Source organism: Andrographis paniculata, unplaced genomic scaffold (assembly GCF_009805555.1).
Source record: "Andrographis paniculata isolate CXL003 unplaced genomic scaffold, ASM980555v1 Contig51END, whole genome shotgun sequence".
Lineage (NCBI taxonomy): Eukaryota > Viridiplantae > Streptophyta > Magnoliopsida > Lamiales > Acanthaceae > Andrographis > Andrographis paniculata.
In genome coordinates, this window is record NW_026137586.1 from 3,389,364 (window position 1) to 3,461,452 (window position 72,089).

Below are 72,089 nucleotides of genomic sequence, written 5' to 3' on the forward strand. Positions count from 1 at the left end.
TATTTTTGTAATATTAAAGTCCGTCCCAAAACAAATTTATGATATAATAATTGTATCACTTAGTTAATATAATAAATACTTTTTTAATTTATACTCCCTCCGTCCCATATACCGTGTCTCCTACACTATAGATACGGTATTTTAGGAGGGGTGTAATTAGTAGATAATTAAGAATATATTAGATGAAAATAATTATCCTATAATATAAATAATTATAAATTAAGATTAAAATAATTAATTAGTTTAATTAAAATTAAAAATTTAAAATGAGATTAAAGTGTGTAATCATTTTCCAAAAAAGAAAAGTGATATGGTATATGAAATGGACAGAAACGGCAACATGCACATGATATCTGGTACGGATGATTTAATATATTAAACACTATGTTTACTTTTATTTACTTATTAACGCGGATTGCATGCTAATAAATAATTGAACAATACTACTCTTTGAGGTAAGAGCATAAATAATAGTATGAAAATGGAAATAAGAGAGGGGGAAAAAATTGTTTATTAATAATACTTTTTAGGTGCAGTTTGTTTGGGGTTTAAATTTTGAGTCAGTTCAATAGTAAAAATTTTGAATTTAAATAGTTGTATAATATGATATAAAAAAGTATTGATGTGATATTTTAAATGTAAAATTAATTTTTAGTATAATATAAAAAATAAAAAATTAAGTGTTTGATTCGATATTTTCTGAGAAGAAAAATAGAATTAATAACGTGTTTAAAATTCAATCCCCAAAGCAAACACACAAACTGTGATAAAGTTTTGTGGGATAATTTCCTTATAATTCTGCACTTAGGTACTTCTTTTATATATACTTTTTAAAAAAATTTATATATTATACATATTTATTATTTTTATATTATTTATATATTTTTTTAAATAATTTTATAAAACAAATTTTTTCTTTGCCCAATAAAATAAAATAAATTCCTGTAATAAGGACGAAAAATATAACAAAGTGTTAAATATATAATGAACTCAAAAGAAGTATATATTAAAGATATATTTGTTTTTAAAATAATTTGAATGAATAATTTGTTATGTAAAATTGAAAAATTTGTGCAGAAAATATAAAAGAAATAATAATTTGTAATATATTAATATTTTTGCTAAAACATTCTAAAATAAATTATTCACAAATAAATTACTCCCTCCGGCGAGATGAAGTACAATATAAATATCAATTTTATTTAATACAAATAAATAAAAATATATATTTATTTATAATTAACTTATATTAAATTTATAAAAATAAAGTTTCAAATATAGATAAATTTATTTATCGTAAAAAGATATAAATAAATTTTTTTGAATAGATCTAAAAAATTAAAAATTTAATCAAATTAATTTATATTTATTAAGTATATTTAAAATGAATAAATTTACAAAAATAAAATGAGATAAAAAAGGAGATGGTCATGCGGGATGAAAAGAGTATAATAAAAAGAGTATAAAATAAAATGAAATAAAAATTTCAGCGCCCAATAAAAGGGAAAAAATAAATTTTGGTCCCAATATAATCAAAATTCATCAATTTTGTCCCAATATAAAACTCTTATCAATTTTGGTCCCAATATAACCAAAACTCATCATTTTTGGTCTCAATATACAATCTTTATCAATTTTAGTCATAATATAACCAAAACTCATCATTTTTGGTCCAAATATAATCAAACTTTATCTTTTTTGGTCCCACCGTTAACAAACCAACGGAAAATGCTGACGTGGACTTAACGGAGTCGAGCTGGCAGGTGACCTGGAATGAACACGGCCGTGTACCATACAACACGCCTGTGAACATACAAGTCAGCATCCGCCAGTCACTATACACGGCCGTGTGACATTTAACACGGCCGTGGAAATTGATTACGGCCATGTTTCCTGCCTGTGTCTAAACACGGCCGTGTGAATAAAATGAACACGGCCGTGTTCATCTGAAAGGCAATTCCCGCGACGACACACGGCCGTGTTATACATGTCACACGGCCGTGTTACTGTTCACGGCCATGGACTCAGGCTATGTTTCTGCCACGGCCGTGTGTTGTTGTAACACGGCCGTGTTGGCGTCGTCTTTCTGCAACGTTTCTTCTTCCCAGCCATGTTGTACATCTACATTTTATTTCTCACTGTGAAAAAGACGACGAAAAAAGATTTCTACTCATTTGGTAAGTAAAGTATACAATATATTTTATCTTCTATCGATTATATGTTGATATAATTTATAGTTTTAGTGTTTTTTTAGGGTTTTTTAAGTTGTGTGTTTAGTGATATATGATGTATATGTTTTAAGTTGATTATATATATATATATATATTTTGCATATTTTGTTTGAATCTTATATTTATAATTTTTAAATATTGTATTATTATTGTTTTCTTAGTTATATTTTTTTTAGTATTCTTGTAGGTGAAGAAAATATTTATCGAAAATGACTGATGAAAACAATAGAATGATTGAGAAGGGAAAAAATATACAGTTAGATCAAAAAGATATGAGAGAAGAAGAATTGGAGTTTGAAGATCCCGATTATTTGATGGAAGAGAAGGATATGGAAGCTAATTTAATAGATCATTTGTTATACGAAGATATGGTAGATGATGAGGAGATGAACGAGGATCTATCTATTGTGGTATGTCAAAATTTTGACGATGAGATGTCTTTGGATGATTCACACGAAAATGATCTCACAAGTATTGCCGGGTCCGATACAGAACTCAACGATTCTCAAACGGTGTGCGATCCATCTACCAAGTACAATCCATCGTTTGTACTCGGGATGATTTTCAGTTCGAATAAAGAGTTTAAAGAGGCCATCCAAAATCACGCTATCTTGACGATGAGGACTCTATGTTTTGTCAAAAATGACAAAAGAAGAATGTATGTTCGATGCTCAGTTCAAAGTTGTAATTGGAGAATAAATGCTTTGAAAGTGAGCGATCAATCGACATATCAAATCCGAACCTATCAATCAAAGCATGATTGTATGTGTGATGTAAATGTCAAGAATGCAAAGTCTTTCTGGCTTGCGAAAAAATACGAACCGTTGTTTCGATCGGACCCTTCAAGACGTGTGAAAGGATTTAGAGTTGATGTTTCCGAAGATATTAGATGCAATGTATCCTATCAACAAGCATATAGGGCGAAGAAGAGAGCACTCAAAGCAATTGATGGTGATGCAGAGGAGCAATATGGAAAGTTGTGGGATTATGCTGAAGCACTGCGGCAATCGAATCCGGGATCACGTGTCTCAATGGAGTTGGAAGGGGAGTTTATAAATGGACGACGACGATTTAGCAAATATTATATATGTTTCAAATCGCTCGTTCTTGGATTTCAGTCCGGTTGTCGACCTGTGATTGGGGTCGATGGATGTCATTTAAAGGGTCCGTGTCAAGGTATCTTGTTAACTGCGATTGCAATTGATCCCAATAACAAATTATTTCCTTTGGCGTATGCTGTTGTTGGGAGTGAGACACGTGAGGCATGGGAATGGTTTTTCATGCTGCTGAAAGATGATCTAAATATAGAACGTGACTTGTTCCTGCTATGGAAAAGATTTTTCCCGGATCAGAAAAAAGATTTTGTGTACGACATCTTTACGGTAATATAAAAAGTGTTGGATTCAAGGGACTTGCATATAAACGACTTAGTTGGATGGCAGCAGATGCAACCACGGTTCCCGAGTTCGAGGATGCTATGAAGGAGATCAAAGAGTTAGATGAAAGATGTGTAGATTGGTTGGCCGACAAGCCACCTTCACAATGGTCGAGGTCACATTTTGCGACATTTTCAAAGTGTGATATGATTTTGAACAACTTGTGTGAATCTTTCAATAGAATTATATTGGATGCAAGAGATATGCCAATTTTGCCTATGTTGGAATGGATTAGGAGATATCTGTTGTCACGGCTTGCAAAACGGAGAGAAATGGCACTTCGAAAATGGGAAAATATGCAATTTTGCCCCAAAATAGTGAAAATCATGGAAAAAAATATTCGAGAAGCTTCATCATGTGTTCCAGTTAAGGCCGATGATTGGACCTATGAGGTGGGTTGTTCCGATGGCAGCAGGTTTGTAGTGGATATTTTGAAGAAATCGTGTGGGTGTAGAAAATGGGATTTATATGGGATTCCTTGTCGTCATGGAATGAGTGCCATCTGCGGTCAACAGCTAGATCTAGCGGACTTTGTCGATGAAGTATACAGTGTTGAGAACTTCAAAAGGGTTTATTCATATTCTATTGGCCCTATGAATGGAGCACAACTGTGGCCGAAAACTGGTTTGCCTCCACCATTTCCACCTATCGTAAAACGCTCTGCTGGCCGGCCTAAAACAACAAGAAGGCGTGATCCTTATGAGATTATGGAGAAGGGATACACAAGAAGACAAAAAGGAGATAACAATAGTTTGCCAAAACAAAGAAGACGAGTAACTTGTAAGTTTTGTGGTCTTATCGGTCACACACTTAGGGGTTATCAACAGAGAAAAGCTCAGTTGTATGAATCAAATTCCACTGCGAGAATTACGCAAGCAAGTGAACACGAGGAGCCGCAAAGGGTACAAGCTCCCACAACAAAATTAACGGTATGATTTTGCATTAATTATGTTTGAATATACAACTCTTTATGAATAATCTATGAATTTTTATGCAATAGGTGAGAAGAACAACTTTGATCCGAGGAAATACACAAACTTGAATCGCGTTGGAACGCCACGGGAGTACGACAAGAACGCATTGATTTTGGAGATTTTTAGAATAGATTGTTATGTTTTGATATATTCCAATGCTTGGGCTTGTTTTGAGATTGTTGATATTTTGGTTGCAGTGGGATTAAAAAATTTGAGATTCATTGAATTTTATTTTATTTTTTTTTGGAAATTTAATGAAATTCGGAATATTAGGTTGTAAAGACATGCAACAGGGGTGAACACTTGGAAAAAATGAAGGTCCACACGGCCGTGTTAAGTGACACACGGCCGTGTGTACCTTGACGTTCGATAGCAAAGGTTTACAAAGAGTTACACGGCCGTGCAAAATATCAACACGGCCGTGTTCAAGTTGACAGAAAGTTACACGGGCGTAAGCGGAAATTCACACGGCCGTGTTTATGTTCACAGATTGAGTAAAGTAATCCAGAGATTTACACGGCCGTGAAGGAGAGTACAACGGCCGTGTTTAGTTTGTCACCAATTTCCAGTAAGATACACGGCCGTGAGCGGAAATACACACGCCCGTGTTTATGTTCACAGATTGAATAAAGTGATCCAGAGATTTACACGGCCGTGACGGATAGTACAACGGCCGTGTTTAGTTTGTCACCAATTTCCAGTAAGATACACGGCCGTGAGCGGAAATACACACGGCCGTGTTTATATTCACAGATTGAGTAAACTGATATTTACACGGCCGTGACGGAGAGTACCACGGCCGTATTTAGTTTGTCACCATTTTCCAGTAAGATACACGGCCGTGTGGGTTCACGTTACACGAGTAAATATTAGGGTTTCACATGGGCGTTTAAGTGGGCCGTTTTTGTACACGGCCGTGTTTGTGTTTGTACACGGGCGTGTTCGATTTGATTAGAAAGTATTAAACCTCTCTTCCGGTCGAACGCGCAAATACCCATTTCTATTTCTTCTCCCGTTTTTTCTTTTCCGGCGACGGTGACGACGGATCATCGGCGGACGAGGACGGGCTGCTTCTATTTGGGAAAAGTTTAGGTTGAACTTGTCTTTTTGTTGAAGGATAAGGTAATGTGTGAATATATTTATTGTTTTTTTTTATTAAATTTTCTTATGATTTATTCTTTGTTTCTGTGAGTTTAGTTGATAATTTTTTTTTTTTGGTATTTTTTGTTCGATTTTAAGGTATCGGAATATGTTTATATTTTGTAATAATGATTTTTACTTGAAATTATATATTATTTGATTTTTTGGTTGCCTTTTGCATGGATATTTTGTGCAAAATAAATTTTTAATTTTACATTTTATTTTTAATGTAGCGTAATAATGGCTGGGGATAAGGGTAAGGGCAAGAGAGCTCGAACAGATGAAAGTTCTTCAGCGAGAGTGGATACAACATATGATTTTTTAGGTTTTGGTGAATTAGAACACACCGAACGTTACAAAAGATTTAGGAGCAGATCTTTTTCAAAGAGCAAATATATCGATTGGAATGTTTTGGCTATGTTGGGAATGCGGGAGGAGGTAGAGCCTTCAGTTTCGGTTGGAGTGTGGGTTCGTTTTTTTCAGATTGTGGAGCCGAGTTACAGAAATTTAACTTTAGAGTTTATGTCAACTATTGATTATGGATCGGTGAACTATAACTACGAAAAACCTAAGACTTTGACGTTTAGATTACTGGGAAAGATGTTTTCGATATCATTCGCCGATTTTTCAGTGATAATGGGTTTATATGACCCGGACTTTGTGGAAACGGATGACTTCGAAGCCTTGCCTACTCTTATGCCTATTCAATCTGCCGTGTACTGGTCCCAAATTAGCACCGAAGCGGCTTACAATTCTGCACGTTCTAAGGCATCGACTCTTCGGTACCCGCCACTACGGTATATACATTATATTCTAACTCACTCACTTTCCGGTCGGGGTGAGAGCACTGGGGTAGTTTCGAATATTGATTTATGTTATCTTTGGAGTATGCTAGAGCGTCACCCTATAAATTTGGGTTTTATGCTTGCTCGATTTATGATACATCAGGTCAAGGATGGCCGTTTGGGGAAAATCTCTCTTGGTCCGTATGTTACTCGACTGGCAAGGGGTCTTGCGCTTTTAGAGGAAGAGATTGAGGATCCGATTTGTGTCATGCAGCCTTGTGGTTTTCGAACGTTGCAGATGATGGGTATGGTTAGGAAGGTGACGAGGGGAGGAGTAGATAGATATGTATTGATTGATAGGGTTGATGCACCAGGAGATGGGGTTGATCAGTTTCCAGGTGACCAGGGTGCGCCAGAGGATGATCAGCCGCACCGCATTCAGATGCCCATTGACAGGTCAACCATTGATGATTTACGCATGGATATGCATCGCCGTATGGATGAGTTGCAAATGGAGGTGCATCGCCAGATGGACGGTATGCGGTTGGAGATGAGATCTTTATTTTCCCGTATTTCTCAGCATCTCTCCATTCCTGTTTCACCAAACGATGGTGCTCCTTATGCATCTACACCGGGACACAGCGATATCACAATTGATACAGATGCTTTGTTTGCGGATCATCCAAACAGAAATGAGGACGAGTAGCTTTCTGTTTTTTTTCTGTATTTTGCGTGTAATATGTAATGATTTTTTGTTTTAAATATGTATTAATCTAAAGACTGATGTTTAGGTTATTTTTACTAATTTTAATTCAAACTTGAAAATTGGTTAAACTTCAATTGGTTAAATTGGTTAATCGCCAGAGAGAAAGATACACGCCCTTATAAAACTTCACGCGGCCGTGTAAAACATGGGGGAGATAACAGAAATAACGACGCCAACACGGCCGTGTCACAACAACACACGGCCGTAGCAGAAACACAGCCTAAGTCCATGGCCGTGAACACTAACACGACCGTGTGACACGTATAACACGGCTGTGTGTAGTCGCGGGAATTGCCTTTCAAATGAACATGGTCGTGTTCATTTTATTCACACGGCCGTGTTTAGACACAGGCAGGAAACATGGCCGTAATCAATTTCCACGGCCGTGTATAGTGACTGGTGGATGCTGACTTGTATGTTCACGGGCGTGTTGTATGGTACACGGCCGTGTTCATTCCAGGTCACCTTCCAGCTCAACTCTGTTAAGTCCACGTCAGCATTTTCCGTTAATTTCTTGACGGTAAGACCAAAAAAGATAAAGTTTGATTATATTGGGACAAAAAATGATGAATTTTGATTATATTGAGACTAAAATTGATAAAAATTGTATATTTTGACAAAAAAATGATGAGTTTTGATTATATTAGGACCAAAATTGATAAAAGAATATTGTAACCAAAATTAATAAATTTTGATTATATTGAGACCAAAATTAATTTTTTCTCAATTAATTTATATTTATTAAACATATTTAAAATAAATAAATTTACAAAAATAAAATGGGATAAAAAAGGAGATAGTCATGCGGGATGAAAAGAGTATAATAAAAAAGGTATAAAATAAAATGAAATAAAAATTTCAGCCGATATTATATTCGGTGGATTTAAACCTCCTGTGAGCGAATTTTGTAGGATATTAGGCACGGTGAAAATTTACCAATATGCATTTTCGAATAGTAGCTAATTTTGTAGGATATTAGGCACGGTGAAAATTTACCAATATGCATTTTCGATTAGTAGCTCACCAAGAAACCTCCACTATGAGGACGACGTTAGTACTCGAACCAATCAAATTTCAACAGCACATGATACTTGCAACAACATTACACATAAAAAAGCCAAAATAAAATACACATAAAAGCAACATTGAAACCGACGCACAACACTAACATATCTCAAAAATTGCATGTTCAAGAAATTAAACTAGGAAAGCATCAATATAATATATTATAATTAATTAAACTACTTCAGTAACACGAAAGGCAATCGATGTTCAGATACTAAGTAAAGAAGCAGAATTACATCCTAATTATCAATGGCCTGGCCTCATCAAAACCAGGATGGGTAGGGCAGAGTAAGGTAGGGTAGGGTAGATCGGATACAAAACGCAGATAAAGTAGTAGTAAGTACTAGCCATTAACTAAGAGAGACAAAGGAGAGATTGGGTAACGTCAGATCACGGGAACTTAACAGCAGCCTCTACGGCCAGGCCATTAAGCCTCCTTCTCAACCACTTCACATTTCTTAGACGGACTGCAGATTAGCCATAAGTTACCGTAGGGGTCCTTCACCTTCCCAACGCGACCTCCACAGCACGCGCCTTCACCCTCCGATATCTCTCCTTCCGGAACAGCTCCGGCGGCAACCGATTTCGCCACTGCGCCATCAACATCTTCTGTCTCCAGGCAAAACACTCCACCGGTAACCGCAGATTTAACTCTAAATACAGAATAATAAGCAGTGTTAAAACACAGTAGCAGTGAATCTTAACCTCAGAAGCATGGATCTAAGCAAATACAATCTCAGCAACAACAAATCAACAACGATATTAAGGATAAGCACGTATTCAGCCAAACAAACAAAACTAACACATACGGAGCAGAGGCGTCGTCGGTGAGGTCGGCGACGACCACAACAGAGCCTCCTATCTTCAGCTCCGCAGAAAGGACAAGAGGCTGCTCCTGCTCCGCCTTCCTTTTCGGATGATTCACGCGACTCACCTCCTCAGCTCCGAACGCCGCCTTGTAAAACCTCACTGCCTCTTGAGCCTTAGGCGCTTCAACCACCAACCACGGCTTCACTGCAGAAAAAACAACCGCAGGAGCAGCAACTTCAACACCGTTCTCAGCTCCAGCGCCGTTGTGAGCCTCCTCCGCCATTCGGATTTCTTGCGATCGAGAGCGAACAAAATAAAAACCCTAGGAAGGAGAAAAGGCTAATTTCCACAAAACAGGAAAAGACACAAAAATATGGCAACGGATAAAAATGCGTGAAACTGCTTTTCGCAGGTATTTATAGGAAGCGAGGAAGCGGAACCGTTCGAGGGACAATCGCGGGATAAAATAATCACGTTTTACGAGGTGGACCTCGTTCATAAGGGTTAAATTACATTATTGCCCTCATAAATTGGCCTTCTTTTCCCCTGTTATTTACGGTCGTGCCACTCCGTTAACTCTAATGGCTATTCTAGTAGTCACGTCAGAAGGATTTTTCTTTGTTGCTTTTAGAGAAAAAAAAAATTAATAAAAAGTCGTATTGGTCTCAGTGCAGAGGACCGCTGTTCATTAAATTCGAACGGTAAAATTGCAGGTTATGGATTGTGAGATGACAGAAATACCCTTCAGTCTTTTCAGGTCTCATTCTTCCTTAAATGACACGTATGTGTATTTTTTTAATGTTTATGAAATGAAAATAGTTATCTAATCAAATATTTTGTATAAAAAATTAATGTTTTATTTACTCGTTAGAGTTTATCTCTAATTTAACTATTTAAATTTTATTTTTTAAAATAATATTAAATTAAATACTTAATTTTTATTTATTTTATTACATTAAAATTTAATATTATATTCAAATTATCGCATTATATATTTATATCACATTAAACAATTATTTCAATTCAAAATTTCACTATTTAAAATCAAAATTCAAAATCAAAACTTCATAGCTAACACACCTAAGAATGTGTTATGTGATTATTATTTTAGTTGCTTATTTTTTAATATATACTTCTTCCGTCCAGCTACAAAGTATACACATTTCTATTTTGGGACATCCTTTTTCGCCTTCTCTTCGCTCTGGGCACGAATTACAAAGTAAACATTTCATTAAATACCTCACTTTTTTTACAATTACCCTTACTTTACATCACATCATTACTTTTATACCAAAAAGTAAGGGCAAAAATATCATTACACTACTTTTAACTACCCACTATAATTAAAATACTATTATTTCTTAAATATCGCGCCAAAAGTAAATGTTTACTTTATCTGTGGACGGAGGGAGTATCATTTAAATATTTTCTTTACTATATCATGTCACACTTTTTATTTTCGTTTGTCTCACGTGTAATGTCACTTTTTTAGAAATGTATTTACATTTTAATCATATTTAAAATTTTACAATTTATTATTTTTTTTAAATTTTTGTTAGATTAATTTAGTTATTTTAATTTTAATTTATAATTATATATTATATTGTAATTAATTTTACTAATATATTTTTAATTATTTATTAATTATACCACTTTCAAATTTTCGTATCTACAATAATTGTAACATCATAATTGAGACGAAAAGAGTAATATTCTTTCCGTCCCATAACAATGGATGTTTTTTTACTTTTGTTTGTTCTATAACAATATATATATTTCTATTTTTGGTAAAATTTATTAAATCAAAATATATTTAACAAATATAAATCAAATTAATTAACTATATAATATTTAATATCATAAATCATATACGACACGCTCAAAACTCTTTTATTTTCATCTCTCTTCTAAAAAAATAAATACTTTTATTTACATTTAAAATTTAACATCTTTTATAAAATTAATTTATGTTAATTATAAATAAATAAAAGTGTCTTTTTACTTAGCTGAATTATAAAAAAAAAAATTATTCTCTACAAAATTATATTCATATTGTATATATTTTTTATTGCAATATAAATTTTACAATATTTAAATACATATTCTAATTTTTTAATAATATATGTTAAATTTAATTTAAAATTATCAATATTATTAATTATATAAAAATAATAAAATAATATCACTATTATTAACTAATTGAATAACATTATCTTAAATAACATATATCTAATGAAAGAGGTCAATTATCTTAGGATTGCGGGAATATTAATTAGGGACAAAGTTTTAAGATAATGATGTTTAATTAATAATAGTTGTGGACAAAAAATTGTGATAAATTTTAAAAACACAAAATTTTGTATAAATTATATTTGATTTGAATTTAAAGCGGGTCATATTCTCTACATGGGTCTTTTGATTTTCTTTCTAGGTCGATTTATTTCCAACTTGGCTTTGAATGGCTTCTTTGATCCGAAGAGATTTGCTATTCCATTTGACTTTGCCGGACTTTGAAGAGCTTTGGTCTTTATATGGGCGACTTGATCATCAGCTTTGGATTTGATGTATTCTTTAGACGATTCGAGGCTTTGATCTTTGGTTTGGTTTTGCCGTCTTTTGGAGAGCTTTGGTCTCCGTGTAGGCGATTTGATCATCGGCTTTGGATTTGATGTCTTCTTTAAACAATTTGAGGCTTTGATCTTTGCTTTGGCTTTGCTGCTTTGGAGGACTTTGGTCTCTGTGTGGGCGATTTGATCATCGTCTTTGGATTTGATGTCTTCTTTGAACGATCCATAGCTTTGATCTTTGGTTTGGCTCTGCCGCCTTTTGAAGAGTTTTGGTCTTCGTGTGAGCGATTCGATCGTTGGTTTTGGACTTGATGTCTTCTTTGGACGATCCGCGGCTTTAATCTTTGCTTTGGCTTTGCCGCATTTTGGAGAGCTTTGGTCTCCGTGTTGGCGATTTGACCGTCGGCTTTAGATTTGATGTCTTCTTTGGACGATCCGCGGTTTTGATCTTTGAGGGGGTGGATTTGGTGCTCGATAACATTTTTGGCGGCGTGTCCCTTTGACTTTTGGATCGAAGAGGATCTGGTTGATGCTTTTTGACGAAGAACGCGACGAACACCTTTAAGCTTTGGAATGAACTTGGGAGGCTTTTTCTTGGCTTTGACGGATCGTTGAACGGCTTTTGGAGCTTTGATTCTTCCTCCGGCTTGGGCATACGACGAAGAACGTCAACTTTATGGATTCGTCAACCAATATTGGATCATTTGTTCAAATTAGTGACTTTCGATGAAGAACGCCTCGAAGGATATGAAGAACATGGAGAACAATACATAAAGAGTCTAAATTTACCCATTTGTTTGAATCCTCGATGTAACTTTGGTGTGTCAAATGAATTAGTCATGACTCCTATTTATAGGGGAGAGGTGACATCGGCTTCCTTTTTTAATGATGTCACGTGACCCGTTCTGATTGGTAAATAGAATGATTTTATAATCTTTCATTTTCCATCAGATATTGTTTTCCATTCTTGACGGATTTGATTGTGCATCTTCCTTTCTCGCCAAGATCTTTATATCATTGTCTTTTTCGGAAGATATTAATTTATATACTTCTTTTATTGAAAAAGATTAATTTATTTTTCTGCCAAATTTATGATGGCCCTATTTATGCACATAATATTTGTATGGTATCTTCCATTTTAAGTAGTATTTTGCATTAATTGTTGATATTGTACAAAAATTAACATATGTGCATAATTAAATATCATATATTTATTTTATTGGAATTTTATTTTCTTTCAAAATACATGATATTTAATTTATACATTTAATTTATAATGCCTACAAAAAATGCCCCCTTGAGACTTGTTTAAGCTAACGCAAAACGTTTAAAGCTTGAATAAGTCTCGAAATATCAAGTCAGTCTATTTTTTTTGGACTGAAATTCTATATATATATATTTTTTGCTATCACGTTTGTATTTCTTTTTAGCAAATACTTTTTTTCAAAGGGCTTTTTTTTTCTTTCTTTTTTTTTTTGGATAAGATCTCTTTTTTTGTCCAAATGATTTTTCTAAGCCCAATTTTTTTTGGAATTTTTTTTTCTTTGCCCAATTTATTATTTAAGGCTTTTTTTTGAAATAATTGACTGAACACGGAGTTATATTTCAAGTTGTCTACGTATCCGGTGAAGGAATCAAGTCATAACATAGTTTAAGCAATTAGAATTTGTTTATTTTTGTTAAAAAGTTTATTCTCGTGTTAAGGAGTGTTGTAGAAAGTTTAACCTCATTTCTAGGAGATTGGAAAAAGTTTATCCTTATTTCTAGGAGACTGAAGAAAGTTTATCCTCGTTTCCAGAAGATTGCAGAAAATTTATCCTTATTTCCAGGAGATTGAAGAAAGTTTATCCTAGTTTCCAGGAGATTGCGGAAAGTTTATCCTCGTTTCCAAGATGTTGGAGAAAGTTTATCCTTGTTTCCAGGAGTGTTGAAGGTATGATTGCCCCCACTATTTGAAGTGTTATGTTTCTCGTCGTCTGAGAAATCTTAGGTAGGCGGTCCATATATTCCACTAGACATCATGCTCAATTCCATATCATGAGCGCGAGTGGGGAGTTCTTCAAAAGTATGGTGACGGATCCCTTGTAAAATGTATTTCAAGCCCCACTGCATTCCTTGAATACACATTTCTATGCCGGATGCCTCGGACAGACGGTCTTTGCAGTTGAGACTTAGACTTCTCCAGCGGTTGATGTAGTTGATTACAGGCTCATCTTTCCGTTGGTAGCTGTTGGTAAGTTCGGTCATGCTGACAGTTCTCTGTGTGTTGTAGATACGATTCAAGAACTCGTACTTTAGTTGTTCCCAATTGTCGATGGAACTAGCCTCTAAGTCGATGTACCAGTCGAAGGCGTTTTCGTTTAGTGACCGCACAAATTGTTTGACTAGGAGATCTTCATATGTTCCAACATCGTTGCATGTCTCGACAAAGTGCACTATATGTTGCTTTGGGTTGCCTTTGCCGTCAAATTGTTGAAACTTTGGTGGTAGATAGCTCGTTGGCATTTTGAGGGCGTTAATTCTTGCAAGTAAGGCTTGGGGTAAGTGTGCGTCGGCCTTGAACTCCCTTCGAATTCTCTTTTGATTGCCCCCTTAATGTATTTGTCAAGTTGGAATATATGAATGAAGAAGTTGGATGATCTTTGAAATGGATTTGGTTCTGCCACATTTTCTTTGCCATGACGCTGCTCCACAGATGTTGCCGCTTCATTTTGGGCCGCTAGAGAAGATGGTTGCTTTTCGATGGCATGATTGGATTCTTCAGGCTTATCTAGCTTTTTGAGAAGTTTTTCGATGAGGGTGTCTTGTTGTTGCATGTGTTGAGACATCTTTTCAACGATTTTGGCCAATGTTGCAAGTTGGTCTTCTATATTTGAAGCATTGATAGTCATTACCGGAGCAGAGCTTGATGCGGTTGAATGACTTGAAATTGGCCGATGAGTAGGTGGCATGAAAGTGCCTTTGAAGCTTTGATCTTCCTTGCAGAGCAGACTTTGATCCGCAGTTTTTGGGTCTTCAATATTTGAAGCGTTGGTACTCATCACCGGAGTAGAGCTTGATGCAGTTGAATGACTTGCAGTTTGTTGAGGGGTGAATAACGCGGCAGTAGTCTTGAAGTTGTCGTCTTCTTCATAGAGTGGACTTTGCTCTGTGATTTTTTTAGGAGTGTCTTCAGAAAACGACAATGCTCTTTTGGTCATGCTTCTAGTTGTCATTCCAACATTTTTCGAAGCACTTGAGTTTTTTGATGCAGTGCATGCAAAGACTCTTTTGGCGGCAACGGCTTGAGCATCAGTTTTTGACGCAATATTGGACGTATTGATCTTGTAGGAAGCCATTAATTGTTAAAAGTTCGTCGGTAAAATAGATGAAAGGTAGAGAGGTCCCACTGGGCGTGCAAAAAATCTGTGGACAAAAAATTGTGTTATTTTTAATAAACACAAAATTTGTACAAACTATATTTGATTTGAATTTAAAGCGGGTCAGATTCTCTATATGGATCATTTGATTATCTTTTCGGGTCGATTTATTTTCCAACTTAGTTTTGAATGGCTTCTTTGATCCGAAGAGATTTAGACTTCGGTGTGACTTTGTCGGACTTTGGTCTCTGTGTGGGCGATTTGATTATCAGATTTGGATTTGATGTCTTCTTTAGACGATTTGAGGCTTTGATCTTTTGTTTGACTTTGCCGTATTTTGGAGAGCTTTAGTCTCCGTGTGGGCGATTTAATAATTGGATTTGGATTTGATGTCTTCTTTAGAAGATCAGAGGCTTTGATCTTTGCTTTAGCTTTGCCGCTTTTGGAAGACTTTGGTCCCCATGTGGGCAATTTGATCATCTGCTTTAGATTTGATATCTTATTTGGACGATCCGCGGCTTTGATCTTTGGTTTAACTTTACCGCCTTTTGGAGAGCTTTGGTTTCCGTGTGGGCTATTCGATCGTTGGTTTTGAACTTGATGTCTTCTTTGGACGATCCGTGGCTTTGATCTTTGGTTTGGCTTTGCCGCATTTTGGAGAGCTTTGGTCTCCGTGTGGGCGATTTTGCCATCGGCGTTGGATTTAATGTCTTCTATGGACGATCCGCGGCTTTGATCTTTGATGAGGTAGATTTGGTGGTCTATAAAACTTTTGGCAGCGTGTCCCTTTGAATTTTAGATCGAAGAGAGCCTAATTGATGTTTTTTTACGAAGAATGCGACGAACACCTTTAAGCTTTGGGATGAATTTGTGAGGCCCTTCCTTGGCTTTGACGGATCCTTGAATGGATTTTGGAGCTTTGATCCTTCCTTCGGCTTGGGAATACGATGAAGAACGTTAACTTCATGGATTCGTTAACCAATATTGGATCATTTGTCCAAATTAGTGACTTTCGACAAAGAACGTCTCGAAGGACATGAAGAACATGGAGAACAATACATAGAGAGTCTAGAAATTTACCCATTTGTTTAAATCTTCGATGTAACTTTGGTGTGTCAAATGAATTGGCCATGACTCCTATTTATAGGGGAGGGGTGACCTCGCCTTCCTTTTTTAATAATGCCACGTGGCGCGTTCTGATTGGTCAATAAGAAGATTTTATAATATTTCCTTTCGATCAGATGTTGTTTTCCATTTTTTACGGATTTGATTGTGCACCTTCTTTTTTCGTCAAAATTTTTATATCATTGCCTTTTTAGGAAGATATTAATTTATAAACTTACTTTATTGAAAAAAAAATTAATTTATTTTGCTGTCAAATTTATTATGGCTGTATTTATGCATGTAATATTTGTACGATATCTTCCATTTTAAACAGATTTTTGCATTAATGATTGATATTTATTGTACAAAAATTAACATATGTGCATAATTAAATACCATATATTTATTTTATTGAAATTTTATTTTCTTTCAAAATACATGATATTTAATTTAATTTAAACATTTAATTTTTAATGCCTACAATAGTGAATTATGATATTATTTTATTATTCTTTATGTAATTAATAATATTGATAGTTTTAAAATAAATTTAATATATATGATTAAAAAATTAATATATTTATATAAATATTTTAAAAATTATATTGAAATAAAAAATATATACAATATGAATATTATTTTGTAAATAATAAAATTTTATATAATACAAATAAACAAAAAAATATTTTTTATTTATAATTAATATAACCTAATTTTATAAAAGAAGTAAAGTTTTAAATATAAAAAAAATATACGAAGGACGATCATATTTCAGCACATGTGCTAAAACTTATTTATTTTAATTTCGATAGTTAAATATATTATTATTATATTTTTAAAAAATATAAACTATTTTTTTAGTCTCGTAACTGGACCCCCTTATTATTTTAATCCCGTAAGTGGAGCATGTCGCAAACTAGTCCCATAAGTGAAAATTTTTCGCAATTCTAGTCCTCCAGCGCCGGAGACGCCCGCCTGGCTCGCTGGAAGCCACGTGTCCTTCAGGTGTCCCGCCAGGTCAGCAACACCTGGCGGACACGTAGATTTTATTTATTTATTTTTTTTATTTTTTTCAATGGGATTTAAATAAAAAAAATTTTAAAAGGCAAATAAAATTAAAAATAAATATTAAATAATTTTTTTTTTTAAAAAAAATAATAATAAAATCCGCGTGTCCGCCATGTGTACACGTAGCCTCCGGCGAGCCACGCGGGTGTCTCCTGCGCCGAAGGACTAAAGTAACGAAAAGTTTTCACTTATAAGACTAATTTGCGACAGACTCCACCTACGAGACTAAAATGATAAGGGGTCCGATTACAGGACTGAAAAAACAGTTTACCATTTAAAAAATTAAGAAAAATATATATATTTTTTTAGAAAACTGATAAAAATAAAGAAATTTTGAGTTGTCTTATATGAAATATATGATGTTATATATTATGTAATTAATTAAGTTGATTTATATTTATTAAATAAATTTTAAATTAACATATTTTATGCAAAATAAAAATATATTAATTATTACAAGCAAAAATAAATAAATAAAAAAATATATATAGGAACATGATTGAGTGCTGATTATTTTAAATCAGCACCATGCTGATTAGTGCTAATATTAACATACATAATTAGATTAATTATATTATAAATAAAATTAGTTAACATAATTATTTTTCTACACTATCAACATGGTGCTGATGTTTTTACTATCAACACCCAATCCTTCTCCAAAAATATATCTATTGTTATGGAAGAAGAGAGTATTTAAAATTAGAAAAAAAAAAAAAAAAAAAACCTTCTTCAATTTAAATTTAGAGAAAAATACCCTAAATGTTATATATTATGATTTTGCTTCCTAGTTCCAATATATATATATATATGATATAATTAATTCCTTCGTCTAATTCGAATGTATCTTTTTTAATTTTGTGATAAATAAAAATTAATAAAATCGTGAAAGTATATAAGGCCATCTAAATCGGACAATTCTCTCCTCTGCAGCACCTCCATGGTACCGCTATATCACTATTTATGTATTAAAAAAAAAAAAAAAAACTAGAGCAACTCTTTATTTCTTTTTTGTTAAATATTATTTATTTAGTTATTATTATTTTTATTTTGTTGTATTATACTTCCTCCGTCCCGATTAATTTGTCGAGTTTTAGGTATTGTATAATTAATGAGTAATTAAGAAGTGTATTAGTAAAATTAATTATAAATTTATAAAAATAATTTTAAATTAAAATTAAGATGACTAAATAGTTTAATTAAAATAAAAAAATTATGAATTATGAATTTTAAAATGTGATTAAAATGTATAATTATATTTTCCAAAAAGAAAAAGACAAATTATATGGGATGGACGAAAATAAAAATTGTAGTCAAATTAAGTGAGACAAAAAGAGTACAAAATTTTATTTTCTATAAAATTATATAAATATATATAATTTTATTTAAATTTAATATTATTATTAATTATTTTGATATAAACTAAAATACATATGTATGTTTGTGTATTGAGGTGCAAGAAGAAGAATGTGATGTGAAAGAAAGAGAGTGTGATGTGGAAGTTGAGAGAAATTTTGGAGAATTTCTTGATGTGGATTGTTTAAAATATGTCAACAATTTAATTAAGACAAACAATTTGCAACTATGCTATTTAATCGAATAGTTTTTAAAGTTTGCGCGAAGTTGTTTGAAGAAATAATATAAATTAATTTAAATAATAAATAAGAATAAAATTTTCTAATGAAAATCATACTACCTCGTTAAAAATAAGTTCAAACTTTTTTATTTAAATTTTAATGTGGTGTATATTTTTTTATTTTTTACTCCCTCCGTCCCAGATACCATGTCCATGTTGCCGTTTCTGTCCGTCCCACGTACCATGTCACTTTCCTTTTTTGGAAAATGATTACACACTTTAATCTCACTTTTAATTTTTTTATTTTTTTAATTTTAATTAAACTAATTAGTTATCTTAATCTTAATTTATAATTATTTATATTATAAGATAATTATTTTCACTAATTATCTACTAATTACACCCCTTCTAAAATACCGTGTCTACAGTGTAGCAGACACGGTATCTGGGACGGAGAGAGTATCTTTTATAGTAAAAAAAATTAAAAATATGATTTTTTTAATTAAAAACAAAAATAACCATATTTGAGATGAAAAACAAAAAGACTAATGATCATATTTTTAGAGTAATTATAATATTTATTAATTTTTAAGGGAAACAATAATTAAGAACTAAAATTGAACTATTTAAATGAATAAGAGATCAAAATTGCATTTTAGAATAGATGAATTGAAATTGACATATTACTGAATAAAAGAGATCAAAATTGTCATTTTAAAAATAAAAGGACTAAAATTGACACAATAGTGAATAAAGCGAAACTAAAAATGTATTTTACCGCTACCAAAATATTGAGTTTTTGTAGTGGTCAAAATTCGTAACAAAAACTTAATTTTCGTACAAAATAGTCTTTTGTGTCGATTTTGTTACAGATTTTGACCGCTACGAAAAGTCTCAGTACAAAAAGTCTTTATTGCGCAAAATTTCGTAACAAATATGTGATGGTCAACCGCCCAAATAAGCATGTCTTAATTGTATTGTTACATTTTTCGCACGTAACAAAAGGTTTGATCATGTTTTTGTGTGACGACATATGTCCGTAACAAAAAAATTCGGAACAAAAATAAAATCTTGTTAGAGAATTTTTTGTTACAACATTTATCCTTAACAAAAAATGTAGAACAAAAGTCAGGTCACCATGAAATACCTTTTGTCACGAAAATTACCGTAATAAAAAAAATCGGTACAAAAGTTATTTATGCATGAAATAAAGTTTTTGTTGCCACAAAAAATAATACTAAGTGATACTTTATTTTTTACGGATCCATCTACACAACAAATAATTAAAACATAATTTTACTATATTAAATCCGAAATCCTTGAAGAACCCTACAAATTTACATCAATCCAACGATGTTCATAGATATAACAAAAGTACTAACATAATTGTCAACAGTACATTAAAACATACGCAATTATAGCCGTGACCTACAATAACCTAACAACCAAGTAATATACGATCCCTAAATTAAAATAATAATACATAAATAGATCAATCCAATACCAAACCACAGTACAATTTTGATGCCAGCTAAAAACGACTAATAATAAAGACCAAGTTCGTTGGTTGTAGCACCACAAATGAAGCAATCAGGGGCAACGGGGTCACCGGGGCACTGCTGTTCGCTGGAGATTTGGGGTTGTTCATGACTGAAGGTTGATGTTCGTCGTCAATTGCTTGAAGAATATGTCAGATCGTTGCTGTCAATTTGTGACACAAGTATACATTACGGATAAAAATCATCACCACGGCATAGCAAAAACGTAAATTGCACGAAAAATATATTTTAGTTATGATTTTTTGTCCGTACTAGAAATTTTTTTTGTACTGTTTTTTGGGGTAGAATATATTTTTGGTCTCTTATTCTTCTTTGTGTCAATTTTAGTAAACTTATTCTTAAAATGATAATTTAGAACCATTATCAATTAATATAATTCAGATTCTATTCATAATTATCATTTCTTAAATATATATATATATATTTATTTTATGCATGATCACCTACGTATATTATTCTTAAAAAAATATTTCATAAAAATTACTTTTTTTATGGTACCTATCAACAAAAAATATATATTAATATCATGCTTTTAATCAAAATAAACTCTTTCGTTTTTATACATACATTAACAATTTAATTAAGACAAACAACTTGCAACGCTATCTAGACGAATAGTTTTTAAAGTTTGCGCGGAGTTGTTTGAAAAATTAATTTAAATAATAAATAAAAATAAAATTTTCTAATGAAAATCATATTACCTCATAAAAATATATTCAAACTTTCTGATATAAATTTTAGTGTGGTGTGTATTTTTTTATTTTTTTTATCTTTAATAGTAAAAAAATATTAAAAAATATGATTTTTTTAATTAAAAACAAAAATAACCATATTTGAGATGAAAAAACAAAAGAATAGTGATTGTATTTTTAGGTCACGAAGGAGTAATAAAAATATTTATTAATTTTTAAGGGAAACAATAATTAAGAACTAGAAAATTGAACTATTTAAATGAATAAGAGATCAAAATTATCATTTTAAAATAGATGAATTGAAACTGAATAAAAGAGACCAAAATTGTCATTTTAAAAATAAAAGGAGTAAAATTGATACAATAGTGAATTAAAAGAGACTAAAAAGTATTTTACCACTACCAAATATTGAGGTTTTGTAGCAGTCAAAATTCGTAACAAAAACTCAATTTTCGTACAAAATAGTCTTTTGTGTCGACTTTGTTACGGATTTTGACTGCTACGAAAAATCGCGGTACATAAAGTCTTTATTGTGGAAAATTTCGTAACAAATATGTGATGGTCAACCCCCTAAATAAGAATGTGTTACTTGTATTTGTTAAATTTTTCGCACGTAACAAAACGTTTGACCATGTTTTTGCGACAACATATGTCCGTAACAAAAAAATTCGGAAAAAAAGTGAAATCTTGTTAGAGAACTTTTTGTTACAACATTTATCCTTAACAAAAAATGTAGAACAAAAAGTTAGGTCACCATGAAATACCTTTTATTACGAAAATTACCGTAATAAAAAAATCGGTACAAAAGTCATTTATGCATGCAATAAAGTTTTTGTTGCCACAAAAAATAATACTAAGTAATACATTATTTTTTACAGATCCAGCTACACAACAAATAATTAAAACATAATTTTACTATATTAAATCCGAAATCCTTAAAGAACTCTACTGTTGAAATATTATTTCATTTTTCAGGTGTCATTTAAATAATAGTTTACTAGAACCACTAGTAGACTAAGTCAGAGTTTGTTATTAAATTTGTTGAGAGTCTTCTGGAGCCTGTTAACCATTTGAAAATTTTTTGGACTAAGCCTATATATAGGCTCTAGTATGCTTCAATAATAAACAATTCAGCAACAATTTATTCTTATCTTAATATTATCTCCCAATTTTTCCCAACAAAACTGGTATAAGAGCCAGGTTTACGTCTTCGCGATGGCTGCTCCAAATCTCCCTTCTGCTAATCAACCACAAATACCTGTATTTAAAGGTGAGTCTTATAATTTTTGGAGCATCAAAATGAAGACCTTGTTTCGATCCTAGAACTTATGGGAATATGTGAAAACTGGGTATAAGAAATTCAAAGAAGATGAAAATCGAAATAGAGAACAGCGGAAACGTGATGCCAAGGCACTCTTTTTCATTCAGCAGGCAGAAGATGATTCAATCTTCTCTAGAATAGCAGGAGCCACCACAGCCAAAGAAGCCTGGACCACACTAAAAAATGAGTATAAAGGATCTGCCCAAGTAATAGCAGTGAAATTGGAGACACTCAGACGCACCTTGAAGACCTCTGCCATGACTGAAATTGAATCTGTGCAGAATATTTGGCAAAGGTGGGCACGACTGTAGCACAAATGAGGTCCTACGAAGATACAATAACCGACCAAACAGTAGTCGCCAAGATCCTACGGAGCCTACCAGCAAAGTTTGACCATGTGGTGGCTGCGATTGAGGAATCACGAGACCTATTAACCTTCACAGTTGATGAGTTGATGGGATCACTTCAAGCACACGAAGTACGGATCAATCGTTTCAACATTAAAGAGGAAGAAAAGGCATTTCAAACCAAAGGAGAGCCCGAACCTTGAACCGAGGCAGAGGTCGAGGGAACTATCGAGGACGAGGTCGTGGCAGGAATAGTGCACTGAAATGCTCATACTGCAACAAATCTGGGCACACAGTCAAGTACTGTTGGTCCAAACCAGAAGAGGCACAATATGCTGAGGAAAATGAAGAAAACTATTTGTTCATGGCATTGGCGGGTTCACACGAAGAGAAGAACGACCTCTGGTATATAGACAGCAGTTGCTCTCATCATATGACTGGTGATCGCTCAAAATTTAAAGAGCTTGATGAGACTGTGAAATCGCAAGTAAGGCTCGGAGATGACCAACAACTAAAAATTGAGGGAAGTGGTATCATCTCGGTTGGAGCAGGTAACCATAAAGCTCTCATTAAGGATGTGTACTTTGCTCCACGTTTAGCACATAACTTATTAAGTGTTGGACAACTAATTGAATCTGGTTACACGGTGACATTTGAGGATGATAAATGTGTTGTGAAAGATAAGATCGCCAAAAAGATTCTTGTGTGTGCTCATATGTCATCAAATCGAATGTTTGCCTTGGATTTCTCTATTACAACAGAAAGTGCTATAATGAGCAAAACTCTCACCAAAAGTGAATTATGGCATCGGCGATATGGTCATTTATATATAAAAGGGTTGCAACTATTGAGAAATAAGAACATGGTGAAAAGCCTTCCTGCCATTGAGCCCTAGGCAAAGTATGTGAGGCATACATGGCTGGAAAACAAACAAGGCAGTCTTTTCCTAGCGGAAAGTCTCGGCGGGCCGAAAATGTCTTAGAACTCATCCATGCTGATGTTTGTGGTCCAATGTGAACCGAATCACTAGGTGGGAGCAGGTACTTCCTTCTATTTATTGATGATTTCAGTAGGATGAGTTGGGTATATTTTTTAAAGAAAAAATCGGAATGCTTTGAGTCATTCAAAGTATTTAAGGCCTTGGTTGAGAAGCAGAGCGGAAAGTATATTAAAACACTTCGCACAGATCATGGTGGAGAATTCACATCAGCAGCATTTGATGTGTACTGCAATGAACATGGAATCAGAAGGGAACTCACAGCTCCATACACTCCTGAACAGAACGGTCTGGCCGAACGGAAAAATCGCACCATTATGGAAATGACTCGATCAATGCTGAAACTTCAGGGAATGCCTGACCGTTTTTGGGCTGAAGGAGTGGCTGTTGCAACCTACATTCTCAACCTTTCACCCACCAAAGCGGTATGGAACAAGATTCCATATGAAGTATAGAACGGACACAAGCCATCGGTAAGCCATCTGCGTGTGTTTGGATACATTTGTTATGTCTTACATTCAAGTGGTCAGCATAAGCTAGCCGAAAAATCACGAAAACACATATTTATTGGCTATTGTACTAAGTCAAAGACTTATCGAGTTTATGATCTTATGGATCATAAAATTACAGTCAGCCGAAACGTTGTGTTTGATGAGCAGGCTACGTGGGACTGGACAAAAAAAAAAAAAAGATCAGCAACACAACATCTGCAATGGTTGAAATTGAGTTGATGGAAGATGATGGACTTCACATTTGACACCAACCAAACACAATCTCACCACTACTATAGAATCCTCTCTGGAAGAGTCGACAGTACTCAATGATCCAGCCACACTATGCAGAAGCACACGTGGCCAAATTCCTAGGCGTCACTTTGAGATTGAGGGGGAGGATGCTTCATTTTTAGTTCTGTTTGCAGCAGATCCTGTGACAGTAGAACAAGCAATGGAGAAGGCAGAGTGGAGAAACGCGATGCAGGAGGAGTTATCAGCTATCAAACGGAACCAAACATGGAAAATGGTTGATCTCCCAGAAGGCAAGAAAGTCATCAGTCTGAAATGGATTTTCAAGACAAAATATTAGCCCGATAGAAGTGTTCAGAAATATAAGGCCAGACTGGTAGCTCGAGGCTTCACACAACAACATGGACTCAATTATTAGGAAACATTCTCTCCGGTAGCACGTTTTGACACGGTGCGGATTCTATTGGTACTTGCAGCACAACAACAATGGAAAATTTATCAGTTTGATGTCAAGTCTGCCTTCCTAAATGGAAATTTACAAGAAGAATTTTATGTTAGTCAACCACCTGGATTCGAAAATAAAGAAAGAAAGAAAAGTGTTACGTCTACATAAAGCTCTCTACGGGCTTAAGCAAGCTCCGCGTGCTTGGTACAACAAGATTGATGACTTTCTCCAAAAAGCTGGATTCAAAAAAGGTCCCAATGAGCCGACGTTGTATATAAAAATACGAGGTACATGTGATTTACTTATTCTAAGTCTCTATGTTGATGACATGATATACATGAGCTCATCTGTGCATCTCATAAATGAGTTTCAAACATCAATGAAGAAAATGTTTGACATGACCGACTTGGGAGAATTACAATACTTTTTGGGATTGGAAATCACTAAGTCCAAAAAGGCATATTCATGACACAAAGGAAATATGTGGAGGACACAATGAAGAAATCTAATATGTTGGGATGCAATACAGTTGCAACGCCAATGAACATTGGCGAAAAGCTGATTGCTTGCGACAACACAATGCTGGTAGATGCAATAGTCTATCGAAGTTTGGTGGGGAGGTTAATCTATCTCACTCACTCACGACCAGACATTGCATATTCAGTCAGTGTGTTGTCACGATTTATGCAAAAGCCCACTCAACATTGCCTCGGAGCAGCAAAAAAGGTTTTAAGATATTTGGCTGGAACTAAGGATTTTGGAATTTGGTTATGCAAAGTTGAGGATTTCAGCCTTAAAGGCTTTACGGACAGTGACTGGGCCGGAAACTTGGATGATCGAAGAAGCAAATCTGGAAATTGCTTTATGTTGGTGACAACTGCAATCTCCTGGAACTAAAAAAAACAACCCACAGTAGCTGTGTTGTCTACAGAAGCTGAATATGTGGCAGCCATGCAGCAGGGTGTCAAGCAGTCTGGGTACAACGAATTCTTTGCGACTTGTGACAGGAACAAAATAACCCCACTGTCATTAAATGTGACAGCAAATCAGCTGTCATGCTAGCAAAAAATCCAGTCCATCACAGTCGCACAAAATATATTGAGATTAAGCATCATTTCATAAGGGACCTGATCAATGAAGGGAAAGTCCAGCTTGAACTTTGTTGAAGTGAAGAGCAAGTGGCTGACGTGTTAACAAAGAGTCTACCTCAAGCCAAACATGAAGAACTTAGCATAAAATTGGATCTTGCCACCTTCAAATGAAGGGGGAGTGTTGAAATATTATTTCATTTTTCAGGTGTCATTTAAATAATAGTTTACTAGAACCACTAGTAGACTAAGTCAGAGTTTGTTATTAAATTTGTTGAGAGTCTTCTGGAGTCTGTTAACCATTTGAAAATTTTCTGGACTAAGCGTATATATATAGGCTCCAATATGCTTTAATAATAAACAATTCAACAGCAATTTATTCTTATCTTAATATTATCTCTCAATTTTTCCCAACAAAATTTACATCAATCCAACGATGTTCATAGATATAACAAAAGTACTAACATAATTGTCAACAATACATTTAAAACATACGCAATTATAGCCGTGACCTACACTAACCTAACAACCAAGTAATATATGATCCCTAAATTAAAATAATAATATATAAATAGATCAATCTAGTACCAAACCACAATACAATTTTGATGCCAGCTAAAAACGACTAATAATGAAGACCAAGCTCGTTGGTTGTAGCACTACAAATGAAGCAATTAGGGGCAATGGACCAACTGCAATGAATTTCAAGATATATAAGAATTTATTATTGCAATTAAAATTATTTAGTTCCTACAAGAATAAGACCAATAAAAAAATATGTACATTCTTGTATGTACACACAATGTTATCTCTGTCGAGTTCTTCAGCGAAGATCTTCTTTCCGACATTTATTGGGAGTATAATTGGAGTTTTCGGAACCATGACATTCATGACAAATACTTTAATAATTGCTAGTGTATCACCTACATAAATATAAAAACATGTGCTAGTAACAATGAAAAGATATTTGTAAACAAATTTATGAATACATGTGAATTGCAAACTTGTAACCAATACATGAAAGTAAACAGCATATCGTGATATATGTAAATAAATCATGAATATGATAGTAAACTATACTTCCTAGTACAATATATATATAAACATCCATCAAATTATTCTCCAGACAATATCCTAAATAAGCATATAGCAATGTCTAAAACTAAAATATAAATGTCGGATTAACCACCAAACATAGTCATATAACCATACAACAACAATAAATCGCCACAAAACTCCTACAACACCAATAAAGAAATTTGTCATAATTCTATTAAAATGCATAGATGCTCAAATCCATAAAATTGAATAGAATTCAGGAAATGTAAATAAACTCCTACTTTGATCTACTACTACACCTTAGTGAAAAATATGACAACACTCGATGCACTTGCAGTCAACCTTCATTATTTGAATTTACGCTAGTACCGTGTTTAAATTATTTAAAGCTGAAACATAACATTATGATACCTTAATGATCATAGACTTCTAACACAAAGTTTGTAGGAATTGATAGCACATTTTACAAACTAGAGAAACAATTGTACTGCTCAACATTATAAAAACTTAACATTAGATCCGGAATGCTAGAGTGGATGAATTATAAAATAAATCAAAATATGAAAATGTGATAAGACGATTATGCAAGTTGAACCTCAAATCATTCATCTAGGCATTAATTTGTCAAAGCATCATTAACATAAAATCAATGCAGCCAGTTTTCTATATGAGAATAAGGTGCTAACAAAGAGTTTGTTACCAAAATGGTACCCACATATGCAGCTCACTAGTTTGCAATCATCACTTTTCTCAACGGGTTGGAAACAAAACTGAAAACGGCAAGAACATTTTACCTCAAAAAAATCATCATTTTCCACCTGTATTACATTGCCACAATGTATGACAAAAAAATAACACATTCAATATCAAAACTACAAACATAATAAGAACACCAACTTAGCTCACCAATCAACCTAAAAATGAATAATAAACAAATTCCAACAATAACTATTTACATGTTGTTCCATGACCAATGATCCTATGATCATTACTCTTGCATTATTTCTAGCATGTAGTTCAGTTGTGGGTGAGATTAATAACCAAGAGGAATACAAAAAAGAAAATGCAGTACATATAACTCTAGAGTGATTTTTAAAAAATAAATAAAAAGTCACTTCTAAATTATAACATAAAATAATATCTGAAAATGAACCAAGAAAACATGTCATTAGACTTTTTAAGTTACCTGAATGTGTGTAGCCATATGAAGAAGAGCAAATAAATGATGAAAACTAAAAATATACGTTCAAATAAAAAGACATCAAACAAAGTTGCAATAGAGAAATAATTATTGAACTAAACAACCTATTTGTGTAGATGGCAATAAGAAAAACATAATTTAATTTAATTTAACATAACAAATAAGACACCCGTAAATGAAAGAATATGTCGGGTCAGTAATATAAAATCAAAGACTTGAAGAAACAAAAAAAAAAAAAAACTAAACTAAAATGAACTGCAGGTAAACTAATTCTTACAAAAAGAACCAAATCAATTAACTTGTGACTATTTGTAGGCTAACAAATTAATTAAGTAAGCAAGCAACTAGCAGATCATTTAAACTAAACGAATAACAATGGCAAAAATTAAATATAGATATGTGTTAGTTTAATTAATTAATTAATCATATTTGAATTTTGATTATTTTTGAATTATCTTATATAATTAAACTAACCTAAAATTGTGGCCACTTTTCTTCCATTAAGTCTATCACATTCAAAATATACGTGAAAAGTGGCAGAAAAATCGTGATGGACAGATTCTCTTTTTTATTATAAATACTCTCACATACGGGTTACAAAACCTACTCTCAGAAAATCAGAATACACCATCTCTATTTTAGAGCCAGGGTTTGGCAACATCATCCTAGGGTTCCAGGATCTGGCAACATCTTTACAGGGTTCCAAAGTTTGGCAACATCCTCCCAAGGATTCCAGAGTTTGGCAACACCATCTTCCCACGGTTCCAATCTACTGTTCTTGAAGAAGAAGATCTCAAGAACAAATCTAATTTTTAGCAATGGCTAGAGGTTTGTTTAAATTCCGCTTCCGCTAACATATTTGATTATATGTTTATTTTCTAACAATATGGACTAGGAAAGAAAGTAAACTTATGAGATCATCTTTGTGGCTTAGGAATTTTCCAAGGCATTCACCTTCTCACACTTATTGTAAATAAGGGTCAAATCATCTTGAAACAAATTTGAAAATTTCAGATTTTCCTCGCAGCAACAACCTCTTCCAACATAAAACATCAATGTCTTGCACATCCCAAGAGAATCGGATAACATCACTACACTTTGCATGGTTTCTTCAACCCAGCCAATCGAATTCCAGTGTAGATCATTCAAACCACAACAAACAGTCTCTTGAACCTACATGGCAAAGAAGCACCATGATGCTTAAGCCAAACCAACCTTCGAGCCATTGTTTGATGGAATGGGTCCAGAAATTCCAAGCAATTTGAAATGTTCCAACATATGAGAATGAGGCCAAACAACCTTCACATTCAGATAGACAGCCTCCAAAAGAATGTCAAATGCCAGAACTAAGCATCGATATTTCAGTATGCTCAAGAGTTGTGAAGAGTCCAACATGTAACATAAGATAGAATCAATTAAAATCACCAAATATAAACCATATAATAGTAATAAAAATAAATCTGAATCGAACAAGAGATATCTTAATTCATGAAATTAATACAAACATACTTAAAATTTTGAAAATGCCTAAAATTTTCTTACCAAATAACTTTAAATTGTGGTCTTCTCTAGTTGGTGTCTTCAAGAATTCCCTGATTGCTTCGAGCTCCAAACCCTTGTGTACATAAATCTACAAGTATTGGAAGAATACCGGAAGAAGGCCAAAATGCAAACTAAAATTAGATTCGACGTACTCCTTAAGCGTGGTCACGCCCAAGTAGTGTATTCAAACTGTTCCACCAAAACCTTTGTCTTCAATGAATTATTTTTTCTACCAAAAGAAGATGAATGACAACCACCAATAAAAATGGAAATAACAATACGAGACACCGGAACTTTTAACGTGGAAAACTCCTTGAAAGTGAAGGATAAAAACCACGAGGCCTATCACCCGACCTAAGGTAAAATTCACTATCTCAAAAGGTTCGTACAATCAAAAGATAACCACAATCAAAAGGGCTATCAACCTCCACACCCAAATACAAGAATCGAACCCCAATCACAAGAGATCTCCCAACTACAAACAACCCATTCCAATCTCCAACCAATAAGATTCAAAATCGAATCCAAACAAATAAGGAGAAATCAACGATACCAAAAGGAACATCCGAAGATGACGAGACCGTTGATCGGAACCGAGTTAAAATTATCTCTTACTTGCCGATTCTCTCGCTTGCGTGGATAACAATTGTCTCTCTCAATCTCTCTCAATCTCTACACCCAATTGATCATTCTCCCAACTAAGGCGGCTAGGGCAACAATTAACAAAAGTGGGCTTTTAATTTTTCTTGGGCTAACTTGAATTGTTGGGCCTTCAACACATAGGAGGAACAAACCCAACAATTCTCCCCCTTCCGACTATGTGGAGGACGCAACCAACCCTGCAGCCATCCTGCAGAACTCGAACTAGTCTCTTGGAAGACTTTTAGTGCACATATCCGCACCATTTTCATCTGTGTAGATTTTATCAACTTCAATCAACTTAGAATCCAAAACCTCTCGAATCCAATGATACCTTGTATCAATATGTTTCGATCTCCTATGAAATGTCAGATTCTTGCTAAGATGGATCGCACTTTGATTGTCGCAATACAAAATATACTTTTGTTGAGTGAAACCGATTTCACTCACAAAAGTCTTCAACCATAATAACTCCTTGCAAGCTTCGGTAGCAGCAATAAACTCCGTCTCGGTGGAAGAGAGTGCAACACATTTCTGCAACCGGGATTGCCATGAAATAGCTCGCCCTGCATTAGTTATCAAGTATCCAGAAGTAGACTTCCTATTATCAATATCTCCGGCCATATCAGAATTTGTATAACCAACAAGCTCCGGCTTATCAGTACCAAAGCACAACCTCATACTCGAAGTTCCCCGAAGATATTTCAAAATCCATTTCACTGCACTCCAATGCTCTTTGCCAGGATTGGACATGAATCGGCTGACAACACCAACTGCGTGAGCTATGTCTGGCCGAGTACACACCATGGAGTACATCAAACTTCCAACTGCTGAGGCATAAGGAATCCGCTGCATATCTTCCTTTTCTTTCTCAGTAGAAGGACACTGCTCCAAACTCAATTTAAATAAAGCAGCAAGCGGAGTAGAAGTAGCTTTGGCCTTGTCCATGTTGAAAGTAGCTTTGGCCTTGTCCATGTTGAACCGCTACAACACTTTTTCAATATATTTTTCTTGGGATAACCATAACTTTTTCTCTTCCCTATTCCGAGAAATATACATCCCAATAATACTTCTAGCTGGCCCCAAATCCTTCATCGTAAAATGCTTGCTCAACTCTTTCTTCAGATTATTTATTTTTGAGGCTGAAGAGCCTACAATGAGCATATCATCTACATAAAGAAGTAAGATGATAACATCTGTACCTGAGAACCACTGCACGAAAACACAAGGGTCAGCATCAGTCTTCTTGTACCCTTGTTGAATCATAACAGATTCGAATTTCTTGTACCACTGCCGCGGAGCTTTTTTAAGCCCATACAAGCTCTTTTTCAATCGACATACATGGTTCTCCTTCCCTTTCACCACAAAACCTCTAGGCTGCTCCATATAAATTTCTTCTTCGAGATCACCGTGAAGAAATGCCGTCTTGACATCCATTTGCTCCACTTCTAAGTCAAGAAAAGCAGCCAAACCCAAGATAACTCGAATACAAGTCATCTTGACAACCGGTGAAAAAATCTCCTCAAAATCAACACCATGTTTTTCACTAAAGCCCTTCACAAAAAGTCTGGCTTTGTATCGAGGAGATCATGAGTGTTCTTCATGCTTCACCTTATAGATCCACCTATTTTTCAATGCTCTTCTATCACTTGGTAGCTCAACTAACTCATACGTGTCATTAGCATGTAGGGATTGCATTTCATCTTTCATAGCAACAATCCACTTTTCTTTTTCAGGACTTTGGACTGCTTCTTCATAATCCTTAGGCTCTCCATTCTCGGTCAAGAGCACATACTCCGTAGATGAATACCTAGTGGAGGGTTGTCTATCCCGGGTAGACCTTCTCAATGAAGATTCTGTCATATCCACTGAATCCGGACCAACATCAACATCATCAACAACATCATCGCCGACAGACTGATTTTCATCACCACCCAATTTTGGCGGAAAAACTTGATCCAAATAACTCAAATCATTTTGAACATTTGACTTATGATTCGCTCAATGTCCTCAATCGTTTGATCCTCCATGAATACAACATCACGGCTTCTGACAAGCTTTTTCTCAATAAGATCATAACACCTATAGCCAAATTCATCATCACCATAGCCAATAAAGATGCACTGTCGAGTCTTAGCATCCAAATTGGATCGTTCATCCTTAGGCACATAAACAAAACACTTGCATCTGAAAACTTTAAGGTAATCATAAGATACTCTTTTTCCGTACCAAACTCTGTCAGGAACATCTGTCTGCAAAGCCACTGTAGGAGTCAGGTTGATAATGCGAGCAACTGCATATAAAGCCTCACCCCATAAATGTTGAGGAAATTTAGCATCCGAAAGCACGCATCTGACTCTCTCCATCAACGTTCTATTCATCCTTTCTGCCAAGCCATTTAGTTGCGGAGTTTTAGGAGGCGTCTTCTGATGTCGAATACTATGCTTTCGAAAATAAGCATCAAACGGTCCACGATATTCACCTCCATTATCGGTCCTGATGCACTTCAATTTCTTACCTATTTCTCTCTCAACAGAAACATGAAACTCAACAAAAACATCAAGAACCTGATCTTTCGATTTCAACACTCGAACCCATAATTTTCTTGAGTGATCATCAATGAAGGTAACAAAATAAACTGCACCTCCAAAAGACTTTACCTTCAAAGGACCGCACACATCCGAATGGATCAATTCAAGAATATCTCTTTTTCTCGTAGGAGGGTGATGAACAAAAGAAACCCGTCTTTGCTTTCCCACAAGGCAATTTTTACACTTATCCAGTTGAACAAATGTCATACCAGGGAGTAGATTCTTTTTCGCCAAAGTATCGAGTCCTTTTTCACTAATGTGACTCAATCTCCTATGCCATAAGCTCGAAGAACTCCCATTCTGAACTGCATTAACACCATTCGCAGAAATAATAGCATGAAACCAATATAAACTAGACTTTTTCTTACCCTGAGCAATTACCATAGAACCTTTGGTAATCTTCCATTTTCCATCACCGAAATAGCAAGAATATCCATCATCATCCAACCTGCCAGTGGAGACTAGATTTAGTCGAACATCGAGAGCATGCCTCATATCCTTCAGCACTAGTGTGTAGCCACTACTGGTATCCAAACACACTGTTCATGTGCCTACTACTTTCTCCAAGCCATCATTTCCAATCTTCAAGACTCCAAAGTCTCCCGGAGTATATGATGTAAAGAAATCCCTATTAATAGTCACATGGAATGCAGCTCCACTATCCACAACCCAACTAGTCTCATTTTGGGTAAGATGAACTCCCTCTTCCTCATACACAATAACGAGATCCTCCGACATTGTTGTATTCACACGATCATTGCTCCTATTATCATCTTTATGCTCATACTTGTTGTCTTTCCCTTTCTACTCCTTTTCCAACTTGAAACAATATCTTTTGATGTGTCCCCGTTTGCCACAATAATGACACTCAAGGTCTTTGTATTTTGGCTTTGACTTACTTCTTCCTCGACTCTTTTCTCGATTCCCATGATCTCGGCCTATGTTCCAACTTCTCTCCCTATTATTCGTAACAAGGATCTCCGAATGAGAAGATGAAGTGCCAAGAGTCTTCCTCCTCACCTCTTCATTCAAAATAGCACTTTTGATAAACTCCAAAGTGACTATCCCATCGGGCGCAGAATTAGGCAAAGAGACTCTGAAACCTTCCCATGAATCTGGAAGAGTATTAAGTAGCCACAAACCAAGTACCTCATCATCAAACTTCACTCCCATGCCTGACAGCTGATCAAAACATCCTTGAAACTCATTTATGTGATCGAAAATAGACTTGCTCTCATGATAACTCAAACGCATAGCCTCCTTGAGTAGAAACAACTTATTGTTGCCAGTCTTTGAAGCATATAAGCTTTCCAGCTTGTCCCACAATGTTTTGGCATTGGTCTCATTCACAATGTGATTCAAAACATTGTCTTCTACCCATTGCCTTATGAAACCACATATTTATCGATGCTCCAATTCCCAATCCGCATCACTAGTTTCAACTTCAGGCTTTGCCGCAGAAAACACTGGCCCGTGTAACTTCTTCACATATAGAAGATCAGTTATATTTCCTTTCCAAACATGATAATTTGTTCTATCTAAGCAAATCATTCTTCCCAAGTTCACATCCATCTTTCAATGGTAAATAACACTCCTAAACAACCTTGCTCTGAAACCACTTTATGTTGGAAGAATACCAGAAGAAGGCCAAAATGCAAACCAAAATTAGATTCGACGTACTCCATAAGCGTGGTCACGCCCAAGCAGTGTATTCAAACTGTTCCACCAAAATCTTTGCCTTCAATCAATTATTTTTTCTACCAAAAGAAGATGAATGACAACCACCAATAAAAACGGAAATAACAATACGAGACACCGGAACTTTTAACGTGGAAAACTCCTTCAAAGTGAGGGATAAAAACCACGAGGCCTATCACCCGACCCAAGGCAAAATCCACTATCTCAAAAGGTTCGTACAATCAAAAGATAACCACAATCAAAAGGGCTATCAACCTCCACACCCAAATACAAGAATCGAACCCCAATCACAAGAGATCTCCCAACTACAAACAACTCATTCCAATCCCCAACCAATAAGATTCAAAATCGAATCCAAACAAATAAGGAGAAATCAACGATACCAAAAGGAACATCCGAAGATGACGAGACCGTTGATCGGAACCGAGTTGAAATTATCTCTTACTTGCCGATTCTCTCACGTGCGTGGATAACAATTTTCTCTCTCAATCTCTCTCAATCTCTACACCCAATTGACCCATCTCCCAACTAAGGCGGCTAGGCCAACAATTGAAAAAAAGTGGGGTTTTAATTCTTCTTGGGCTAACTTGAATTGTTGGGCCTCCAACACATAGGAGAAACCCAAACCCAACAACAAGAAAGAAGCCATCATCAATAATGGAAGCCGACGGTGGATTTGTGCAACACAATTCAGGGATTTGGAAGGAGAAGGTCAAATCAACTGTGGGAAGAAAAATAGAGGAAGATCGGACCGGTGCAGTGGACAATGATTGAACTTGGCGGCAGACGTGATGGACAAAGATGTCGACAGTTCGCAACTATGGGCGGCGACGGGGAGGTTGGGTCGATGGCAGAGGTTAGGTGACGCCGCTGGAAGTTGGAGAGAAAAGACGGCAGTGGCCGCAGGGTGGCTGGTGGATGACAATGCCGGTTGGAGTTGGGGACAGCGGCGATGAGGCAACCGGCGGGGTGAGGGGGAAAGGAGAAGGGGGTTAGCAATTTTTATGGGGTTAAAATAGATTGAACATTTGTGATTTTATTTAATTTTTTTAAAGTACATTTTTCTTTATTTAAAAATTAATAGTTATAATTAATTTTAGTATTTGCTAATGTAATTGTTTTATACTTATTTTTAGTATAAAATTACATAAATTTATGCAATTATTACAATAAATTTCTGTAAGGGTATGGATACCATCAGCACCATGCTGATAAAATATGAGCCACACATCATAATAGATTAGATTTTAATGGTTGAGATTAAATAGGGGCTGTATGGTAATTTCAGAATAAGGGAGAATAAGGGTACAAGGGTTTATGCTTATTCTATTCGTACGAATCATTCTTCTTCGATGCGCATTCTTCATCAAACTCGTTCTCTCGATCCTACATTGTCATCAATCTGTTTGCAACTTCAATTCTTCGTCTTCAACTTCTTCATCCCACTGCCTCGTTCCTATTCGATGACACAGACGCGCTCGAGGTTCTTGATTTCATCATCACCGGTTGCTCCCAAGATTCGGTAAGTATTGAAAGTTTAATCGTTCGTTAAATGTTTCTCTCCTTCCATGTTACCCAAGTGAAATCGTTGTTCTTGTTGTTGTAGTTTTGGAAAAGCCCTAGTCCCATTAATCGCAACTCTTCGAAAGAAATCAACAATGTCAAAGGATCCTATCATTCAACTGCCTTGCGTTCCGAGGAAGGTCGCCCATCTCAATGAATCTTTACAGAAACCCTGTCGAGATTCGATTCGGAGGTATATTCAAACTAGCCCTTTCAAAGGATTGTTCCATGTGAAGCCAATGGCTATTCCCGTGGGTCCTATCATGAAATTATTGAGTTATTGGGACCCTGATAGCGAGTGCTTTCATTTATCTAATGGGAATAAGTGGTATATTACCAATCGGGATGTTGGTGTTGTCTATGGGCTGCCATATGGCAAAAATAAGGAACCTATTTCACTGTACGAGTCTGATTCTTTTTACAATTTTGCTGATAGATTTAGTTTAGATATGAAACTCATAGGAACGGATAAAAAACATATAGTTGAGTCTTCGTTAAAGGAGTTACTAGATAGTAGTAGACTAAGAAGTGATGTTAATTTTTGGCGGATATATGTAATGTATTGCATGTGTGTCTTGCTTATGCCCATATCAAATGCGAAGATTAATCATCGCATATTCCAGTTCCTTGAGTCGAAGGAATTGACAAATGAGTTTAATTGGGCTGGTTTTGTTCGGGATAAGATTGTGGAGGGTCTGGATACAATGTCTAAGAAATTCAAGAAAAAAGCTTTGGTCAGTGGAAGGCCATCTGGGGACATGCATTGCTTAATGGTAAATTAAAATATCGTGATCACTTTGTTTTCTTTTCTGTTTTATTGTTCTCATTGTGTAATATGCTATTTTTTTATTTTCAGCATATGTTTTTTGATAAGTTCCACAACGAGAAATGCGGTGTGCGCTTTTTTTCATGTCATCTCAAGAGAAAAATAACATTGGAAGATGTTGTCAAGCTATTCGGCCCTCAAAAAGTTCGATCTGCAAAGGTTAGATTTTGTCATCCAGTTTAAAATATGTACTTTGGATACGCCGAGTTCATGGTTTATTTGCCGTGCTGATTGTTCCACTGTGATATGTAAAGCAATACTTGTTGATATAATGAGTTAACATCTCTGAAATGCTAGATTTGATGCATTAACTAGTACAGGGGAGGATGGTATACATATTGTTTGTTTTTTCCCGCTGGTTTCTCCACTGTGGTATAAGCAATACTTATTGATATGCTAAGCAATCTTTGTTGATATGCTGGATTAATATCTCCGAAGTGCTGGATTTTGATGTATTAGCTGATACAGAGCAGGATAGTATACATGTTTGTTTTTCATATTGAGTGGTCCACTGTGATATGTTAATCAACAGTTGTTGATATACTGGATTAATATCTCTGAGATGCTGGATTTGATGCATTAACTAATACAGAGTAGGATGATTACATATTGTTTGTTTGTTTCTGTTGATTGTTCCAATATGGTATGTTAAGTAATACTTGCTGAAGTGCTAAAATAGTGATTTTGGATTGCTGTCTTGATTCCTTGATACAGTGGTACAAGAATGAGATTATGCGGGTGTCCAAAAAACTCCGCAATTTAAAGAAAGAATACAAGAAGAAGTGTGAGGGCCATGAAGATGACACTGCTGATGGCAGAAAATTTTCTGAAAAAAATGTTAGTGATTTCAATGTTATGAGTTGATCTGTAGTATATCCATTGCTTTTCTTATACAATTGCAGTGTATATAAGCCTTAATCTTAAATATTGTATAGGAATTTTTTTAGTGTGATTTGCCCCGGCCGGAGGAAGCTGTCAATGAAGATGAAGGTCTTCATGGACAGAATGTAGAGAAGGTGATTTAAGTTGTATAAGATTGTAGTTTTCATCTTGTTATGTTATATAATATCAATTGCTTTTCTTGTACAATTGCAATGTATACAAACTTTAATCCTGATTATTATCACAGGAATTTCTTGGGTGCGATTTGCCTCTGGAGGAGGAACTTGCCCATGATGAAAAAACTACTGAACAGGTATTTGTAATTGATCATTGCTAGATAACCATTATATCATCTATATTTTGAATTAATTAAGAATATATTGTTGAACATTGTTATAGCAGCAAATGCAAACTGAGGGAGCGGATTGTGAACCTCCTACAAAGAAACAAAAATGCGATGCAAAAATTGATGTTAACCCAATGAGTCTTTTTTCACTTGGGTTAACATAGGATTTTGAGAATGCTGTCAGAACTATAAAGGAAGATTCGCCAACCAAAATTACGCTGAGTACTTGCAAGGTATAACTAATTATATATTGCCTTTTAGCTTTGTTTATAATTGCATATATGAAACCTTTTTTAAGACTAATGAATTTATTTGGCAGGAAATTGTTTTATATGAGTCAACTAAACGAGAAAACATCCACTCTCCAATGTCCTCCCTTCCCCAGCTCCAGACAAAAGAAATTAAGGTTCATCGCGATCGATTGCCATCGAAAGTTTTCTGTTCTCCCTATGAAACTTCCTCCAGTATTTTTGATGTGTTCAAGTTGAGTGAGGAGGAAGAGAGGACTGTCAAGTGGGCATTTTATTTACAGCGCGCATCAGTGGCTGACTTGGGAGATATTATTTTTTCGGATGGAGTCACTATGATATTCAAGCATGATATCTAGAGTTTATGTCCATCATCCGACGTTGCAAGCAACGTGGTTGATGCATTTGGTACCTTTCTGAATAGATCAGCTTTAAGAGAAAACAAGCACAACGGTGTTCCAATGCCCAAGTTTTCTGTATCATCCAACGTGGCTGTGAGTATATATTTACATGTGCATAAAATATGTATCGACGATAATTATTGATCATATATAATGCTAACTCGTTGAGTATTTTATGCTTATGGCAAACCTTAACTGATGCTATATTTTTCTATGCATCTAGTATATGGTGCGCGTTGAGATCGAGAATAATGAACTGGTGAAGGAATGGGAACGACAATTGGACATAAAATACCTTGACAACGATCGGATCGAATGCTTAAAGGCTGACAATGTGAGAGTTTTTTTATGTATATATGGAATGCTGAGTTTAACAAGCTGAGATGATGATATGATGCTTTATGATATGCTAAGTTGGTTTTGTGTATATTATTGCAGTTCTTTTTCCCATTATGTCGTTTGAACCACTGGGTGTGGTTTTCCGTGTCCATTCTTCATAAGAAAATTTTTGTATTTCAATAGCTTAAATGTTGTTGATGGATGGAATTCGAACTCAGTGGTTTTTGATCGACTTTTTGGGTATTTCCGACGGGTTGCAAGGATATTATTTCCCGACCCACGGTGGGATGCCCATTATACAGTTGAGTTGCCACCCCATGTTATGCAGCCGGATATCCACAGTTGTGGTGTTTTCACTATGTTCTACATGGAAAACTGGCCCATTGACTTGACTGGGCAGGTTTGTGAGCAAATTGCCAGACGTGAATTTTTGGATAGATTGCGAAAAAGGTATTATGTACAAATCTTATTGCAGGAGGAGAATCGTAATATTAGGGATGTAAAAGAGAGGTCATTGCTTGCTTCTGGTGCTGAGATTGCATGCGCTGAAGATGAAAAAGCTGATGCGCAACCGTTGAAGGGTCGTATTAAGATGGCTGCACGAAAATGTGTTAGTGTGCAAGGGCAAGGTCGAGGGCGAGGGCGAGGGCGTGGTCGAGGACAAGGTCGTGGGCAAGGCAAAAATTGAGTGTATATATATGTTGGCAAAAATTGAGTGTATATATATATGCTGGCAAAAATTGTATTTTTTGCATAAATTCATGCTTAATACTCAGGCTGCTCGATGTTAAATCAGAAGATGTTGACCGGTACATAGTAAAATGATTGGCTTCGTGTATATATATGCTGATAGATTTGTAGAAAATGCTTATTGGTACTCAGGATGATGCTTATTGTTATTTGACAAAATCCATGGTCTTGTATATGTAAGTACTTAGCGTCAATTATTCACAATACTTTCGTAATAAATCATGTATGAACTGGCAAAAAATCAATTTCCTTACATTTATCCCGGTGGTTATCTCTTTTATTTATCCTTCGATGCTTCTTTTGTCTCTCATAGTTGCTGATTGACACCTTTATTTTAATTCTTCCTTTTGGGTTGTCTCTTGGCTTCAATATTAAATGGCCTGCAGTGGTTGTATTACGCACTTCTCCTGTAGCATGAAGAATTGATTAGTTTAATATCATATATATTTCAATGAATATAAAATATATACAAAACGTAACTGTTTTTTTCATCCGTCAGTTTCCTCCATACAGATTTGGGCATGCAACTGTATTGCGAAGCAATTCATTGGATTTATGTAAGAATGAACTGTAATTCTTCGCCTCAGATGCTATTAACTTTGCAGAATTCATGAACAAGTGGCACAATGATTTGTATCTTTCTGAAAAATCCATTTCCTCCCGATTAGATGTTAAGCTTGCGAGGTGATGCTGTAACATCCTCCTAGCATCTTTTCTCCATCGATTCAATATGTATTTGTCTAGGATGTTTTTGAACTGTGCACACCCTGTTTCGACTAATAAATCCATCGTGCTTATTGAATGACAACACAACATTCCAGTATTTTTCCACATATTGCACGTGCACTCAATTAAAGACTCTTGAATATTGGCACGCACAAGATATTGATCGCTTGTCTTCTCCATATTATATACAAGATATGTTGTCTTTTCATCTAAGCATTTTATTATGAATCCAAAGGATCTTTGGTGTTGCTCTAGAAACCATTGAAAGACATTCGGTGTGTAGAACATAGCTGCAGATTTTATCAATGGGTTGAACATTTGACTTGTAGCCAACCGTCTGTCCCGTGCGAAGAAATCTTGTTGTTCCTCTTTTTCCCTATGATTCTCCACCACTCGTTGAAATTGATGAAGAAATTGAACAATATTATTGTCCGGTTGTAAAAACCTGTTCAGCATACTCATGTTCAATAAACATAATATACAAAGAACAAACTCAGCATTCTAATCCATTGATTTCAGCAGACGATGCAAGTAAAGAATAATGTTCAGTTGCTAAAGCTTAAGGGCTTGTAGGTTGCCTTTTCTAACATTTTCAGTGAGAAGTTAAGTGATTCGCTCAGTTGTGTTGTTCTCATCCTTGCAGTAAAGTGTTGTCTTGTCCAAGCCGAAGACCATTGTTGTCTCAATGAATAAATATTCAATAGCCACTTATGAGGCCCTTTGGGAAAGCATGCCTGCAACATATACTCCCACTTGAGGCTGAATTGATTTTCATCTTGTACCCCGTAGAGAATATGTTGAAACATCTCAGCAAACCTGTGTGTACAATGCAAGTAGAGTAGTTGTAATTGGTGTCTTCGACCCTCAAATTCATCATTTAGCTGTAAGAATTCCAACATACCTTGTAGTGTAAAGAGCACTGAGATTTTTTTTGGCATTTTGTACAATATGCCATGTGCACAGAGCATGGTATGTCGTTGGCATTGTCTCTCTTAGTGCTGGAGCCATAGCCAAATCTTGATCCGAAAAAATGGTTTTCGGTGCTTGTCCACCCATACACTTTAGGAAGGTATTGAAAACCCACTTGAATGAATCTTGTGTTTCCTCGTACAACAATGCTGCCCCAAATATAGATGTTTGGCGGTGGTTATTAAATCCCACGAAAACACCTGAATATAAAATATTGTTAGGATCATATATATACATAAGACATTGTGTGAGATGTATAAAGATGCTGACAGACAGTATTCACAATGCTGACTAATTGACGATGAAATGCTGGTTAATTGAAATGAAATGAAATGCTGACTATGTTTACCTAGTGGTATGTGGTTCTTATTTGTTTGGTATGTGGTATCAAACGTAATAGAATCCCTAAACAATGCGTAGTCTTCCCTCATTTTTGCATCTGATCATAATATATTAGCAATCTTATCTTCATAATCGACTTCAATTTCATAAAAGAATAAGGGATTATCCACCGATCTTTGGCCAAAATACTGCAGTAATGCATTTGCTTCGTCCTCCTTGAAAATTTCTTTCCTTCTTTTCTTCATGTGATTCTTCAGGTCCAACTTAAAAAACCCCACATTTTCCTTTCCTCCAGCGGCTATTTTCATCAAATCGTACGATGATCTGATTGGTAGTCCAGCTTCCTGATTTATATTCGCAATGATTAAATGTGATTAATCAATCCTACGATTGGATACAAGCATGTGCTTGTGTTTTGGAGGATGTAGATCATGATTGTGGTTGTCTTCAAAGTATGTCACTTTGTACTTTGCATTCTCCTTGTCAAACTGAAGCCGTATCTTTGAATTACAGTCTGTTCTCGTTTCATGACTACGATGCATGATCTTTATCCTTTCTGACTCGCTGCTTTTGTTTGGATGAATCTGATTTGGTTTCACATTGCTACCCTCTTTGAATCCTGCTTTATTACAACAATACTCCATGCATTGTATCTGTTGCGGGTCCTTTTTGAACTTTTTCTGCATTTTTATCCTCACTGAAAAGCCCATATTGTGTGCATACTCACAATAGAAATTGTATGCATCATCCGGTTTTGTAAACTCCATAGCATGCCAATCTATAAATTCTGCACATATATAATGCTAGATTATGTTAATCAAAATGTTGACCACCATATTTCAATATGCTTTACGATAAATGGCAAGATGTTGATATCTGTATCAAATACAATCACATATCATGCTGGTAATTAAAATGAGATATTGTTCTCTTCATATGGAAATACAATCACATATCAATACTGATGCTACATTTTATTTTTAGTAGTAGTTTGAAGGCTCTGATTGAATTGCGAATGCTAAAGGTTATTTACAAAATTCCAAACCGCTAAACAAAATCGCGTAATTTCAATGAAATCGATCACAAAAAGTTACAATATTCACGATTTCAAGTCAATTTTCGATGGGTAACTTACGCGATTGAGCGATTTCTCGTTATGGCGCGTTTGGTATTGGCGAAGGCGCTGGGTCATCTGAAATTGCAAACTCTTCGATGTCTCAATTGCTTGCTAAGCGATTGAATGTGGTTGGAATAATGGAAAATTGATTCTGCTCACCTTCGTCGATATCAGCCATTGAAGAATGAAGAAGAGTGAAGAATGTAGGATGGCGTTTCTCCCCACGATTGCTGCGTGAAAGAGCAAATGAGGGTGAGGTTTGATGTAATTATATAAATTAGGGTTATTAAAATTACAATTACACCATTAATTACCATTGGATTAAAGTTAATCCAATGGCTAATATGCAATCAGCACAATGTTGATGCTTAATTTTCAGCGTGTAATCCCACCCCTTTTTGTAATCATAAAATTTTTTGTTACTATAAATTTGGTAACTAATAACATTATTTGTCACAGATAATTTGTTACGGTTGTTACAATTAATTATTTTTTTTGGTTACCGAGTAACATGCTTAACAAATATATTTAGGACGATATTTCGTAATAATTATAATTGTTATTAATAAATTATTAAAACAAATAAAAATGTAAATTTGACCAAATAAAAAAAAATTATCACGACAAATTTCGTAACTAAAATTATTTTTTTTATAAATTTATTGTTACAGTAAAGTCGCTACAAAAGGTAAGTTCTTTTTCTTTTTTTTTTTTTTTTTAAGTGATAATGGCCTAGTATTTATAAATAAACTCAACCACACATATTAACAAGCACAAATGAAGTATTATCTCATATCATGATTCGTAATTACATTAGAAAGTTATGCTTGGAAACATGTAGAAAATCAATTATAAGTATATATTGACATTTTATTTTAAAATGACAAGAATCTCCAAAACCTAGAATTCGAAAGGGAGGTCTTCCTCAAAGCCGCTGAGGATTTGGAACAGCCTGCACTGTCTGTAGAGTGGCTATTATGCAATAATTGTCGCCTCAGCTGATCAGCATACGGCCGAACCTCGTGGCCAAGAGGTTCAAGTAGAAATGCTTCGTCTGCACTGACAATGGCTTTTACGAAAGTTCACATTAATCATCGCCTTCTCTCTTGCTAATTGAATGAGTGGTGTTACGAAATAGACGATCATCATTGGTAAAAAATAATCTAATGCTACATGAGAACATCATCAAGTGAATGGATATTGCACAAGTTTTGGCCAGAATTTCAACCATATAATTGATTATAACAAGTGGGTTATCCAACACCACACAAAAGGTTCATGGATGGCTGAAGTTTTGGATTTTGATTTTTGAATAGTAAATATTTGAATTTGAATAGTTTGTTTGATTTAATATAAATAGAGGTTAATGCGATGTTTTGAATGTAAAATTTGTAGTATAATATATATATATAAGTAATACGAGTAGTAAAAATTTGTAGTAAAATCCAAGAACACAACATTAATAACTGATAAATGTCAACACCACGATACCTATCATACTCAAGAATTAATAAATCCCTCCTCAATAACCAAACATAGAGTAAAAAATATGATAAAAATATTTCTCATTGAATGTAATAAAAAATACTTCATCTATCCCTTAACAAAGGGTTCATTTTTCCATTTTGTTCCATCCCATAACAAAGTATCCATTTCATTTTTATTTTTTTTAGTAATTTTACCATCTACTTAATATTATAAATACCCTTCCAAGTTATAATATATTACACAAATGTCATTACATTTATATCATATAATACTAATAGAGTTAATTTAGTCTTTTTACTTTTATTTATACTTTATCCCAATATAATACTAATATTTCTAAAACTCCATGTAAAAAACAAATGAATATATAGATATGGAACGGAGGTAGTAACTTATAGAAACTATCCGAACAAGTTGAACTAGAACATGATTTACTAGTAAATTTAAAAGTTTAAGTTACTAGTAACTTAGATTTGATTTTTATCTGAATTTTAAAATAGGTTTGAATTTTTGTGTTTCTTTTGTATGTAGATTTGGTTTGGATTTGAGGAATTTTGATATGTATTGATTTGATAGGTAATAAATAAAATAACATAAATGTAAATTATGAATTTATATTATATATACATATATATTTTTAAAATTTTATTTATTTGTATAATAAAAATTTTTATTTTATAAACAAATGGCATATATATTATATATATTTTATTAAACAATAATTGTTATAATTATCAAATCATTATTATACAAAAATATTATGAAGAAGAAAAAATATAATTTAAAATTTAAAATTAATAAATTAGTAATATTAAAATTAGCAACGGTTTTATGTAATGCCGTCTTAGCTCAGCCGGTAGAGCGCATGGCTTTTAACCATGTGGTCGTGGGTTCGATTCCCACAGACGGCGTTTCCGTTTTTGATTTTTCTCTTCTCCTGGTAATTCAATTCCAATCATCGTCTTATACGTTTTCTCGAAAAAGCGCAGACACAGAACACGCTTTTAGGTTTTGTTAATTCCAAACGATTATTAGACGTAACGTTTTTTAAAAAGAGTGGATGATTTTGCCATCGATTTGTGTCCTACATTGTAATCTCCACCTTTCTTCTTTCATCCTTCAGCAGACGACACTCCTCCAGTCCTCCTTCAATGTCCATGGCAGCTGCCGCCATTCCTGCGTTAACCTTTCAGTCAGCATCTATTTCAACAACAAATCATTCGGTTTCTCCCAGGCGCCACTACCTTTTCAACCTCAAACCCAGTTCCGCGAAGGATAGGTGTTTGCCCCTTTGCGCAACTCACGCTTCCGTTTCCCCGATGGAGGGATTCTTCGCAAACGACGATTCGAACGATAAGGGAAATGGAGATAAAAATTTGGATGCTGCTCAATACGAAGCTCTGCTCAAAGGCGGTGAGCAGGTGACCTCTGTTTTCGAAGAAATGATCACGCTTGTAAGTTTTGTTAAATTATCCCTACTTTCACGGTATTTTGTTATTAGATTATTAAGGTGGATATGCCCTGATGGCTGATGCTGATATGTGCAGTTAGCGGACATGAATATGGATGAAGCATCTGAGGAGGTAGCAGTGCAATTGGCTGCACAGGGAGTGATTGGCAAAAGAGTGGATGAAATGGAAGGAGGGTTTATGATGGCTCTTGATTACATGATAAATCTCGCTGAAAAGGACCAGGATGATAAGGTGAGTGGATTGTGTTTGGATCGTGCTCTTAATTCATTTCAAAATTGTGAACGATATTATTTTGGTTAACTAGATAAGAAATCCACCAACAATGTAAACGCATTGACTAATGTTGTGTTAATTTGTTGAATGTTTTATACTGAACTGTAAAATCATGTTGAACTACGGTGTATATTTGCGAGCTGATATGTTGAGTGATTATATCCTGAACAACAAAAATCCACATGTAAATACCACAATATTTGACAATGTTGAATTTTGTGGTTCAGCACAAGATTCGGTTTTTGTTGAAATTATGAGTAAATAAAAATGTTGCCCCTCCTTATCAGCTTAAGGTTTTAGTCGAGGCAGCCATGTAATATGTCATCACATATTGGGATCGCCCAATTGGAAACATAGCCACATAGAGTGAGAGCGCGTGTTGGAATATCATCTCCGTATCAGCTTAAGTTTTTAGGTAAAGTGATCATTTAATGGTAATATTGTGTGATATTCTTTGGAACTATTGTTCTTTTGACTCTTGGCTGAACTTCGTTAGTCAATCCAAACCTATTTTATTGCACGGATGGAGCTTTAGGGCTTTAGCATGTACAGAAATAACATGTGAAGTATTGGACTCTTGCTCGCTTTGGCAGTTCGGCTGTAGTTTCTGTGACTCTTGTTGTTGCTGATACTATGCAGTGGGCTATGTGTTATGACATGAAACATTGGTTGGGCTTCATTTGTCCATGTAAATAACATTCTTTTTGTTCCATCCATTGATCACTCTGTCAATTGCACAAGCATGGTTATCTTCACATGTTCATCATTTCCTTCTCAGAGGAAGTCTCTCTTGGAGGTGATTAAAGAGACTGTGTTATCTCATCTCACGAAAAAATGCCCCCCTCATGTAAGAAACTCAGCAACCTTTTTTTTTTTCCTAAAAGAAGAAGAAGACAAATCACTATGAGATCCCTTTCCTAAAGTTCTTGCTAATGGAAAGGAACTTTTGTTCGACATGTTCTCAGGTTCAAGTTATTGGCCTACTTTGCAGAACTCCGAAGAAAGAGAGCAGGCATGAATTGCTGAGGCGAGTGGCTGCCGGTGGTGGTGTCTTTGAGGGGGGGAATGGCACAAAAGTTCATCTTCCAGGAGCAAATTTGAATCAAATAGCTAACCAGGCTGATGATCTTCTTGAGGTTGCCTCTTTGAAGTTAGTCAATTTGCTTCATTGTTTTCTCATGCATGGTTTATTATTGTGCCTAAGCAGGTTGTTTCCTTATCAACTATTTTTTCCGTCCCACGTATCATGTCTTGTACACTGCATATGGGAAATTTTAGAAGTAATAAGTAAATAATTTAAAAATGTATTAGTTAATTACAATACAATACAAATAATTATAGATTAAGATAACTAATTAGTTTAATTAAAATTAAGAAATTTAAAATGTGATAAAAGTGTATAATCTTTCGACAGACTGAATTGGCAAGTGGCAACATGGACAGGAGATGTGGGACCCTGTATTTCACTATGAACAAATAGAAAAAACACATTTTATGATTTTTGTGATTGAGCTTGTATGGTGTTGTAAATTGTTTGGATAAACAGAGTTGGTCCTTTGATATTCATAGTTAGATTCTAGATAATAAGACAAAGTTTTAAGACTAGGGATTGATTCAGTTGTAAAATCATGTTACAAATTACAATGTTGATAGTAGCTACAAATACAATTCATAATATTTTCATGCTCCTTCCTCTCTGGGCCTTTCCTGAATAACTTGTCTGCAGACAATGGAATCCCGTCCCGTCATTCCTGATCGGAAGCTACTTGCGAGGCTTGTTTTAATCAGAGAAGAGGCCAGGAACATGATGGGAGGTGGAATACTGGATGAAAGAAATGATCGTGGTCTCAACACTCTTCCTGAATCGGAGGTTCACTGTTTTCTGTTCATCATTATCGATCTGTTGTGAAGCTGTTTCCAAATCCCATTCACTTTAAAATCTATTTTGATTTCACAGGTGAACTTTTTGACCAAACTTGTTGCCTTAAGACCAGGGCAAACAGTGCGCGACATGATAAAAACTGTCATGCAAGGAAAAGATGAAGGTGCAGAAAGTTCCGAGAGCAAAGACGATGTAAGAGCAGAAAATATTCCTGAGGGAATAGCGGGAAGGGTGAGCTATGATATTTACTTCTTAGTTTATGGGATTTTCATGGTCCATGTGATGCATGAGTTTGACTTCAGGTTTTGATATATCCAGGGTAGCGTTAGCGGCCGCAAGGCATTGCCTGTGCGTCCTGGAATGTTTCTTGAAACTGTTTCTAAGGTAACAAACGGTATTCTTTAGATGTTGATATCTTTGTTTCTTATAAAAATGCATCCACCTAGTAAAAGGAAAAAAAGAATAAACTTATGTATGACCCGCCAAGTCCTTATATGGATGAATATCATAATTATTGGATTCTCTATAAGAGACATGAATATTTTGCTTATATTGCTTGGAAATCAGGTATTAGGTGGCATATATGCAGGAAATGTACCTGGAATTACGGCACAGCATCTAGAATGGGTGAGCCTCTCTCTCCCTTTCTTACTACTTACTACCATCTCTCAGCTCAAAACAACACAATAAAGAAATCACAAGTTAGTTGTGTGTAAGAAATGAATTAGATGAGAGTGAAGTGAGTGTATGGTTGTCATAGATGGCTGTTACGTTTGTATTTTAAAAAATGCTTGTAATTTCTTACACTTTGGATTCCGTACGTACCCCTGAAACATCTCTTAGAAACTTGTTGTACTAGCTTTAATTGTTGCGTTCAGGTAGTCATTTTGAGAATCTGCTGTAGTCCAGTCCAGTCCAGTCCATTTTGTTTGTCATGTGATGTTGAAGATTGTTACTTGAGTATAGTTTTGTCCCTACTAGTTGATATCAGATGATTTTTCCCTGTAAAAAAAGATCAGCGCTGAACCATTTAATTCTTGGTCTTATCACAGGTTCATCACAACACACTCCAAATACTTGAAGAAATTGCATTCTAGATTTCCTCTGCAGGCAGGGAAGGAAAGGGAACCATTTTATTTTGGCAAGCGAAATGCTGATTCTACTTTTCCTTGCCAAAAAAAGGTATGTCAACCATTTTACATGTCTGTAATGTTACCTGCATGTCTCTCTGTCTGTCCTTGGCACAGATAGATAGGGATAGGGATAGGGATAGGGATAGGGTGATGAATCACTCAATCACATATAGGGAGGGAGGGAATCATGAAGCATGTATCATGGACCATGTATCTTCTTCAAGTTTGATGCTGTGGAGTGATGATGTGTAAAATCAATTTCATGAATGAAATCAGTTTGATCGATCAAAGATTTTTAGTTCAAAAATTGGGCACAGGCTTTCCTCCTTAATTATATATCGTGGTCGTGTTTTTTGTTAATCTAGTCCTGGGAGATAGTTGTATTTCTTCAATCTCAGTGCCTTGCCTGTTATTAGTTTCTTACTAGGGGGGGTAGTTTATTTTGCAAGCTGTTTGCTTTCCCTTCCATACCCAATACCATACATGGTTTGTCACTAACTATCTATGCTCCTCCTCAAAACAAACTTACATAGATAGATGGTTGTCTCCTCCACCATTGAATTGAATAGCTCCAAATCCTTCAATTCAGTTAACAAATTGAGGGATTATAATTAAGCAACATCCAATCCAATCCAGTCTAGTCCAGTCCAGTCCAATCTTTCAATCATGAACCAAATGGGTGCTGTGCTGAATAATAGTAGTACTCACATTTTTGAGCTGTAGTCAGTCTCCTTTAATGATGGTGGATGATAATCAAGCAGAGCAATGATGGCAGGGCCCCTGGGTGGGCTGGATTCCTTCCTAATTGCAAATTAATTAATTAACCAAAGCAAACCATGTGTGGGAATGGACCTGCCTTGCCTTCACTGTGGGACCACACAACAAACACAAACACAAAGCGAGGTTGCGAGGTCATGGATGGTAGTCACTCTTCTGTTCTTATATTAGTATTAGTATTAGTATTAGTAGTACATTGGATGTGTATGCAATTAATTAATTAATTAGTTATGTTGATGTTCTAAAAGGTGAGAGAGAAGCACATGGACCTAGGTGCAAGAAAGAAAAGGCTTTTTCCAGAAAAAGGTAAGAAAAAGCTAGCCAGCCACATGTATGTATGTATGTATGTGTACGTGTATTGCACACACTAAAATAAATAAATATACTAAGTATAGTATGTGTGTTTCACTTGACTCTTCTTCTTCTTCGGTCAGCACATTCATATCATATGTTATGTTATGTATCTTCTTCTTCTAATCTTCCTTCCCACTTGGTTATTATTACGTCTGTCCCTACCATGTTGTCGCCTTCCTTCATTGCCTTAATTATTTTCATGTCAATATATACATACGTTCCTCTGTGATGGATGGATTTGGGTGTTGGTGTTGGTCCACGTGAGCTGCTTAATTTTCCTTGAGGATTATTTATGATGGATGGATGATGACGACTCATAGTCATGGCAATTGCCAGCCAACCCAACCCAAGCCAGCATTTGAAACTTGTTTGTATTTCATGAATTCCAAAACTATTCATTATATGTATATATTGTGATTCTCGATCTTCCTAAACCGTAAGAGTAATTTGTACAAATTCTCAACCAAACAATTAATGCGGATAAAAATCAAAGATTAAGAATATATAACAGAAATATATATAAAAAATTAAAAGAAAATTGCTCAAGCGATGAAGTAGGCTTAGATCGTAGTCTCTCTTTCGCCAACTTCAAGTCGTCCTACAAGGTAACCCACGAAAGTGTCGATTGTGGTGGTTCCTAACACGAAGTGACCCAAGAACCCTAAAGTGATCCTCGCACACGCAGTGTATCAGGACATAAAAATAATGAGAGAAGTCGGTAGGCATATGCAGTAAGTTCGTCGCTCAAAGAAGAGAATATCGAACTGGTTTTATGTTTTCTCCCGAACCCCAAACCCATATATATATATATGAGAGTTGAACGGATAGATCCCAAAAGAGAAGGAAACAACCTTACATTATCAACGGCCAGACGGACTCGATCGATTTAGAAAAAAATAGGGACAAGCACCGAGAGTGACGAGCAAATTTAGGAGTGATTCAAATTTCGAATAGAATGAGGGATAGAGTGGATCGGTTCTGATTTAAGAAGAGAAATAAAAAATTAGACAAACCTAGTCAGTGTGGGTTCGGGTCGGACATGGTTGACTCGGGTCGGGTCGGATCGGATTTGGGTCGAGGTTGAAGCACATCAACAATCTCCACCTTGTTTCTGGTCGACCCTCGTGTTTACATTGGAGGGCAATTGGGAGTGGGAACATACTATCATCATCGTCATTATTTCTGCAATCTCAACACGAAGTCAATCCAGCAGAGCATATATTAATCATAGAGAAATAATACATGCAATCAATGAAGAACAAACATGGTTCTAATCAAATGTATCAAAATTTAACACATTTAAACATGACTGAAACTTAGAAATAGACAAGCATTTAGTTCCCATATCAGCATGGTTAAATTGAGAAGGTATCTTTTCAAGTTTAACTAACCCTTTTACAACTATGTCGCATATAAAATGAAACCTAACGTCTATGTTTTTGGTTCTATCATGAAAAAATAGGGTTTTTGCATAATTGGATTCCAGACTGACTATCAGAATAAACTGTCACTCAATATTTCAATTTCAAAAAGCAAACCTTTTAACCACATCACTTCTTTTAGAGTCTCAGTTATTGCAATATATTTTGATTCAGTAGTAGATAGAGCAACAATATGTTGGAGTTAGGATTTCCAACTTATACATGAGTCACACAAAGTAAACACATAAGACGTTGTAGATTTTCTACTGTCTCTATCATTCGCATAATTAAAATTCACATCATCTCTCAATTTTACTCCTTCTACATATTTTTCAAATTTTAGCCCTAAGTTACTAGAACCACATAAATATCTAAGTAACCACTTGACTGCATTTCAATGTTTAGTTCTAGGATTAGACATAAAATGACTCAAACAACTCGCATAATATGCAATATCAGGTCTAGTGCAAATCATCAAGTACATCATAGAGCTATAGCATTCGAATGTGGCATATCTTTCATGTAATTCATATCAGATTCAGACTTAGGACATTGTTCTTTGGTTAGCACAAAATGAGAAACTAGAGGCACATTATTCGACTTTGCATTAGACATACATAATCGTTTCAAGACTTTCTCAATTTTTGCAGATTGATTCAACAAAAATATTGTGGGAAAGATCAGAAGAGCAATACATGGAAAAATCTTTCTCAAACAAACTGTTTTTACTTGAAAAGTTTTTCCGATTTAAACTTTATTTGAATTGATATATTGATGAAAATTTAGATGTTTTTAGAAAATTAATTCAAGACATTAAAAAGAAACGCGATAAGAATATTGATGAATATACCCCATTGTTCTTTTGAATGTAATTCCCGATTCTTATTCAGATGTTAAGTCTGCTATCAAATATGACAGAGATAGTATAAATTTTGAAACTGTCATGAATGGATTAAAAAGCAAAGAACTTGATCTGCATGCAAATAAAAGTAATAAACATACTAGTGGTGAAGTGATGTTAGCTAGGGGTAGGTTACAAGTTAGAAAAAATACAGAAAATCAAAAGAATAGGGGAAAGAACAATGAAAGATCTAGGTCTAAATCTAGGACTAAGAATAGAAGGTGTTGCAACTGTGGAGAACCCAATCATTATGCTAAGCAATGTTCACATCCTAAGAACTTTAGAACCAACAAAATGAGCATGCTAATATGACTATAAGAAATGAATATGTAGGAGATGTTTTCATGGTTAAAGGACATTGTGCTATTGTTAGTACTATATGTTCTAACGAGTGATTACTTAATTCTGTGTGTACTTTCCACATGTCTCCTTTGAAAAACTTGTTTTCAAACTATAGATCTATTTCGCATGCTAGTGTTTCAATGGCAAATGAAAAACTTTGTAAAGTTGTTGAAATAGGTGATATATGTCTAAAGTTTGACTTTGGCTATGTGTTAACCTTAAGAAATGTTAGGCATGTTCTTGATTTGTGCAATAACTTGATTTCATGTATTGCACTAGATGAAAGTGGATTAATTGGAAAATAGGAAAATTGTGTTATGAAAGTCTTAAAGGGGTCATTTGTTACATTTAAGACCGTTAGACAAAACAATTTATATATTGCTTATGCTCAACCAAATTGCATGCCAAATATGAATTTTGTTGTTAATGATAAACTGAATTGTGACATAGAAGATTAGGCTATAATAGTGATAAAGGTCTTGAAATCTTAAAGAAAAATAGTTTTCTTGGAAATGATAAGATTATTATTGTGCATTTTTGTGACTTATGTATTTATGGTAAGCAACATAGGGTAAAATTTGATTTGTCCCATGCCCCTAAAGTGCCTAAATGTAAGGATGTGCTTGAATATTTGCATGTTGATGTATGAGATCCAGCTCCTATTCCTACTCAAGGTGGGAGTTGTTACTTTCTGTCGATAATTGATGAATTTTCATGAGAAGTTTGGATTTTTTATTAGAACAAAAATCAGATGTTTTTGAAAATTTTCAAGCATGGAAAAAGTTAATAGAAGACCAAAGAAAGTGTACTAAATTTTTTAGAATAGATAATGGTCTTGAGTTTTGCAATAAGTGGTTTGATTCATTATGTACTAAATCAGGTATAACTAGACATAAGACAGTTCCTTATACACCCCAGCGGAATAGGGTGGCGGAACGAATGAATCGAACTCTTATTGAAAGGGTAAGGAGCATGTTAAGCTCATCGGGTCTTTCAAAGAGTTTTTGGCAGGAAGCTGTAATTACGACTGCATATCTGATTAATAGGTCTCATTTTGTGCCACTTAGGGGTAAGTGTCCTAAATCTGTATGGTCGGGTAAGAAACTTGATCTTTCCAATTTGAAAGTGTTTGGTTGTGCTGCATATGTTTTATATAAAGATGATAAACTTGAACCTAGAGTTGTGAAATGTGTTTTCTTATGTTATCCTTTAGGAGTTAAAGGATATATGCTATGGTTAAAAGATGAACTAGGTTTCAAGATACTAATTAGCAAAGATGTTACCTTTAATGAAAATGAGACGTCTTGTCTGAATGTGCCAAATATTGAAATTAACTTGACTTCTAATGAGGTGGAGCCAAATAAATTGGAAAGTTCTGAAAAACTGCATGAAAAATCTGATTCTCATGATAAGTTGCTTGAAAATATCTTACCTAATGCTAAAAACTCTGAATCATAATATGAGATCATAGAAAAACTATCAACTAACAAGAGATAGTACTAAGAGAACCACTAAGCAACCGTCTAAATTTGATGAATATGACTTGACTTCCTATGTTTTTTAGTGTATTCGAGACGTTAGATGGAAATGAACCTGAGTCCTATGAAGAAGCTTTTTAAATCTAAACATGCTGAAAAATGGCTAAATGCAATGCGTGATAAAATGAATTCTTTGCATGTTAATAATACGTGGATTCTGTTCCTAAGTCTGCTAACTGCTCTATTGTTGACAGCAAATGGATTTTCAAAGTCAAAAATGATAATGATAATGTTATATTTAAAGCTAGATTGGTAGCAAAATGATTCACTCAAAAAGAAAGGATTGATTACTCTGAGATTTTCTCACTTGTGGTTAAATATACTACTGTTAGGATCATGCTTGTCTTAGTTGCTCACTTTAATTAGGAATTAGAACAAATAGATGTTAAAACTGCTTTCCTACTTAGTGATCTAAGTGAGAAAATTTACTTGAAACAACATTGGTATCAGAGCTAAGGTCAAAAGCTGAACACATGTTGAATTTGCAATCCTAGGTGTAAATAGAAATTGGTAAAATTGCCCCAATCGGTAACGGATGGCTAACCATTGAACTTTCTATGTGTTAGATAATCATTGGGTATTCATGATTGATATTATATGATTAATTGTGTGATACTACTATCACGTAAATGGATGCTCCAAGAGCGAGTAAGTAGCTGACCACTGATAATTAGTATACAAATCCAAATCCCACATTGGAATATTAGAATAAACTTCCACACCTTATTAGTTTCAAATGAACTCCACTAGTATGAAGCTTTTTTTAAGAAGTCCAAAAACAAATCCGTGCGGGCTAGCCCAAAGCGGACAATATCACACTAGTGTTGAGTTGGTTTAATCTCAACAGTATGATCTATTATATTGATCTCACCAGTGTTTTTGAAGGTTTGACTCTACTCCACACATGATAATGATAAAGAATTTGCGTTTGCTGTTATGTTCACTAGAAAATCTTACCAACAATAACAATTAAATTTAAATTATACTAATATTTTTCAATAAAAAAAATCACATATAAAAAAATTTAAAAATTAAAAATAAAAATAAATAAAAGAGCTCAACACACCTTAAATTAACTGTTGTTATTGTGCGGTTTTAATAATACAAATAATCGAAACAATATATATTTCAATTGATATCAATACATAATATATACTAATACAGCATATATAAATATATACTAATACAACATATATAAAATAAAAAAATATATATTACATGCTAACACTCAATAAATATGTATTGTTTGCTTCATTCTTATGTGTTTGTTGTATTATTTTTATATATTGATTGAGATGATTAGTATGGTGTTGATCAATCTTCATCAACACCTTAACTTTTCCACTTTAGTATATATTCAAAATAGTTTGGACAAAATTTGAATAAAAAAGATTAGGTGTGTTTAGTTACATTATATCTATTTTGGTATAATATTATACAAGAGTTACATTATGTCTATTTTGGTACGAAAAGCATTTGTCTTTTTTTATCAAATATATCATATGAAAAATTATTTTTTATTTACAAAGTTCTTACAAATATTTATTTCTTATTGATGTTTGTATTGGATATGAATAAGAGGGTCTTCAACGAAATACTTAAGTCTATTGACAATGAGTCATTTAGTCCTCTTCATATACACATTCTATCATACTTCCATTTCATATTAGACTTATACAATAAATTATATTTAAACACACAAAATACATCATTAATCATTCTAAGAATATACTAAAATCCCAGACATTACATTCATATACCATAGATTCATGCATAAATGAAAATATCTCAAATGTTGAATTTTTATCTAAGTATATCATACGTTTCAAATATTTGAAAATTAAGGTGTCCTAGGATTGAACCATTCAATTCAGTTGAATACACGAAGGTAATGTATACATTGAATCTACCATTTATTTTAGTTCGTACTTGACACGTTACAAGTGATGTGTCTCTATCCATTCGTAAGCATATCAAAAGCAATTTCGAACTCTCTTGAAGCAAAAAAAATATCTTTCAATCTTGCTTTTAAATTAGCAATTTTTCAAAGAAGTTATTAAGAGAATAAATCACAATCTACCTTTCTTGCAGGTCCAAACGCAAACATGTGATGAATTTACAATAAGTGTTGCACTTCTTTTCTTGTCCGGAACGATTTATGAAAGCACTAGCTGACTTCTTATCAGATAGTCAGGATTCATCATGACAGGAGCTTTTGCTCATGGAGCTCCGTGTCTCAATCCCAGTGTGGCTGATCGTCCGACGTCATTCCTTGCAGCAACCACTAGAATATTACAGAACGGGGGGAGTTATTGTCTATCGTCAGCCTCCAGGCGTTGGGCGGACGTAAAACTTATTTAGGCTTCTTTCCTTAATTTGCTCATCGATACGATAGGCGGGCGAAGGGCTAAGCCACTAATGTATGCGTTCCAATCTCCAAATTGTGAGATTTCCACATTGAATTCAATTTCTAACATTGTAATATAAAAGAATTGGGTGTCTCATTAGTAGATATACATAAACTTTAATCCAATATCAATTGACGACTTGTGTACTAAGTTTTCAGCCAACCCTTTTGTCAAATTGTCAGCTAGATTATCTTGTGACCGAGATCACCCCATTCATGATTGATTCACGAATCATACTATGTCAAACACCCATGTGTTTAGACTTTCCATTATAGATTTGGTTGTATGTAATCGCCAAAGTTGCTAGTGATCATTGCGAATAGAAATGTGTGATACCGATTTCTTCATAATAAAATCTAATAAATCATCTTGCAAAGTCATTATGCTTCTTTACCCGTATGCAACTAAAGCCATTAATTCAAATTTCATTGTAAAATGAGTCATATAATTAATTTTTTGGAAGCCCACCAAATAGCACCTCCCCCAAGAAAGAATACACATCAAGATGTGGAAGACTGATTTTCCTCAACCCAGCTAGTATTCCAATATCTTTCTAACACTGAAGAAAATCCACAGTACGACAAACCATAGTTAACAATAGACTTGAATATTTTATTAAACATTTTTTGCAGTTCAAAAATTTTGCAAATGCAATCTTTTTTATTATTCATTCCCCACACAATTTAAAGAACCCCCATATTGTAGCAAGAGCGTGTAGATTATGTCTTTCTGACAACCTACATTTTTTTCAGCGTTTGGAATGCTTTCGATTTGTGGCAAAATTAATAATTGCAGCTAAATATAGTAGCCAAAAAAATTCATTGAGAATTCTCATGTCCATTTTAGATTCTCCCATAAGATTATACAACTAGATTATAAACAATCAGAACAATCCCATTTTAGCATTAATTTTTGTAAATTTCGAGATGTTCCTTGCATCAATTTTATGGATTTGCAACATCCAATTAAAAAATATCAATCATAAAAAAAATTAATCAAGCATTTGAACACAATGTAAGTAGATCAACTTAATATTAACATGCTTAAATTACAACCCAACACTTGACATATTAGGCAACGTCGATCATACATTATTGATGTACACACATGTTTTAATCTCTTAAGACATTAAATTTTAATTACTTGCATTAACTAATTATCAATTCTATACACGTCTTGATAGTCAAGACATAAACCACTGATTATTCACAATAATTTGAATCCATTCGACTTCTTAAAGTAAGGTGAAAGAGATTGTAAATCTATATGGAGGGATTTTAAGAAAGAATATTTTGTATATTTCTTGTGTATTTCAATTCCAGACTCGGTTTCTTTCAATTTCAAATTAATTTCCGTATTTATAGAAATACGGAAGTACTATGTCAAAAAAATATGATTGAAAGATATCTTTTCAATTGAAATATTTAGTTTTTTTAAGGAAAACAAAATACAATATCAAATAATTTCAATTAACCGGACTCAAAATTTGTTTAGTTTTATTTGAGTTTGAATTTTTTATTTATTTTTAATTTAAATAATATTTTAATATGATATTTTTAAAAATAAATTTTATATTAAAAATCGTGCCGATTGAACAATATTATTTTCTATTTCAAAAGAAAATCAAATACTCCTTCCATATCGGGTAAGTTGACTCATATGGTTAGGGATACAATATTTTAGACATGGTAATTTAATATGTATTTATATTAGTTATAACATTAGTTTTTTATACAAGTGTTGTAGTATTTTAAAATAAAAATTAATATATATGATTAAAAAAAATTAAATATATATATTTAAATATTTTAAATACTATATTTCAAGAAAATATATATAATATGGATATAGTTTGTAGAGAATAAAATTTTACACTTCCTCTGTCCGCTTCTAAGGGTCACATTTATTTTTCGCGTCAATATACTTAAAAATAAAAATATTTTTATATTTGTATAATTTTCTGTACAAATGTTATTCTATTAGTATTATAAGACACTAATGGAAGTACTTTTGCAATTTTTTTAATTTGTACTATATTTTGATATAATAATTAATATTCAAAAATCAACACGCAAAAGTAAAGACCCTTTAGAACCAGACGAAGATAGTATATCATACAAAATAAATAAAATAATATACTCCCTCTGTCCTACAAGAAGGATATCAGTTTTTCATTTTTTTCTGTCCCAAAACAAGGATATCATTTTCTTTTTTAATAATTGTACTACCTACCTAATACAATTAATACTCTTACAACTTCCAATATATTATACAAATGTCATTATTTTTATATTATACAATCTAATAGGGACATTTTTGTCATTTTAACTATAAACCAATATAATACTAATATTCAAATATTTACGTGCAAAAAGTAAGCGTCATTTTTCTTCCAAGACGGAGGTAGTAGTTGTTTATCTTAATTAACATAAACTAATTTTATTTTTTTTTTAAAGTAGAAATTTTAAATACATATACAAAGATTTATTTATCAAGATGTAAAACTAAAGAGATTTTGAATGTTTTTTAAGTATATTTAAAGGGCGGCTGCTACAATGTTGAACAACACATTGTGTGTTGTTTAACAGTATATAATATTACTACATACATCACATTGTATATGTTAATATAATACAAATACAATATATGAACAAAGCACACATACTATAATCTTAATAGCACATCGTATTTTGTTTGACAGCACACAGTATTACTACAAATAACACATTATATATGTTAATATCATACAAATACAACATATGAACTAACAACACATGTTATAGTCTCATACAACAATACAACAATTAATTTTCACATATGGCATATTATTATATACAACACATTTGTTATTATTAAACTACACATACATTTATTATACACATCATGTGTTGTGTGTAATAATAATGTGTGTTATTTGTATATATAATGCATGCTGATTTTTTCAAATCAACAATGTAATCATCCTCATATTTAAGATAGTTAAATTTATCAAAAATAGAAATGAGTTATCTTATTTGAGAGTATGAGACGGATTAAAAAGAAAAATAAGTCATGTGGCGGGACGGAGAGTATCTTCCAATTTTTTTTTTCTTTTTACTTTTTTAAACAAAGGGTTTGTTTGCCCACAATTATTTTTCGACAAGATTTTCAATATATATATTATCATCTCACAAAAGTCAATATTCAATATAAACTACTTTATGTTGAAATATTATTTCATTTTTCAGGTGTTACTTAAATAAGAGTTTACTAGAATCACTAGTAGACTAAGTCAAAGTTTTTTATTAAATTTGTTGAGAGTCTTTTGGAGTCTGTTAACCATTTGAGAATTTTCTGGACTAAGCCTATATATATAGGCTCCAGTATGCTTTAATAAATAGATTTTTGGCAGCAATTTATTCTCATCTTAATATTATCTCCCAGTTTTTTCCCAAACAAAACTGGTATGAGAGCCAAGTTTGCGTCTTCGCCATGGCTGCTCCAAATCTCCCTTCTGCTAATCAACCACAAATACCTGTATTTAAAGGTGAGTCTTATGATTTTTGGAGCATCAAAATGAAAACCTTGTTTCGATCCCAGGATTTATGGAAATATGTGGAAACTGGGTATGAGGAATTCAAAGAAGATGAAAATCGGAACAGAGAATAACGGACGCGTGATGACAATGTGCTCTTTTTCATTCAGCAGGCAGTAGATGATTCAATCTTCTCTAGAATAGCAGGAGCCACCACAGCCAAAGAAGCCTGGACCACACTAAAAAATGAGTATAAAGGATCTGCCCAAGTAATAGCAGTGAAATTGCAGACACTCAGACGCAAATTTGAGACATCTTCCATGACTGAAATTGAATCTGTGCAAGAATATTTGGCAAAGGTGGGCACAACTGTGGCACAAATGAGGTCCTACGGAGATAAAATAACCGACCAAACAGTAGTCGCCAAGATCTTACGGAGCCTACCAGCAAAGTTTGACCATGTGGTGGCTGCGCTTAAGGAATCACGAGACCTATCAACCTTCACAGTTGATGAATTGATGGGATCACTTCAAGCACACGAAGTACGGATCAATCGCTTCAACATTAAAGAGGAAGAGAAGGCATTTCAAACCAAATGAGAGCCTGAACCCTTGAACCGAGGCAGAGGTCGATGGAACTATCGAGGACGAGGTCGTGGCAGGAACAGTGCACTGAAATGCTCATACTGCAACAAATTTGGGCACAAAGTCAAGTACTGTTGGTCCAAACCAGAAGAGGCACAATATGCTGAGGAAAATGAAGAAAACTATTTGTTCATGGCATTGGCGGGTGCACACGAAGAGAAAAACGACCTCTGGTATATAGACAGCGGCTGCTCTCATCATATGACTGGTGATCGCTCAAAATTTAAAGAGTTTGATGAGACTGTGAAATCGCAAGTAAGGCTCGGAGATGACCAACAACTAAAAATTGAGGGAAGTGGTATCATCTCGGTTGGAGCAGGTAACAATAAAGCTCTCATTAAAGATGTGTACTTTGCTCCAAGTTTAGCACATAACTTATTAAGTGTTAGACAACTAATTGAATATGGTTACACGGTGACATTCGAGGATGATAAATGTGTTTTGAAAGATAAGATCGCCAACAAAATTCTTGTGTGTGCTCATATGTCATCAAATCGAATGTTTGCCTTGGATTTCTCTATTACAACAGAAAGTGCTATGATGAGCAAAACTCTCACCAAAAGTGAATTATGGCATCGGCGATATGGCCATTTATATATAAAAGGGTTGCAGCTATTGAGAAATAAGAACATGGTGAAAAGCCTTCCTGACATTGAGCCTCTAGGCAATGTATGTGAGGCATGCATGGCTGGAAAACAAACAAGGCAGTCTTTTCCTAGCGGAAAGTCTCGGCGGGCTGAAAATGTCTTAGAACTCATCCATGCTGATGTTTGTGGTCCAATGCGAACCGAATCACTAGGTGGGAGCAGGTACTTCCTTCTTTTTATTGATGATTTCAGTAGGATGAGTTACGTATATTTTTTAAAGAAAAAATCGGAATGCTTTGAGTCATTCAAAGTATTTAAGGCCTTGGTTGAGAAGCAGAGCGGAAAGTATATTAAAACACTTCGCACAGATTGTGGTGGAGAATTCACATCAGCAACATTTGATGTGTACTGCAATGAACATGGAATCAGAAGGGAACTCACAGCTCCATACACTTCCGAACAGAACGGTGTGGCCGAACGGAAAAATTGCACCATCATGGAAATGACTCGATCAATGCTGAAACTTCAGGGAATGCCTGACCGTTTTTGGACTGAAGGAGTGGCTGCTGCAACCTATATTCTCAACCTTTCACCCACCAAAGCGGTATGGAACAAGATTCCATATGAAGTATGGAGCGGATACAAGCCACCGGTAAGCCATCTGCGTGTGTTTGGATGCATTTGTTATGTCTTACATTCAAGTGTTCATCATAAGCTAGCCGAAAAATAACAAAAACACATATTTATTGGCTATTATACTAAGTCAAAGGCTTATCGAGTTTATGATCCTATGGATCATAAAATTACAGTCAGCCGAAATGTTGTGTTTGATGAGCAGGCTACGTAGGACTGGACAGAAAAAAAGATCAGCAACACAACATCTGCAATGGTTGAAATTGAGTTGATGGAAGATGATGGACCTCAGATTTTGACACCAACCAAACACGATCTCACCACTCCTACAGAATCCTCTCTGGAAGAGTCGACAGTACCCAATGATCCATCCACACTACGCAGAAGCACACGTGGCCAAATTCCTAGGCGTCGCTTTGAGATTGGGGGGGAGGATTCTTCATCTTTAGTTCTGTTTGCAGCAGATCCTGTGACAGTAGAAGAAGCAATGGAGAAGGCAGAGTGGAGAAATGCGATGAAGGAGGAGTTATCAGCTATTGAATGGAACCAAACATGGAAAATGGTTGATCTCCCAGAAGGCAGGAAATTCATTAGCCTGAAATGGATTTTCAAGACAAAATATTTGCCCGATGGAAGTGTTCAGAAACACAAGGCCAGACTGGTAGCTCGAGGCTTCACACAACAACATGGACTCGATTATGAGGAAACATTCTCTCCAGTAGCACGTTTTGACACGGTGCGGATTCTCTTGGCACTTGCAGCACAGCAACAATGGAAAATCTATCAGTTTGATGTCAAATCTGCCTTCCTAAATGGAGATTTACAAGAAAAAATTTATGTTAGTCAACCACCTGGATTCAAAAATAAAGAGGGAAAAGTGTTACGTCTACATAAAGCTCTCTACGGACTTAAGCAAGCTCCGCGTGCTTGGTACAGCAAGATTGATGACTTCCTCCAAAAAGCTGGATTCGAAAAAAGTCCCAATGAGCCGACGTTGGATATAAAAAGACGAGGTACATGTGATTTACTTATTCTAAATCTCTATGTTGATGACATGATATACATGAGCTCATCTATGCATCTCATAAATGAGTTTCAAACATCAATGAAGAAAATGTTTGACATGACCGACTTGGGAGAATTACAATACTTTTTGGGATTGGAAATCACTCAAGACCGTAAAGGCATATCCATGACACAAAGGAAATATGTGGAGGACACATTGAAGAAATCTAATATGTTGGGATGCAATACAGTTGCAACGCCAATGAACATTGGCGAAAAGCTGACTACTTGCGACAACACAATGTTGGCAGATGCAGCAGTCTATCGAAGTTTGGTGGGGAGGTTAATCTATCTCACTCACTCACGACCAGACATTGCATATTCAGTCGGTGTGTTGTCACGATTTATGCAAAAGCCCACTCAACATTGTCTTGGAGCAGCAAAAAGGGTTTTAAGATATTTGGCTGGAACTAAGGATTTTGGAATTTGGTTCTGCAAAGTTGAGGACTTTAGCCTTAAAGGCTTTACGGACAGTGACTGGGCCGGAAACTTGGATGATCGAAGAAGCACATCTGGAAATTGCTTTATGTTGGGGACAGTTGCAATCTCCTGGAACTCAAAAAAACAACCCACAGTAGCTGTGTCGTCTACAGAATCTGAATATGTGGCAGCCACTGTAGCAGGGTGTCAAGCAATCTAGCTACGACGAATTCTTTGCGACTTGGGACACGAACAAAACAACCCTACTGTCATTAAATGTGACAACAATCAGCTGTCATGCTAGCAAAAAATCCAGTCCATCACAGTCGCACAAAACATATTGAGATTAAGCATCATTTCATAAGGGAGCTGATCAATGAAGGGAAAATCCAGCTTAAATTTTGTCGAAGTGAAGAGCAAGTGGCTGATGTGTTAACAAAGAGTCTACCTCAAGCCAAACATGAAGAACTTAGCATAAAATTGGGTCTTCCCACCTTCAAATGAAGGGGGAGCGTTGAAATATTATTTCATTTTTCAGGTGTTATTTAAATAAGAGTTTACTAGAATCACTAGTAGACTAAGTCAGAGCTTGTTATTAAATTTGTTGAGAATCTTTTGGAGTCTGTTAACCATTTGAGAATTTTCTGGACTAAGCCTATATATATGCTCCAGTATGCTTTAATAAATAGATTTTTGGCAGCAATTTATTCTCATCTTAATATTATCTCCCAGTTTTTTCCCAACACTTTCTATATCATTCAAATTTATGTTAACTTTCCTTTTTTAGTGTGATAAAAAATATTTTGGTTTCTTTTTTTAAGTAAAAAATCAATACATCTTTTTACCTTTTTTATTATAAAAACAAAAATTAATATTATTACTCATTTTCGTGTCTAATCAAATGACCATACATTTGTATAACAGAATAAGTATTATTTTTTATATTACTGACATAATTTATCTCATATAAAAAAATTATTAAATCAAAATACTAAACAAGCAAATCCAAAATAAATTTATCATATCATTAGGTAATTTTAAAACGCATCAATATTAATTTGAATAATATTTTAATATATTATTTTATAAAAAGTATTGTGTGCCCAACAAAAAATACTAAATTTGATTTTTGATAAATATTATAAGCATACACACAACAAATTTTTAAAAAGTCAAAATAATTCACAATTTTATATAAAATAATTTATACTACGATTTGATATAATATATAATATTGAAAGGTCAACGCACAAAAAGTAAATGGAACCTTTAGAGCCACACAGAGATAGTATTATTTTTTATATTTTTGACACGATTTTTCATATTTGACACTAAGAAAACAAGAGTGTATTTATTTTGTGTTTTCATATTGTTTAAATGAATTTTAAAAAATTGTGTAGATAATATAAAAATAAATAATATATATGTAATATATTAATTTTTTTGGGAAAAATATATAAAAAAAAATTGTTAAAAAAATAAAGCCAACATTTTTTCATACCTCATAAAAAAATTAATTATAACTAAACAAACAAATTGATTTCATGGTATAAATTTACTAATTGAAAAATAATTTGGAATTGAAAACAAATAACCCGTTAGCTATATGGTCTGCGTCATACCTATAATTTAACTGTTTTTTTTAAAAAAAAAAAAAAAAAAAAAAAAAAACTGTTTTGCTTTTTCAAAAAAAAAAAAACAAAAAACGGGCCTTTTTGCTTTTTCAAAAGAACCCGAACTTTATACTTGTGGGTCCCCTCAAATTACCATAATACCCTTATCACTATTTCATCGGTCATCACCTTTTTTGTAATCAAATCAAATCAATTGCAACTTTCTTTTCACATTGTTTTATGTTATTATGTTTAAATTATTAGTTAAATATATTTAACTATTTATACTCGCTCCTATTCCCTTTGTCTCGTGTAATTATGCTACTCTCTCCGTCCGGAAAAAAAAAACATTTGGTCTGACATAATTAAAAATATATATATTTTATTAAAAAAAATGATAAAAATAAAAAGATAGTTGAGAGTATTTTTAAAAAGTAAGTTGGAAATTTAAAAAAAAAAATGAGAAAAGAGAATGTAATAAAGATAGTGTAATTTGTTGTAAATAAGTGTTGAATGGAGGATAATAGTTAAATGTTGATTAGTTGACTTTTTAAAATTAGTAATTGAGTAAATTTAGCGGACCACTAAAAATAAAGTAAGTAAATTTGACTGACAGACGAAGTATTTTTTTTATAAATTGTCTCATCAATTATATTATTTTATAGAAAAAAAAAGAGTAAAAATTAACAGATTTTACAATTAAATATTAACTAATTTAAATTAATCCATTTAATTTTTTATTCATAATTATTTCAAATTTTTATTTTAAATATGTTTGAAACAGATAAAAATATACATGCCCTAAAAATTCAAAAACTCGACTCGGATATGATATAAAAAATTAGACTTAGGCCGGACGTAGCTGAATTCTTTTTAAAAAAAAATAATAATTTAATTTTAATGTTTTTAAAAAATATTTTATAATTAATAAATTTTAATGGTGTATTTGATTTGGGATTTGAATTTTGAATTTGCAAAAATAATAAAAAAAATATTAATTTGAATATGTATTAATACGATATTTTGAATTTGGATATGTATTAATACTATAAAAATGAGGGTTTAATTTGGATATTTTTAGAATGAAAAATTGGTAAATAGATTCTAAGGGAATGCGTTTAGTTAGGGCCTGATTTTTTAATAATAACTTTTTTTTTTAATTTAAATAGGTAGTTTGATATAATATATTAAATATTATTTGGATGTTATTAATTTTAATATAATATAAAAATAAAAAATAAAAAATTGATTTAATAATTTTTTTTTAAAAAAAAAAGTGTATTTCCTTGGAAGTTTAGATTTTGAGTTTGAGTTTTAAATAGTAAAATTTGATAATTTAAATAATTTTTTATATTATATAAATAGATATTGATGTAATATTTTGAATATAAAATTAATTTTTTATATAATATAAAAATAAAATAAAGATTTTAATTTAATATTTTTTGGAAAAAAAAATTCAGTGAATAAACTTAACCAATTGGTTGGGATTCGGATTTTGAATGTGAGTAAAAATAGTAAAACAATTTAAATGTTTTATTACTAAAAGTTACATAAATATATATATATATTAATATGATATTTAGCTATGAAATTGATTTTTAACATAAGATAAAAATATAAAAATTTAAATTTTGTTTTTGAAATTTTTAAGAAAATAAATTATATGAATAAACTATATCGATGTCTTTGATTGAGAGTTTAAAATTTGAATATTAAATTTTTTTATTTGAATATATGAATAATATTATATAAATATGTATTGATATTTATATTTTTAATGTAATTTTTTTAATATCATATAAAAAAATAGTCGGATCAATATCATGAATAACAATATCTGATCTATCAAATCAATTCGTTGAAAATGGAAGTTTTATTTTATATTTTTTTAAAAAAAAATTGTGAATAGTAAAAAATTTTTTAGTAAATTCAACCATACAGAAATTCTTAATTTATATTTAAGATAATTACAAATAATTTGTTATAAATAATTTAAATTAATTTTTTTTAAAAAAAATAGTATTAATACAAATAATTTCATAAATTATTTGTCCAAATACAAATAGTATTTTTTATGTCAAAATTATTTAATATCTATTTCATTTATAAAATATTAAGGGTGTGTTCTTTTTGGAAAAAAAAAAAAAAAAACACCCGACACACTTCCCAAAAAATATTAATAAATTGTACACATTCATTATTTTTTATATAATTTACATTATTTATTATATTTTATATTAAAAATATCCGTTCAAATTATTTCACTCTATTATAACCATAACATCAACTAAACTAAATATAACTAACTTTTTAATATACACTTTCTTAATAACCGTGTCGAAAAGAAAATAGCATAATCCACCCGGACAGAGGAATACTATTTATCTATCTATTTTATTATTTTAATTTATCTGAAATTAATTAATTTCTTTTATCTCTAGTAATAATATATAATTAGTTAATTACAATAAATTATAATAGTATTTTATTATTTTTTTATAATTAATAATATTGATAGTTTTAAAATAAATCTAATATAATTTATAAATATAATATGCATTTAAATATTTAAAAATTCTATTACAATAAAAAAAATATATGAAATATAAATTTTATTTTGTATAGAACGAAATTTTCTATAATAAAAGTAAATAAATAAACACGTTTATTTATTTATAATTAACATAAATTAATTATATAAAAGATAAAGAGTTTTAAATGTAAATAAAAATATTACATATATATAAATAAAAGAAATTTTGAGTATAGTATTATATGATGTATGATGTTATAGAGTTAATTAAGTTAATTTATATTTGTTAAATATATTTTTTATTTAATAAATTTTACCAAAAATTCGAATGTGTCAATTGTTATAAGACAAACAAAAAAATATCAATTAAGATTGGATGGAATGAGTACTAATATTTTTAAAATTTACGTGAAATTATAGATAGATAATGTATGGAGGAGAATAGACGGAAGTGCATGGGGATAATAAACTAAAATTTTATTTATAATTTAATTTCGATTTTAACATATTTTAAATTGTGAATCGTCGATTTTTGGTTTAAACAAATTTTTATTTTTATTTTATTTAATAAAAATTTAAACAATTTATAAAAACAATTCAGTAATGTCCACTTCAATTTTATTTTATTTCGATACAACACAAAGAAAAACTTTAATAATTTTATTATAAATAATTAATATTTTTTATTTAAATAAATATAATTAAAATTATAAAAATAATAACAGGATATATAATAAACTTAAATTTTGAAAAAGGTAAAATAATAAATTTAAATATTTGGGGGCAAAATAGTATATTTCTATAAATTTTATTTATTTTAAACTAAAAAAAATAACATTATGCATTATTTTGATAATTTGACATATTTTTATCCAGAAATTAGGTATACCAAATTATTGATAGGGTATTGGTGATGATAAAATATAAATATTAGAATATATAACATATATTGTGTTATATAATATGTATATTATATTAATATTTAATATATATATATAGACATAACATTCTATTCAAATATATATGATATTCCTCCGTCCAAATCCAATAATATTATTTACTATTTTTATCCGTCTGAAAACAATAGTTTCATTTTCATAAATAACTATATCACCATAAAATTATCTCTATTTTTTATTATTATTACACAATTGCCACTATTTTTTACACTAATATACTCACAAGGGCAAAAAAATTATTTATCATTACTTTTTACCAACTACCAATATAATATCAATATTTCTTAAATCTCGTGTTCAACACAATAAAATTATACTTTTGGAACGAATAAAGTATATTATATCAGTATTTGTCATTTTCTTTAAGTATTTGTCATTTTCTTTAAGAACATTTGATAATTGAATCAAATCAGCATGATGTTTATTTGATCTAATCAATACAATAATCGGAGCACATAATAATATATTCATACAAAAAATTATGATTGTGTTTAATTACTTAAAAGAATTTTATATTATTTTTTTAAATCTAAAAAGAATTTGTTATTGAATGATATGTTTTTTTTTAAATATTAATTTGAATAGTGAAATACTCCCTCCGTCCATTTTGAAGGTTGACATTTACTTTTGGCGCGGTATTTAAGAAATAATAGTATTTTAATTATAGTGAGTAGTTAAAAGTAGTGTAATGATATTTTTGTTCTTACTTTTGTTGTGTAAAAGTAATGATGTGATGTAAAGTAAAGGTATTTGTGGAAAAAAGTAGGGTATTTGTGGAAAAAAGTAGGGTATTTAATAAAATGTTAACTTTGTAATTGGATGTCCCAAAATAGAAATATGTAAACATTGTAAATGGACGGAGGAGGAAGTACTATTCAAGGCAAGATAAATTTATGGGCACACACCGAGCATTATTTATTTATTTATTTTATTTTTTTGTTTTTACAGTATTTTATTAATATTTGTAAAAAAAATAGAATATATGTACCTATTCTCATAATATATACATCTATATATATAATTTACTACTTCTTCCTTCATATGAAATTGATCATATTTCTTTTGGGTACATATATTAATAAATATTGTATTAGGTAGTTAATTGATTTGATTAAGTGATGTAATATTTATAATAAAATATTATTTTAAATATTTTTTATTTGATAGATTAATAAAATAAATGTTAAAATATTTTTTATTCTAATTTTTTAATATTGAATATTTAATGTATTGAAATTAATTTATTTTTATTAAAAAAATATTGTATAGCTTATAAAATAATTTGTGCAATTATAATAAAAAATAAATAAATTGAGTTTAATAATTTAAATGTAATTAATACAATAAAAAATTATAATTATAAAAATTTTAAAATAAATATTATATTAAATTTTTGGTAGAAATGGTTCGTTATGACATATCAAATTTATACGCATATCCTATCAAAAATTTTTGTTTGATATTTTATCATCACCAATACCCTATCAATCATTTGGTATACCTAATTTCTCGATAAAAATATGCCAAATTATCAAAATAATGCATACTGTTATTTTTTTTAGTTTAAAATAAATAAAATTATAGAAATATACTATTTTGCCCTCCAAATATTTAAATTTATTATTTTACCTTTTTCAAAATTTAAGTTTATTATATATCCTGTTATTATTTTTATAATTTTAATTATATTTATTTAAATAAAAAATATTAATTATTTATAATAAAATTATTAAAGTTTCTCTTTGTGTTGTATCGAAATAAAATCAAATTGAAGTGGACATTACTGAATTGTTTTTATAAATTGTTTAAATTTTTATTAAAAAAAATAAAAATAAAAATTTGTTTAAACCAAAAATCGACGATTCACAATTTAAAATATGTTAAAATCGAAATTAAATTATAAATAAAATTTTAGTTTATTATCCCCATGCACTTCCGTCTATTCTCCTCCATACATTATCTATCTATAATTTCACGTAAATTTTTAAAATATTAGTACTCATTCCATCCAATCTTAATTGATATTTTTTTGTTTGTCTTATAACAATTGACACATTCGAATTTTTGGTAAAATTTATTAAATAAAAAAATACTTAACAAATATAAATTAACTTAATTAACTCTATAACATCATACATCATATAATACTATACTCAAAATTTCTTTTATATATACTCCCCCCGTTTCAATTCGGTGTCTTTTTTATATATACTCCCCCCGTTTCAGATACGGTGTCTTTTTTACAGTAGACACGAGAATTTAAGAAAAATATAATTAGTAAATAATTAAGAATGTATTAGTGAAAATAAATATTATTTAATAAAAATAATTTTAAATTAAGATTAAAATAACTAATTAGTATAATTAAAATTAAATTAAAAGTTTTTAAATGAGATTAAAATATATAATACCTTTTTTAAAAAAAATGACAAAATAAGTGGACTGACAAAAATGAAAAAAATGAACACTTAACCGGGACCGGGACGGAAGGAGTATTATTGTAAAATTTTGAGAAGAGATAATATAATTTGAAATAAATTAGGAGCAAAAAAGAATGCTGGGGCAATGAAATGAGTGAGTGAATTGATTACGTTGGTTGGAGGGTGAAATTATGAATTATTTAATTATTACGGTTATTCAATAAATAAATAAATAAATGGTTTATCAGCATTAAACAAACCAATCAAGGTCCATTATTATTTCACGCACACACCATTATCCATCTAAGTATAATTCACCCCACTGCGCTTACGCGGTAACTAATTTTTATTTTTAACTTTCTAATTAATTATTTTAATTTTAATTTAAAATTATTTT

At 33.0% G+C, this 72,089-nt stretch overlaps 6 protein-coding genes and 1 non-coding gene across 8 annotated transcripts; 4 read left to right on the forward strand and 3 right to left on the reverse strand.

Annotated features, from left to right (window-relative positions):
• Positions 1-3,666: 3,666 nt before the first annotated feature.
• Positions 3,667-4,602, forward strand: LOC127253566 (uncharacterized). The gene has a single exon (XM_051278216.1). The coding sequence runs from the start codon at positions 3,667-3,669 to the stop codon at positions 4,600-4,602; it is 936 nt and encodes a 311-aa protein (XP_051134173.1).
• Positions 4,603-8,529: 3,927 nt separating this feature from the next.
• On the reverse strand, positions 8,530-9,603 carry LOC127253872 (uncharacterized protein At5g48480). Its single transcript, XM_051278669.1, has 2 exons — positions 9,207-9,603; positions 8,530-9,050 (listed from the first exon to the last, which is right to left on the reverse strand). Exons 1-2 carry the CDS (start codon positions 9,488-9,490, stop codon positions 8,825-8,827), a joined length of 510 nt encoding a protein of 169 aa, XP_051134626.1. The 5' UTR covers positions 9,491-9,603; the 3' UTR covers positions 8,530-8,824.
• Positions 9,604-24,742: 15,139 nt separating this feature from the next.
• Positions 24,743-25,882, forward strand: LOC127253567 (secreted RxLR effector protein 161-like). The gene is made up of 2 exons (XM_051278217.1): positions 24,743-24,833; positions 25,515-25,882. Exons 1-2 carry the CDS (start codon positions 24,743-24,745, stop codon positions 25,880-25,882), a joined length of 459 nt encoding a protein of 152 aa, XP_051134174.1.
• A 15,541-nt stretch (positions 25,883-41,423) lies between these two features.
• LOC127253807 (protein FAR-RED IMPAIRED RESPONSE 1-like) lies at positions 41,424-44,496 on the reverse strand. Its single transcript, XM_051278582.1, has 5 exons — positions 44,213-44,496; positions 43,331-43,542; positions 42,203-42,982; positions 41,786-42,053; positions 41,424-41,700 (listed from the first exon to the last, which is right to left on the reverse strand). Exons 3-5 carry the CDS (start codon positions 42,282-42,284, stop codon positions 41,430-41,432), a joined length of 621 nt encoding a protein of 206 aa, XP_051134539.1. The 5' UTR covers positions 42,285-42,982; positions 43,331-43,542; positions 44,213-44,496; the 3' UTR covers positions 41,424-41,429.
• LOC127253568 (protein FAR1-RELATED SEQUENCE 5-like) lies at positions 42,297-43,490 on the reverse strand. The gene is made up of 3 exons (XM_051278218.1): positions 43,472-43,490; positions 42,594-42,982; positions 42,297-42,539 (listed from the first exon to the last, which is right to left on the reverse strand). The coding sequence occupies exons 1-3, from the start codon at positions 43,488-43,490 to the stop codon at positions 42,297-42,299; spliced, it is 651 nt and encodes a 216-aa protein (XP_051134175.1).
• A 1,142-nt stretch (positions 44,497-45,638) lies between the features above and the next one.
• On the forward strand, positions 45,639-45,711 carry TRNAK-UUU (transfer RNA lysine (anticodon UUU)). The gene has a single exon. It is a non-coding gene; the product is annotated as a tRNA-Lys (tRNA).
• A 150-nt stretch (positions 45,712-45,861) lies between these two features.
• LOC127253826 (protein PEP-RELATED DEVELOPMENT ARRESTED 1, chloroplastic) lies at positions 45,862-50,726 on the forward strand. 2 transcript variants are annotated; one of them, XR_007839344.1, is made up of 11 exons: positions 45,862-46,254; positions 46,348-46,503; positions 47,324-47,392; positions 47,511-47,681; positions 48,272-48,415; positions 48,503-48,658; positions 48,746-48,811; positions 48,995-49,054; positions 49,480-49,609; positions 50,336-50,481; positions 50,586-50,726. XR_007839344.1 is itself a non-coding variant. In XM_051278599.1 (9 exons), exons 1-9 carry the CDS (start codon positions 45,952-45,954, stop codon positions 49,522-49,524), a joined length of 1,170 nt encoding a protein of 389 aa, XP_051134556.1. In that variant the 5' UTR covers positions 45,862-45,951; the 3' UTR covers positions 49,525-49,818. The 2 variants fall into 2 exon arrangements, 1 of the variants encoding a protein (XP_051134556.1); XM_051278599.1 differs by lacking the exons at positions 50,336-50,481; positions 50,586-50,726 and having other exon boundaries at positions 49,480-49,818.
• The last annotated feature ends 21,363 nt before the right edge of the window (positions 50,727-72,089 follow it).

Bases quoted from the DNA above. Each gene is read 5' to 3' on its own strand.
- LOC127253566 (XM_051278216.1), top strand. From the start codon at position 3,667: ATGGCAGCAGATGCAACCACGGTTCCCGAGTTCGAGGATGCTATGAAG.
- LOC127253872 (XM_051278669.1), bottom strand. From the start codon at position 9,490: ATGGCGGAGGAGGCTCACAACGGCGCTGGAGCTGAGAACGGTGTTGAA. The intron at 9,051-9,206 runs GTATGTGTTAGT...TTCTGTATTTAG, and splicing joins ACCGACGACGCCTCTGCTCC to AGTTAAATCTGCGGTTACCG.
- LOC127253567 (XM_051278217.1), top strand. From the start codon at position 24,743: ATGGAGAAGGCAGAGTGGAGAAACGCGATGCAGGAGGAGTTATCAGCT. The intron at 24,834-25,514 runs GCAAGAAAGTCA...GATGCAATACAG, and splicing joins AATGGTTGATCTCCCAGAAG to TTGCAACGCCAATGAACATT.
- LOC127253807 (XM_051278582.1), bottom strand. From the start codon at position 42,284: ATGAGGGAAGACTACGCATTGTTTAGGGATTCTATTACGTTTGATACC. The intron at 42,054-42,202 runs GTAAACATAGTC...TTTTATATTCAG, and splicing joins TAAGAACCACATACCACTAG to GTGTTTTCGTGGGATTTAAT. The intron at 41,701-41,785 runs GTATGTTGGAAT...TTGTACACACAG, and splicing joins AGTGCTCTTTACACTACAAG to GTTTGCTGAGATGTTTCAAC.
- LOC127253568 (XM_051278218.1), bottom strand. The intron at 42,540-42,593 runs GTATCCAATCGT...AATATAAATCAG, and splicing joins CAAAACACAAGCACATGCTT to GAAGCTGGACTACCAATCAG.
- LOC127253826 (XM_051278599.1), top strand. From the start codon at position 45,952: ATGTCCATGGCAGCTGCCGCCATTCCTGCGTTAACCTTTCAGTCAGCA. The intron at 47,682-48,271 runs GTTGCCTCTTTG...ACTTGTCTGCAG, and splicing joins AGGCTGATGATCTTCTTGAG to ACAATGGAATCCCGTCCCGT. The intron at 48,812-48,994 runs GTAACAAACGGT...CTTGGAAATCAG, and splicing joins TTCTTGAAACTGTTTCTAAG to GTATTAGGTGGCATATATGC.